The sequence below is a fragment of the Xenopus tropicalis genome, chromosome 5 (genome assembly GCF_000004195.4).
Source record: "Xenopus tropicalis strain Nigerian chromosome 5, UCB_Xtro_10.0, whole genome shotgun sequence".
Lineage (NCBI taxonomy): Eukaryota > Metazoa > Chordata > Amphibia > Anura > Pipidae > Xenopus > Xenopus tropicalis.
In genome coordinates, this window is record NC_030681.2 from 55,066,888 (window position 1) to 55,138,976 (window position 72,089).

Here is a 72,089-nt window from a genome sequence, read left to right on the forward strand (position 1 = left end):
TAGCTCTCAGTACAAGTGAGGGAATACAGGGTTATGGGAGATAGCTCTTAGTGCAAGTGAGGGAATACAGGGTTATGGGAGATAGCTCTTAGTACAAGTGAGGGAATACAGGGGTAGGGGAGATAGCTCTCAGTACAAGTGAGGGAATACAGGGTTATGGGAGATAGCTCTCAGTACAAGTGAGGGAATACAGGGTTATGGGAGATAGCTCTCAGTACAAGTGAGGGAATACAGGGTTATGGGAGATAGCTCTTAGTACAAGTGAGGGAATACAGGGGTATGGGAGATAGCTCTCAGTACAAGTGAGGGAATACAGGGGTAGGGGAGATAGCTCTCAGTACAAGTGAGGGAATACAGGGTTATGGGAGATAGCTCTCAGTACAAGTGAGGGAATACAGGGTTATGGGAGATAGCTCTCAGTACAAGTGAGGGAATACAGGGGTAGGGGAGATAGCTCTCAGTACAAGTGAGGGAATACAGGGGTATGGGAGATAGCTCTCAGTACAAGTGAGGGAATACAGGGGTATGGGAGATAGCTCTCAGTACAAGTGAGGGAATACAGGGTTATGGGAGATAGCTCTCAGTACAAGTGAGGGAATACAGGGGTATGGGAGATAGCTCTCAGTACAAGTGAGGGAATACAGGGGTATGGGAGATAGCTCTCAGTACAAGTGAGGGAATACAGGGGTATGGGAGATAGCTCTTAGTACAAGTTGATCCAGGGACTGGTCAGATTGCCATCTTGGAGTCAGGAAGGAATTTTTTCCCCTCTGCGGCAAATTAGAGAGGCTTCAGATGGGGTTTTTTTTGCCTTCCTCTGGATCAACTAGTAGTTAGGCACCCCTCTGTGTGGCCCCCCACCTGTCTGGCTGCTTTGATGGCTTACTCTTGTGTAAGATTTAAATGGTATCAGTACTGAGATTAACTGCCCCCCCTGCATGGTTCTCACCTCAGATTCAGGCTGTAATCAGGCTGTATTGTTTAAATATGTAATCCCCTGTGTTGTTCACACCTTTTAATCTCTGCATTGTTCACCCCCTGCATTGTTCACACCTCAGGCTCAGGCTGTAATCACCCCCATTGTTCCCCTGTTCACACCTCAGGAGCAGTAGAAACCCACAAATAATCCCTGCACTCTACAAAAAGAACATATACTGAGGTGGTACTGCAATTAAAACGTTTTTTAATATATAGTTATTGTGCAGACTGTAGGAGCAGTGCCAGCATTGTGTCACTGTAGGCTGCCTGTGTGTGCCATACACACACAGGCAGGGTAGGGCAAGCAGAGTATGGCACACACAGGCAGAGTATGGCACACACAGGCCAAGTATGGCACAAACCAGCCAAGAATGGCACACACAGTGAAAGTATGGCACACAGGCAGGGTAGGGCAGGCAGAGTATGGCACACACAGGCAGGTTAGAGAAGGCAGAGTATGGCACACACAGGCAGGGTAGGGAAGACAGAGTATGGCACACACAGGCAGGGTAGGGCAGGCAGAGTATGGCACACACAGGCAGGGTAGGGCAGGCAGAGTATGGCAGGTTTTTGCTGTACTACAACCATTAATATGGGTATGGTCATGTGATAACATGGGTGTGGTTTCAAGTGGGTGCGGTTTCAAAAAGGGGAGTGGTCAAAACTGGCTTCCATTATTGGCCCTCCACCACGTAGGTCGGAAAAATTCCGGCCCTCGGTACAACAGAAGTTGGACAGCACTGGTCTAGGGTATACAGTAGCGAGTAAAAAAGTACCTAAACGAAGCGGTGGTGTGGGTAGGGAGCTCTAGGTGCAGGGATCGGGGACCGACCGGGAATAGGGTGAAGGAGGTGAAACTGCAGTGCGAAACGAAAACCGGAGTGCTAACACAAAAGGCATTGCATTGTGGCTCAATGGCAGACAGGCTCTGGGCAATCCGGGCAATATTGGCAATAAGGCTCAGGGACGTCTGGGCAATATGTCAGGAGCCGGGCAACAGAAGTGTGGCATAAGGTAAGGATACTCACAAGGAGATGATGTTGAACTATAACACAGCAGGACCGGTGTTGTAAACTCAGGTGGGGACGGGAACCAGCTGATATTGTCGCTCAGGGTAGGCATAGGTGACGCATCACATCGGTATCCCATGTGTCTGTGCACCGGCCCCTCAACGAGTCGCGAACAGCAATAGAGAGTAGAGGTAGATAACGTATCGTTAGTTACAAGTAGAGGTCCAGAGGCAATCCACCACCTGGACCGCGTCTGCACCGAGGGAGACTGGTCAGCAACATGTGGCACAGGAACCTGTGATAAAACTCCAGGACACAGACCAACATGGCTTTCCTATTGGGTCCCTTCACTCGGTATAAAAGAAGAGAGGGTACAGGGTGTGGGTAATCTAATAGGGCTCCTGGCACACGTGTATTGCGGAATTATTATTAGTAGAGTGTAAAGTCCTGAGATTCCTGAAGTGGTATATACAGTGCCCCTAATAGGCAGTCAGTCATTGCAGGCCAGCCACCGCCAGGCTCGGGGGGGGGTATCAGGAAGTGCCACGCTATATCACAGCCACTGCCGAATTACAAAATAAAGAGCCAATATAACTGCAAGCCAAAGTGTAGGTAGTGGAATAGACACAGTGAAGAAAAAAAAAAAAAAAAAAGAGAAAGAAACAACATAGAGGAAACAAAAAATATAAAATGTAACGAGTTCCACAATTGTAGAAAGACGCAATGTGGAGAATAAGTAACACACCGACCAGAAACAGAAAAATAAAAATAAAATGTAGCAGATCCCACATTAGTAGCAAAAGAGAGCCATTAGGAGGGTTACATTATTATTTACACACAAAATCCAATAGTTACAAAAATCCAGTACTGAGTGAGTAAAAAGCAAAACAGGGGAGAGACACCGAGTCTATGTACAGAATAAGGTATTAGGTAACCAAATCTCTGGTTTTTGCACAGGCCCATATCGTAAGTACACAAGGTACGTCTAGGGAGATTCTTCAGAGGGGGAGACATCATGGAATGTTGGTTACAATAGAGCATATACATGGGCACAGAGTGGTATATGTTGTGCTAAGAACAATAACATGGTCAGGGGAGGTAGAAGGAGGAATATGACACCAGTTCATTCAAGCCAGCAGGGTTTAAGGTGTTCAGTCTGTGTATCCACCGAAGCTCCTTCTGCAATAACAGTTTGTCACGGTCACCGCCGCGAACCGGAATTGGGACATGATCAATGATCATGCTCCGCATTGTAGCCAAAGAGTGTTGTAGTCTTAAGAAATGAAGGGCGAGTGGGGTGTCAGCTTTGCCAGTCTCATGTGCAGATCTAATAGCTGATCGGTGGTTGGCCATGCGGTCCCTGAAGGAGGTGATCGTTTTCCCCACATAGTATAGACCACATGGGCATTTAATAAAGTAGATGACATACTTGGAAGTACAGGACACACGGTGTCCAATAGTAATTGGTTTGCCCGTGTGGGGATGGTTAAATGTAGGGCCGGTCATGAGGTAGCCACAGGTCGTACATGAGGGGCATTTATAACAGCCTAGCTTCGCATTGCCGAGCCAGGAGGTGGATTTGTCCTGGCTGTAACAATGTACAGGATCCGTCTTAACCAGCAGGTCCCTCAGACTGTTGCCCCGGCTGTAGGCAATACGCAGAGGTGTTCTGAAAACCGGAGGGAGTGTTTTATCCCTAGCAAGTACTGACCAGTGATTAGAGATAGCATCTGTGATAGGTTTCTTATCAGGGGAAAATGTGGTTAGAAATGTGAGCCTATCGTCCGTGGGGCACTCATTCATGTGCTTGTTCCTATTCTGTAGCAGCTCCTCTTGTCTGTAGAGGAGAGCACGTTCCTTGCATTGTAAGAGTGTAGACAAATCATAGCCCCTAGCCCTGAAACGTTCGATGAGGTCATCAAGTTGGAGTTCAAGTTGTGATAGATGTGTGTTATTTCTTACCATGCGGATCATCTGGGAGTAAGGAATACTCCTAAGCAAATGCGGGGGGTGACAGGATTTGCGATGTAGCAAGGTATTGCGATTGGTCTCTTTTCTGTGTGTCGTGGTCTGGATCCCTGTTGGTGTGATAGAAATAGCCAGGTCCAGGAAAGAGATGCAAGTGGGGTCAATCATTGATGTAAACCGTATGGGAGTGGATAAAGTATTGAGTTCATTCACCATTGTATCAAATTGGTCACGGGAACCTGTCCAGATCAGGAAGAGGTCATCGATATACCGATATAGTCTGTAAATAGATGTGCCATATTTAGGTAAGATGTAGGTCTGTTCGTAATGGTCCATGTAAAGATTGGCGAAAGAAGGTGCCACATTTGACCCCATGCTGGTACCACTGACCTGGAGAAAAAAGGATCTCTCGAATTTAAAGTAGTTCAAGGTAAGACAAAAGCGTAACAATTGGATAAGGAACTCCATGGGGGGTCTGCCAGAGCACGGTTTGCTCATCAGACTTTTCTGCACTACATCAAGGCCAGAATCTGTAGGGATCACAGTGTATAGCGATGAAACATCCATTGTGGCCATGAACACCCTAGGGGGCAGAGGTTGTAGGGACAGAAGTTTATCCAGGAAATCACCCGAGTCTTTGATGTAAGTGGGCATCACTTGGACCAAAGGTTGTAGATAATGATCCACAAAGGAAGCCAAAGGTTGGAGAAGTGAGCCACGGGCACTGACAATCGGGTTACGTGTTATGCATACGTCACACACTGTTTTTTTCACTTCTTGTTCAATTTCCCGCCACTCACGGTATTTATGGCTACTTTGTACTGGTAGTTTCAACTTTGACAAAGGCTGGTGTAACAGCCGAAACGTTAGTTCACTCTCCTGGCAATAAAGTTTTCGTTTTTTCACATAAGACCTGTGAGTGCGGCTTCTGGATTCCTTCTATATATATATATATATATATATATATATATATGTATATATATATATAAATCCAAAAAATCAGGTGCACACCAGGATATTCTTTTAAAAATAAAACATTACTTTTATTTGTTCATACCGATAAAACAGGCCAATGTTTCTTTATCAAGGTCTTAGAAGGAGACTGAAACGTTGGCCTGTTTTATCCTGGTGTGCACCTGATTTTTTGGATTTCTGGATAATTGGATACATGGATGTAGCACCTAGGTAATTTACGCCATGTGTTTGGTGTGCTGAAAATTTGTGGACTGTATATATATCCATATAACAAGTACAGTTGCTTTAGATTTATACTAGATATACCTTTGTTGTTTAGTTATTCATTTTGCTCAATTTTGTCACTTGTCATTTTGACTATGCTTCCTGCTGGTCTGGGTATGTAAGGCACCTTAGGGCCTTAGGGCATCTATTCAACAGACTATCTGGCAATCCTATCAATGTTTAAAATAAGTGGGTGCACATTTGGACTAGGCATCTGTTGATGTGAGATAAGCGTCAGCTTCATATCCATTTTACCAATATCCTAAGAAATGTATACTTTTTGTGCTTAGATACATTCCTCTCAAATATACTGTTATTTCAATATACTGTACCAGAGTGGGAAAAAAGCATTTAATGGAATAAAAGACAAGGCTTGACCTTCAGCAGTATACATGCAGTACATGCAGAAAAATATACTTTTATTAAAAGGTTTCTCTGTTGTTAACCCCCCATTCGCACCTCCCTTGACCTTCAGTCATAAGAATATGCATAGAACCTGATCTATACAGTCCTACCCACATTTTTATTTGAAAACAGTGTGTCCTTCAGAATTTCCACAGCTGTAAACAATAAAAAGTATCAAATAGAATAGCAAACAGCAATGCTTTCAGCTACCATTAGAAATGTCCATTGTGTACATCCATTATCAGCATCATCAGAATCCTTAGATACATACTTAGATACAAACTCCTTGCTAGTAAAAAAAAAAATTTGCATCCTGTCTTATTGAAATACTAAATAATTAAGTCATGGTTAAGTTTTTTAATGATTTTTTTTAATCAATGTGTAATTATAACTGTACATAAATCAGGTTTGCAGGCAAATAAACCACATAACCAAGCTTGGCACAACTTTATATATGAAGGGTCATTCTTGACCCACTAGAACCCCACTTCTCGCTGCACCCTGCAGAAGAAATATCTGATACTCAGCAATGAACGCAGCTAGATACCTTGCACATCTGAATGACTTGCCTACCCAGGACAGCCTTCACTAATACAGCAACGACAAATACAGTCAGTACTCTATTAGTAACAGAGCTAAAGGTCTCTGCGCAAAGGCCTATTTGCAGACACCAAAGTGCAACATGCAAAGTGTAAAACAAATGGCTGATTGCAGCTTGTTTTTGTGCAGTGCACACTGCAAGTGGATTTTCAAATCAGTCCTATGGTTTTCCATTGCAATAATGCATTGCATTGATAGTTTTTTTGATACTATCATGGTGGTATATGGTATGGTAATGTCTCATTAGACAGATGGCAGGCATGTGATTTTGGGGTAAAAGGGTGGTCACTTGATGCTCGGCACCTTTGAAACCCCTGAGTTATGTTGTGCTTTGCAACAATGTGCATATGTTTATACTGGGAAAGTAAGAATAGTATATACAACTGGTTTAAAAACTGTTTGTTTAAATGTATGTGAATGGGCTAATTATAGATAATGGACAGAAAAGGGTGTGGGTAGTTTGATCTCTGAAGGTACAGGTCTGAGATGTTATCATAAGGAATAAGAAAAGCTCAGGGAGAATGGTAGCTTCTATGTAAAGCTGGCCATACACTTTTTTCGATTTTAGTCTTCTTCCGACGAACATTCAGATATTGATCATAGGTTTAAATGCAACAATCTAAAACCAACATTCAGACAGAAATTGTAGGATAAAGCCATAAAATAACAGATTGGAGGATGTTCTGAACATGAAATAGTTGGCAGACACCAATCGTACTAAAGTGACTTCCTGGAAATGCATTGTTGTTGTTGGTCCCCCAAGGATATCGTCAGATACACAATAAATGCACAGATTTTATTGTTAACTGACTGAAATTTTCAAATTTGTTCAGTCGGGCAATTATGGGGATGATAATTGTAGTCCACGCATGATCCGAAAATCAGGGAAGGTGTGTGAAATAATCTTTCTGTATATGGACACTAGAGGGCAGTATGTGTTCAGGTATAAATGGCTGGGGATCTCATAAGTTAGTTGCAAGTGAGGAAGGGACTGGGTAACACAACCCCCCCAAAACTTTGTGAAGGATGTTCATGGTGTCTGTCTGAAGCACATGGAATAGAAACACTATCAGTTATTGCAAGTGATCTCTTTTTTGATTTTTTAAGGTGTGTGTATGGCCAGCTTCAGTAGTATGGAAAAGAGAGACTATGATAGAAATGCTAAGAATATAGTTTGACATCAGAGAAGGTGTAACCTGGGAGGGTGTGTGACAGCAGATAGTGTAGGAGGGACAAAGGGAAAAAGAACAGCAAAACAATGGGGACGACTTGAAAATGGTGCAAACCTCAGGTATGAAAATAGTTTGAGGGAAGGGAGCATAAAACTTTGGAAAAGATAATAAAATAAGATTTTTACTTTATAAATCATTAAATATGTACTCATTCTTGTTTTAACAACCACCTATTGGTCTGAACTGTTACAGTTTGCTACATTACATTTAATACATTTTTTAGCAGCATCTGTGGAATGTTGGGAACTATTGTAACAGCTGCCTTTAATGCTAAGCAATGCCACAGATAAGAAATGTATCAACTAAATTATCAAATTAGAACAGTTAAGTTAAGCTGGGCATACATGCACCAATATTATCGTGCAAAACAAGGTTTTGTATGATATTTGGTGCGTGTATGGTAGATTGATATTGTGAAAGCCTTGGCTATCGGTTGTCTCATCGGTCGGGCAGGAAAAAAAAGTTTGTTCGGGCAACATTGAAGGCGCCTAGTGATGGGCGAAATGTTTCGCCAGGCATGGATTCGCTGCGAATTTCCGTGTTTCGCGAAACGGATGAAAAAATTAGCCGCGGAAAAATTTGCTGCACGTCCAAAAATTGACGCCAGCATCAAAAAAGAATAGTCGCGGACGTCAAAAGAATAGCGGCGCGACAAAATATTAGCCGTGGGCGACAAAAGAATAGCCGTGCGACTAAATAATAGCCGCGGGCAATGAAATAATAGCTGTGCGACGAAATAATAGCCATGGGCAACGAAATAATAGCCACGGGCGACAAAAGAATAGCTGTGCAACAAAATAAAAGCCTCGGGCGACAATTTTTTTTGCCGCACAACATTTTCGCCCTTTCACAAATTTTTCGCCGTTTCGCGGATCTTTTGAAAGATTCTTTTCAGCAAAGCGAAACAGAACAGATTCGCTCATCACTAAAGGCGTCCAATCAAAGGCAAGCGTTTAGGGTTGAATCAACATATAGAGGTAGAATTCCTATTGTTTCTACCTCTTTATCTGACGATTCAGCCCTGAACGTTAGTGGAGGGTACGAACAATGGTCGCAGGAAAGATCGTAATTGTAACGTGTATGGCCAGCTTTAGAGACCCGTCAGAAAGCAGCTCCAGGGAGATGGGAGGTGAAAAATTAAACCTCAGTATTAGAAATAATGGCATAAAAACAGGAAGCAATTGAAAAAGAGCTTCATTTATAGTGTGCTAACTGAAAACAACTGATAAAATTATATCTGCCGTGAAATGATTATTGAATGGCCAATGTTGCAATTTCTTTGAAAAGCTATAGCTCTAAACAGCCAGTTTGCTTGGCTGAAAAAAATGTACAATTTTAGCAGAACTGATTATTTTTTTTTCTTGAGTATTTGTGGTCTGGTCCTGGAGTGTTCTGCTTGAGGGATGCAAGGGCCAGCATCACACCCCCCACTCGGAGTAAGAGGTCTTCTTGCAAACTCCTTACAGGGGCAGTCGATACCAGTATCCTGAAGAGACCCATCTTGCTGCATAGCGAATTCTTCTCTTGCAAGAAAGCTTTTAAAATAATCAGCTATGCGGCATAGATGCGCCTTTGTTCTTATGTGGGAATTGGAAAGGACAGACAGGTGATGTATAACTCCCTGCATGACTCATGCATCTCCCAGTCTGTCCTACGCTACTTCTCAAGACTGATGTTCCCATTGCCTTCAATGCAGTTAGAGATTGCTCTGTTGCAAGCTGTGCCTCCTACCTTGGGCATTTTAATCTTTCTCCCTCTGCATCCAGTCACATGTACCTCTTAGAGGTGGAGGATGTCCCTTGATCATCTGCAAGTAAAAAAATAGTATACAAATAGAGTTTATAAATAGCTTAAAGCAACAATAAATATAGAGATACATTTACTAAAACTCTACCATTTCTTCTGAAGGAATACAAATGGGGAATTTGCAAGTGGCTTACTGCTACCTGTAGAAAAGCTCTTCAATGCTTCATTGGATTTGCCAATTTATACAGAATATTCATCAAAGTTTTTCCTGTATATTGTCTTCTATTTCTACTCTAACCTCAGCTAATTAAAGGTTCTGTTGGGCTTCTTAGGTACAAACAGCTATTGAACTTCTTAAAAGACAGTTTATTACTGCTTAGATTATATATTAAACAGAGCAAAGTAAACATTTTTGTTTGAGAGATAAAGGGATTTACACCCAGTGGGCTTTTCAGAAAGAAATTAAACAAGTCCAAACAAAACTATGACATAGTTGATCAAGAATTTTGTGGACATAAAAGTGTCTTTGTCATCTGCTTTTCATCCGCAATTCAGTGGACAAACAGAGAGGACAAATCAAACTTTAGAATAGTACCTTCAATGCTTTTCCTCCTTCCTGCAGGATGACTAGGTTTCCTTATTATCATTTGCAATATTCATATTAAATAAGATTAACAAAGCCAAAGTTTACCAGAGATTACCAAAGCTTCTTCAATGGATAATTCACAGGGAACCAATATTGCTTCCCCTGTCTGGTAAAGTCATTTCACTTATTTTGCCTTCAAAAAAGCAAAAAATAATAATAAAAAAAAAAAAATAAGGTAAAGCACCTCAAAATAAATTTCCATTATTCCTTATACTCAGAGTCAAAGGACTCCGCAGTCACACTATGGAGATGTTCATTACCTAGGCTCCGCCTTCTAGGCAGTCCTCTCATCACTAAAGCTTTTGTTGAGCCGTAGGAGATCTCTGGGTTTTGGACTTGCCTCCCTGAAAAAGGCTGCAATGCCTCTTTTTTCAAGAAGACAGTCTAAAAGGCTTTATACATGGCCTTTATACATGGCCTATAGACTTTGGAGGCTTCCCCTTTCCTTGGAAAAAATCAATATGACTAAAATCAAGAATGATCTGAAATCTCTTGGGACTCTGTGGAAGGAAGATGCTCTTTTCCCAGAATTCCCACATCATTGTGTACATACACCATACAGTATGTACATTTCTATTTACACAATAGCACTGTGCCTAGTGCAGTTTCATCCAGTTCACCAAAATGGTCACAATTGTGTGTGTGTGATTTGTCACAAATCGAACGCAGTTGTGCCAGATCTGAAGTTTGTGCCTTATTCTTTTGACGCAAGAAATGTGCCATGCCTATTAGCGCAGGGTGCTCTGGGAATCCTGAAGTTACAGCCCGGTTAGGAGGTGCAGTAGCTCCAAGGTTCCATGCATCAATAGGTGCAGCAGTGCTTGATTCAAAATGGAAGGAAGAAAGGACTGAGCGATGCTGAATACAATTATACAGAAATGCAAAGAGTGCACTTTAACACAAGTAACATTAATGAAGGAGGTTTTAGGTGCAACTCACTGTGGGAAAAGCACAGGTTGCCCACTGCACTTGCAGATGTAATAAACTCTAGCTTTGTCTTTACACAGGGGAATAAATCCTAAATAAAGATAACAAATGCACTTTTTTTTTTTGACCATACAAAAATTTAGAAGCCGCTGTAAAGCCAAAGATTCAATCCAGCCTCTGGCAAGTTAAAGATTCTTGTACTGTATGAATGACATAAGATGTGCATCATTGCTGAATAGTAATGCATAGGGGACTTTCTCCTTAAAAAGGCAATGTGAGGAGGGCTATTTTTGGAACTTGAGCTGCCCAAGGTGGCTCCTCCGATGCTGACCCCCCATCATTACCTTTAGAGGGGGGTGCCGGAGGGGATCCAGGGGGGCTGCATACCTAGTGTAGAGAGCCCAGCTCTCTGCACTAGCAGAGCCAAATTTCCATTTCCAAAACCATAAATTCAGCTCTTAATATTACCAGTAGTGGCTTTTTACTGCTCCTGGCAAGTTTGAGGACACTGCCACCTGAGGAGAGTTTCTAAACTCACCTCATAGTATGGGAATGTGGGTATTTATGTGGATATTTATGGAATAGAATAATCTTAATTGTGTCCTGTCAATTTATTTAGCGGGGGGTTATTAATTTATATATTTCCTTCTATATAGAGCTGACACATTTCTGCAGTGTTTTACATCATTCACATCAGTAACTGACCTAGTGGACAGTGGAGCTCACATTTACACTATGGTCAATTTAATCAGGAGTCAATTAACTCGCCTGTAGGTTTTTGTAGTGTGTATGTAATTTTATGCTGCCTAGTTGCCCTAATTATGCCAGTAACACCAGGCAGGAAGTAAATTCCAGAAGAAATCTTTATGTAAAGAACTTGTTAAAAAGGGCAAGGATGAAAGACCTTTTTATATAGAATTTTCTAGGCAGCTGCTGGTTTTTCATGCATTGAGAGAATTGTACACAGAGTTATGCAATTGCCTAAAATGCATACACAGCTTCAAAAATACACCAACGTTTACCAAGTCTTGCATCTACATATGTAAATAAACAGATAACCTTCCACTTAACACGGTTTTAAAATTATGTAAATGCTGTGACCCACACTTTAGGCAAAACGTTGAAACTATTGTAGGGACCCATAGGTATTAGAGTCCCTATGGCTTAAATCCCTAATGCCTATATTCCTAGTACTGTTGCTGGGCAAAGTCCCATGTATCTAGTTCACTGTACCTTATGCCTTATTGGTTTAGATAGGATGACCACTCCCCTTGCAGACTGATAAAGTGTCTAGCAAGGAGGGATGGCTTCCTCTTTGGCTGCCTTCTGACTCTCAGGAAACATCTCCATTGAGCCTGGGATCAGAATAGGCCCCAGTAAAGCCACCTGCCCTTGAGTAGCCCCTTGGTGCTCTAGTGAAAGTCGGGGACAGGGCCCCGTGAATGAGGAGAAGTTAGTGGTAGGATAGCTCCTGTTATAGCATGCTTTAGATAAGTCAGGGCTATCTAGCAAGAGCAGTATTGGCTCCAACATAGGAGAAGGTTAAGGGTTTAGCAATACCCAGGCTCTGTTTGCCTTGCTGAAGGGACCGCAGTTCAGACACAGGTATCAGGCAGTATCTATCCCTGAGCCACCGTTGGCTGTAGGGATCCGGTCCAGTAAAGGGTGATCATCCTTAGGATTGCTACTAGCTCCTCATCTACCTCCACTGTGGTGCTATGCTACCTTGCATAATTACAACTGCTACTACTGTGTGTTACCTACCTCAAGTATTGTGAGTATAACCCTGCTTCAACCTTGTCTGTGACAATAAAAGTTCTACAGTTATTCAGCAAAGAACCTTCTGGCGTCCTAATTACTACCTCTACACCATACAGCATCAGGGAGTTGTAGTTCAACAATATCCTCATCTCCAAACTAGCTCCTATAGGCCCTCTCCCACTTAGCGGAGGCCCATCCTGGGAAAGGGGGATCGCATGTAACACATGCTCTACTAAATACTAGCCTGGATTTACCCTTTACTGGTCAAATAGGTGTTACACTATTAATTGCAACCTTACCTTTCTCCACAAGATGGTAGAAGAGGATAACTAATGTAGAACATTTTTATTATTTTGTACGTGTTTTTTTCTTTTTTTGTTCTAAATCAGTAAATTTCTTAATTTGCTGAATTGTTATGTATCTTTCCTTTTTAAAAAGACAATAGGGGGTCATGTTTTGATCCCTAGGGTAGAAGTGTACTAAAAGGCACAAGCCTATGCCCTTTATCTAACCGCACTTGAGCCCCGGGGAGCCCGTCACTGTGCTCCTCACACTATCCTTGTCTACTGCCTGCTCCTGTCAGCTGCTCTGCAATGTAATTGCATTAAATATACGTTTCTGTGTAAGTTGCATTGAATAAGTTAATAGGTAATTTGCACAATTCACATCAGTTTATGCTACCCAGCAGGCCTTCCACCCCTCAGGTCAAAATCTGACTGGGCCTGGAACTGTCCCTGCTGATGGCAGCACTGGGTTTAGTACCCTTATTTTATAGGAAATTTCTGAAAAGCCAAGCTTGTGTTTTACCCCATGGTATGCCCCACATATCCTAATGCACCAACATAGAATGTATAAAATGCACAATATGCATAGATTTACCAAAATTTGTGGTAAAATGAAATTTATTACACACAAAATTTTTGCAAAAACAAATAATCAGATGCGTGCATAATCACAGAGCACTTGCGATAACATCTGTCACGAGTTGGGTTGCCAGCTGGCCTGTAAAAATAGTGCTTGATGCCAATGTTATTAATAGTGAAAAAAATCTTAAAAATATAGAAAGGCCAGAATATCTTTCTACAAAAGCATTCAGACAGGAGTAGGATCTTGTTTTGTGTGTTTTATTTTTGGTGTAAACCTTAAAGGGATGGCCTGTTTGATGTGCAAAACTTGAATCAAAGCAAAGCTTAACATTCTGCTACAAGCTTCCATACAAACGTGAGGGTAAACCCTACAACATTTTACCTATGATCATCCTTTTCACAGACTGGCACCTCCCTGCATGGTTGCATATCTTGTCTCTAGACCAAGCCACTGGATTCACAAGCTTTGATCCTGCCCTGCTGTAGCTTTTATAGGAGAGAGATTGCCACAGTCAAAAAATTGGTGTCACAGGCTGATCCTCCCCTGCTTGTTGCACATTTTTAATTTGTTTGTATTTTACTTAGCCTTGGAGTGCTCCTACAATACCTTCCGTGGATTTCTGTATTTTGGCAGACTTATTCTGCAGAATGGAAGGCCTAACTTCCTTAGGAGCCAACGCTCAGCTCCACAAGATCAGGTTAAGGAAATGGGCGGGTGTAAAATGCATGGAAACTAGAGATGTACACACCAAACACCTGCAAGTCCCCATCTGCTTCTTCCATGCATACAGAGACAGTTTGCCATGACACATATTACAACTTTCAGGTTATTAAAATTAGGGTAAGCAAATACTAGAAGCTACTTCTATAAAAGGTTATATGTATTGTTATAGCATAGTACTGCATCTGGTCTGCTTTCCTGGAGGCATATGTCTCATTATAGTATTAAATGTCACAGCACTGTTCAAAGAGAAAAGTGTATTTCCCTTACTGGAAATACATGGCTTGGATCTCCAACAACAAGCAATGTTTCAGACCTTCACACTTTCCTTTTTCAAGTCCACAAATGTGTGTGTGGGGTTGGAGAGTAAAATGACACCCAGGCAATAAAACAAACCTATGCACCCTTCCAGGGGCCCCGTTAGAAGCGAGGCAGGAGTGAGGGCACGGGGCCATGATGAGGTTAGGAAATGGCCCGGGGATAGGTGTTTGGGGCAAAGCATTATGGGAGATGTAGTCCGGGAGGTGATTGATGGAGGGAACGAGGAAGTAGATAAAAGGGGAGGAGAGCGGAAGAGGGCAGCCATTTTGTTTGCAGCAGCTGAAGAAGATGGACGCGCAGGACCTGATGACGGGGATCCAGCAAGCCATGACAGGACGCGGCGGTGAGGCGTTCAGACAGGAGCTGTTGGCCATGCTGTCAAGAAGCAAGGAGGGAGAAGCGGCACAGTCGGGACCAGCAGAGACCGGCGAGGAGCCGACGGCGCGGAGGAGGACCACGAGGCGCACCAGGCCGCCGGAGAGACTCAGCCCAGGATCGCCGCAGGAACGGAGGCGAAGGAGGAGCGCGTCACCGGCGGAGGCGGCAGGGCACGTGGCAGCGGCGGCACCGGGAACGGCACGCAGAGGAGGTCGGCGAAAGGGGGACCAGCCAGAGGCCGCAGCAGGACGCACCGGAGGAGCCACGGGCCCTGGGACCAGGCGCGCGACTGCCAGGCAGGTGACGGCAGGAAGGTGCGGGGGAGGGGAGGCAGGTGAACATAACGGGGGGCAGAGCACGGAAGGGGGGGCTGGCACGCAGAGCGGGGCGCAAGAGGGAAGCGGGGAGCTGCCAGGGCCGCAGGACATGAGGGATACGAGGGAGGAAGAGGGGACCACCCAAGAGGGGATCACCCAAGGAAGGACCAACAGTGGCGGTACAACAGGCCCAAGGGGGTTAGGCAATGAGGGCGGCAGCCCCGGGCCGGCAGGGAGCAGCACCAGAGCACGGCCTGCGGGGGACAGAGAGAAGAGAGGGAGGGAACAGCCCAGCAGGAGGCGGGAGACAAGGAGAGGGAGCCAGGACAGAGAACAGACAGGGAGACGCAGGACAGATGGCACCCCAGGCAACGAGCGAATACGGGGTAGAGAGAGCAGGAGACGGTCAAGAAGTCGAGTGGGGGAGAGGAGATACGGCCAGACAGGTGGCCAGGAGGGCTACTTAAGATGGAGGAGCCCAAGGGACAGACGGACCACATCAAGGTCCAGGACAGCGTACTGGGAGAGGAGAGAGGGAGGCGGCATAGAGGACAGGTCCCCCATCAGGAGTTCGCCTGGATCGTGCGGCCGTTGTGCTTGCTCACACAGGTCAGCTGGACGCGATAGGAGGAGTCAGGACAGACCAGCCGGGGACAGTACTGCACTCGGGAGCGCAAGGGGCAGCCAAATACGTGACACCCCCAGGGAGGCGGCCATCCGCGAACAACAGGGGCACCCGGGAGGCGGACGAACACAAGAACCGGCGCGGACGGCCACGGGACACGAGACGGCCAGCGCGTCTGGAGCGGGTAAGACTGGGGCAGGGAGCGGCACTGACATAATAAGGGGCTTGAGGGAGCTACTGGACAGGTGGGAAAACCCCAGCCCAGGAGCGGGGGGGGCGACGAGAGTGTGGACAGGCATTTCATCAACACTAGGCCAGGCCGTAGAGACTGGGAACCCAGGAATAGTCGGGGGAACAGGACCCAGCCCACAAGGGGAGGGAACTAACACAGGCAAAGGCGGGGAGGAGCCGGGTACAACGGAGAGGGAAAAGGAGAAAGAGTCAATGACAGGGGGAGTACCCGACACGGCAAGGCAAAATGCTTATGTATCCTTCGCAGGGCCATTGGGAGCCCACCTAAAGAAAGAGACAAGGGAAAAGATAGAGAAAGGGGAGTTCGTGGAGATATTCTCCCTTCTCCCTTTGGAGGAGATGGTGGAGCTCAAAGAGGATGACAAAAAGGATGGGAAAAAAGAGGAGGAGGAGAGGGCAAAGCGGTATAGAAAAATACCAAAGACCTTCGGCAACTGGCTAAGAGCATTTTGCATCTTGGCTAGCGTCACAGGGGCAAAACACCCTGAAAAATGCTCAGCGCTGTTTTGCTATCTGGAAGGCATATGGGACGCGTTCAGGGTCTACGGCGGGTTAGCATGGTGGCGATATGACGAACAGTTTCGCCAACGACTCGCCGTCAACCCCGGGATGAGATGGGACCAGGTCGACATGACCTTGTGGATGAGGCTCATGATGGCGCAAAAATCATCCCCCTTTCCCAGGCCCGCCAGTGGGGGACAGTCAGCAGCCCCGCCGGCGGGTTACAGGGTGGGATGCTGCTGGCAGTTTAACGAAGGGCAGTGTAGATGGGGCACGTCCTGCAAATACAAGCACGAATGTGCAGGCTGTGGGGGGACACATCCCTACAATAAGTGCTTCAAAAAAGGAAAAGGGGGCGCAAAAGGTACGGACGCTGGAAAAGGGGAAGACGCCGGTGAGCTTAGGCGCGATGCTGCCTTGGCTAAAACGGTACGGTAGGCGAGGGGATGCGGAGTTCCTAAAAAACGGATTCCAATTTGGCTTCAGAATACCCTTTAGGCCTCGGGAAGGGGGTGGTACACAGGGGAACTTAAAATCATTGGCGAGGAATCTGGGAATAGCGCTGGAAAAAATAAACAAAGAAGTAGCAGTGGGGAGGATGGCGGGGCCATTCAGGGAACCACCGTGGGACAACTTGAGGATCTCCCCCTTGGGAGTGGTCCCCAAGAAGGAACCGGGCAAGTTCCGGTTGATACACCACTTGTCATTCCCGAAAGGCGAGTCAGTGAATGACGATATCGACCCGGAGCTTTGCTCGGTATCATATACATCATTCGATAGGGCATTGACAGTGGTTCAGGAAGCCGGGCCGGGGGCCCTAATGGCTAAGGCAGATATAGAGTCGGCTTTTCGCTTGTTACCCATACATCCAGAGTGCCACCACCTGCTGGGTTGTGAGGTGGAAGACGATATCTACGTCGATCTATGTCTGCCTATGGGATGTTCAATTTCTTGCTCCTACTTCGAGAAGTTTAGCACCTTCTTGGAGTGGGTGGTAAAAAAGCGCACAGGGTCCAGGAATTTAGTACACTACCTAGATGACTTCTTATGCGTGGGGCAGGCTGGGACGGAATGGTGCTCATTCCTGTTGGAAGTCCTAAAGGAAGTGACAACGGAGTTTGGGGTACCATTGGCACCCGACAAGACAGTAGGACCGGTCACCTGTTTGAGCTTCTTGGGGATTGAGATTGACACAGTGGCGGGCATGACAAGATTACCCGAGGACAAATTAAAAGACCTGGGCACCCGGGTAAGCGAGATGGTGGGCAGAAAGAAAGCGACAGTAAGAATGGTTCAGTCGCTGCTCGGCAAATTCAACTTTGCATGCCGGGTGATCCCGATGGGGAGGGTGTTTTGTAGACGTTTGAGTGCATTATTGAGAGGGAGTAAGGAAGGGCATCACCATGTGCGCCTGACAACGGAAGTCAGGGGAGACTTGGAGGTATGGGCTCATTTCTTGAGGGAGTTTAACGGTAAGACAATTTTTCAGGGCAAAGAGGTTTCCAACGAGGAGATTCAACTGTTTACTGACGCCTCCGGAAGTGTAGGTTTTGGGGCCTACCTTCGAGGTAGCTGGTGTGCCGCACCCTGGCCGAAGGGATGGACCGAGGGTGGTTTGGTAAAAAATTTGTGTTTTCTGGAGCTTTTCCCAATTGTGGTGGCGGTTTTCCTATGGGGGAAACAACTCGCCAACAGACGGGTGGTGTTCAGATGCGACAACCTGGGGGCAGTGCAGGCTCTCAACAAGCAGTCGGCCACCTCTTTGGAGGTGGTGCGGCTGTTGAGAGCCCTAGTACTGCAGTGCCTAAAAATCAACTTGTGTTTCAGAGCAGTACATGTGCCAGGTGTCGCGAATGTGGTGGCTGATGCGTTGTCTCGCGCTCAGTGGGAGCGTTTCCGACAGGTAGCACCAGAGGCGGATTCATGGGGAGCCCCCATGCCGGCTGGTCTGTGGCAGCTCGGGACCGGAGACTTGAGGGGATGGTGAGGACATCAATAGCAGACGCTACCTGGTCAGCATACGGTAAGGTCTGGAAGGACTGGGAACAACTGATGGTTTGGTCGGGGGGTACGTTTGAACCAGAAGACAGGATGGAAGCATTACTTTGGTGGGTTTATTGGAAAGTAGAAGAGGGAAAATCTGCAGCAACCATAGAGAGAGGAATGGCGGCGTTGGCCTTCCTCTTTAAACTCAAGGGATGGGAGGACATAACGAAGAAGTTTGAGGTGCGGCAAGCGGTGTTGGGCCTAAAAAAGAAAAAGGTAAAAGGGGATAGCAGGAGGCCAGTGTCAGTTGAGCTACTCCAAGGGTTACAAGGGATATTAGCCGGCATTTGCAGCTCAAATTACGAGGTGAAACTGTTCCAGGCGGGCTTCACACTAGCATTTTTTGGGGCCTTTAGAGTGGGTGAGCTAGTGAGCCAAAGCAAGACGAAGCCAGGGGGGCTGGATATCAAGGAAGTGTCGCTAACGGACACGGGCATATGGGTTTGGTTGAGGAGGTCTAAGACGGATAAGTGGGGAAAAGGCCGCCAAATAGAATTGGCGAAGTTAGACGGGGGGAATATCTGCCCGTGGGGATGCTTAGGGAGGTTCTTGGAGATACGACCCAGGTCCATGGGCCCCCTGCTAATCCATGAAAACGGACAGCCGTTGACGCGATACCAGTTTACCGCAATACTTAGATTAGGTCTGGAGAAACTAGGAAAACACCCCAAGGAATATGGCACGCACTCATTTCGAATTGGGGCGGCCACGGAGGCAGCAAGGGCGGGCCTGTCGGAAGAGTTAATACGCAAGATAGGGAGATGGGAGTCACATCGGTTCCGCAGCTACATCCGACCGGCGCTCTTGTAGAGGTGGGAAGAAAAAGGGGGAGATAATAAGTTGCAGTGTTATATGTGTGGTTCTAGTTTTATTGTCTTTTAAGGTACTGAAAGAATGGTGTGGCTGATTGGACACTCCTACATCCACTGGGCAAGCCAAAGAGCGGCAGCCAGGCGTGCGGGTAAACAGTTGGGAGTTCCGGAGAACCAAGCGAAGGTGAAATGGTTTGGGTTTAGGGGGTTACGATGGCCAGATTTGCTCGACAGGGCAACGAAGATAGCAGCAACGGAGGCATTGCCTGAGGTGCTGGTGATCCATGCAGGAGGCAATGACATGGGCCTAGTGGCACAAAAAGAATTGGTGAGGATGATGAAACGGGACATAGACACGCTGCGCTCACGCTGGGTGGGGGTACAAATGGTATGGTCAGAGATGGTGGGGAGGCTACATTGGAGGGGCGCCAGAAACCAGGTAGCGATGGAACGGAGTAGAGTGAAAGTGAACAAGCTGATGAGTGCTTACATTAGGCGCATCGGGGGAACAGTGGTCAGGCACAAGGAGTTGGAGTGTAGATTGCCCGGTTTTTATCGCAGTGACAGAGTGCACTTGTCGCCAGTCGGCCTGGATATGTTTAACATGGGCCTGGCTGATGGGATAGAAAAGGCCTTGCAGCTTGCAGTTGGGCGGGCGCATCCTGGGTAAGGGGTCACCCTGGAATGCTAGTGGCGGAAGGTTAGGCCTGAGGAGAGGGATTACAGCCATAGGTCGGTGGGAAATGGGGCTGTGGTGGAGAGAGAAAGGGGTCTAACCTCAGGGAACTGTGTACGGTGGGGGCAGATACAGCTGCCACAAAGCAGCCTTCAGCGGCTTATTGTTATTATTGTTATTATTGTTATGACTGTTAACAACAGACTAAGTTATATTATTTAATGATATGAGTTGTATTGTTAAACAATTTTGATACTGTTGTAAATAAACTGGCTGCGGCCTTTTCTACCAAAAGGTGGTTGAGTGAATGTCTCAGGGGGAACAAAGGAGGTAGGCTTAACGGTAAGGGGGGTTGGCAGAGAGGGCCACGGAATTGACGCTGCCCTTATCAAGGGGCCCCGTTAGAAGCGAGGCAGGAGTGAGGGCACGGGGCCATGATGAGGTTAGGAAATGGCCCGGGGATAGGTGTTTGGGGCAAAGCATTATGGGAGATGTAGTCCGGGAGGTGATTGATGGAGGGAACGAGGAAGTAGATAAAAGGGGAGGAGAGCGGAAGAGGGCAGCCATTTTGTTTGCAGCAGCTCCCACCCTCCCTCCCTTAGATTTGGGGAGAAAGTAAAAGGGACATAGGGGTAGGCGTTAGAGAGAAGGACATAGTCGCAGCTGGGGTGTGATCGGAACTAAGGCAAGGTGGGCGGAAGGTTAGGCCTGAGGAGAGGGATTACAGCCATAGGTCGGTGGGAAATGGGGCTGTGGTGGAGAGAGAAAGGGGTCTAACCTCAGGGAACTGTGTACGGTGGGGGCAGATACAGCTGCCACAAAGCAGCCTTCAGCGGCTTATTGTTATTATTGTTATTATTGTTATGACTGTTAACAACAGACTAAGTTATATTATTTAATGATATGAGTTGTATTGTTAAACAATTTTGATACTGTTGTAAATAAACTGGCTGCGGCCTTTTCTACCAAAAGGTGGTTGAGTGAATGTCTCAGGGGGAACAAAGGAGGTAGGCTTAACGGTAAGGGGGGTTGGCAGAGAGGGCCACGGAATTGACGCTGCCCTTATCATGTCATTTTTGGGGGATTGGAGGAACTGAGCAAAACGCACAAGGGTTTTAAAAACAACACTGATGGTTGTATAGATATGCGTGTGGGGAGTAATGCAGGGGAATTACATCTAGCTTTGCTATTCCACTCATTAAGTATCAACAAATATATCCTGTTTTGAGAATAGTGCAGACAGTCCCTTGCTCTGTGGGTTAGTATACTTCTATATCTATTGTACAGCAGTTCTAGAGGAGCAAAAGTGCGCACATACACACACACACATACACACAAAAAATTACATCAACAATGTATTCAACATAAAATGACTTTATACACTATTATAAATATTATACATGTTTGCAGAAGGAACAGTTCTAAGGCAAAGCTGTGGAAGTATTGTCCCTCCATCTTTTTGCAAGGACACATCTCCTTATCCTCACCAAACCAACTTCTAGCTATGGATCATAGGAGTCCTACAAAGCTGGATATGCTTTCCATTGGTATAATTAAATAGAGCTATAAATAGTCAAAATTAGGAAATTGGCTAGTGATTTACTAGCATCTAGCAGGTATTATATGTTACAATTTGTTTTACCATTTTTATTTATTTTATTATAACACCTGCAACAATTTTTGATTTTACTTTCATTATTTACATTACCAAACTAAATGCAGAAAATATATTAAGACAATTAAAAAGATAAAAATAATATCCTTTGTTGCAAAAACAAGTCACCGTGTATGTTTTTTTTGACAATAATGTTATACATTGCTCTTATGAAGTGTAATGAATACATTACAGTAATGAGTTAAAATGAAGGTGATGTTTCATATGCAGATATTGTATATTTATAATTAATACAAAATGATGTGAGCATTGAAAGATTAGGATCTACTGGTGGACCCCACATTTTCTGTACAGTACCATCAACTGAAATTTCTCAGTTCTTGTTATCTTCTTGATAAAGTTTCCATTTGTAAAATAAGCTGCATTAATGTTTTCAGAGGCCAAATGTCAATAGAAACAAGTTTTTGTCCTATAATGATGGAGGTGTCACAGAAGCCCAAGAAGGTGCAAGTCTGTCATGTGCTGTGACATCATATTGGTTTTCTTCAATTTCGGTGGGGGTACCCTCATATATGGGTGATCCCATGGTGGGGGAAGGAACTATCTGATTGTATGGTGCATAAAGCGATGTTGAGCTCCGAAGATACTGTGACCCAAGTCCATTGGCAACTGATCCTGTTTGAGGCAGTGGGGCGATTGTACTGTTGCTTACTGACCATAAACTTGGATATTGACTGTAAAAAGGAATACAAATATAAAACTTAATTCACTAAAACTATTACAGCAGCAGTAATGCAAATAATACATAACAAAAACACTAATATTGAAGAATTACTGATTGACCTTGTGTCTATTTGAAAGGTACAGGGTAGCAGGGAAACCATTTTGGTTAAGGTGTATGACATAAAGCACTATGACCAATGTAAATGATATGTAAGACTTTTTTGAGAAACTGCTAAAGCACTATACCCTAATCAAAGTAATTGTTGTATAATAGGCCAAACCAATTGCCCGTATCAGTGACTTTTAATAGGTAAGAGATGTCCAAGATCAAAACATTTTTGGTAACTTAAAATTTCTGTTTGTACTTGCAAAGAATAAAACTCAGGGCTAATTTAGGGACCAGTATTGATATTTAGACAAGCCATCTGTATTTTTTGTATTTTCGCAGAGCTATTCTCCAGAATGGTAGGCCCAATATAATTAATATAATTAATGGTGGTCTTATGCTTTTAAATGTTGGTCTTGGAGATCTCTTACCCATAAAAGAGGAGGACCAGCCTGTAGGACTAATGCTTTGGTCAGGAGACAATTTTCCAAAAAATTTTACATAAGTGAAATAAAAATGTGGTTCAGATCAGCTGGTGTCTTCATAGCATTTTGGCCATAGAGAAATATGTACCACAGTAATCAATGACCTCTAGCCACACAGTAAAAACGAATTCATAACTTCTACAGTTTCCATTTCCAGGAGGATTGGTTAATACTATTTGTATTGAAGCACAAAAATAACCATAATGTAAAATAATTAGCAATTGTTATGTCACAGCTGTCTTTGGCTTATATTTCCAAATGTTTAATATACAAAAGGCAAAGAAATAAACAAAAACCAGGATTGAAATCTTGTTACCTACCAAGAGTTAGATGGGCTTCCATTTGTGTGATTTATTGACAGCATGCCGGTATGGGTTTGCATCTGTAAACCAGGCCAGTGGTCATTGGATTGGAACACTGGGAGACATGCAGATGAGTTTTCAGTGTAGCTTGCTGCAAGAGAAAAAAAACACCTTATTGTTAGAGAAACAGAGTCAATAGACCTTTTGTTGGCATGCTATGTTCACTTACAATTTGTTGAATGGCAAACATCATATGGATAGCGTATCAGTCATTTCAGTCTGTTGGTGTACATTTAATTGTCTCAACAAAAACAAACTTGCTGTCCTGTTCAGATTCAGTTTGTCTCATTGGTATTTTGTATGGGTGCATGCAATGTATGTAGCAGCCACACTACAGTATAAAGAATAGGGAATTGCAAGTTATAGCACAATTATATTCTTTACAGAATTTCACATGAGCACCATTCATTGATTACCTAAAATACCTGGTATCGGCTCGATAAAAACTATGTTATTCCTTTTGTTTGCAGAAAGGGGCCTTTTTATTTACAATAAAATTAAAAGCCATATAAGAACAATATGCACTTATTTTAACATGTCTATTGCTGCACTTATTTTAACATGTCTATTTTAAAACTGTGGAGAAAGTTTACCAAATGGTAAACAATTCTCCACAAAATGTCCCAGAGGAGAAGACCTAGTTCTATTCACTATTCATATGTTTATGACATTGCTGCTCTGTGTTGATGAATTGAGTACTAAATTCTCAGTTCATCCTTATTAAATGACATCACCTAGGATAGATTCCTTTTTTCTGTCCGAGAACACATGCAGCACTTTTGACATCAATAGGTTGAAAACAAATCCCTATGCACAAACTGGATTTTGTAAATAGGACAGTTGCTGTTTTAAAAGGGTTTCTACTGCATTAACACTCTTAAATAGGCGCTTGCGAGGGGACATGATTACTCTGTACAAGTACATTAGAGGGGATTATAGGCAGATGGGGGATGTTCTTTTTTCCCATAAAAACAATCAACGCACCAGAGGTCACCCCTTTAGATTAGAGGAACGGAGCTTCCATTTGAAGCAGCGCAGGTAGTTTTTCACGGTGAGGGCAGTGAGGTTGTGGAATGCCATTCCTAGAGATGTGGTAATGGCAGATTCTGTTAATGCCTTTAAGAGGGGCCTGGATGAGTTCTTGAACAAGCAGAATATCCAAGGCTATTGTGATACTAATATCTACAGTTAGTACTAGTGGTTGTATTTATAGTTTATGTATGTGAGTGTATAGATTGGTAGGTGTGGGTTAGGTGTGCTGGGTTTACTTGGATGGGTTGAACTTGATGGACACTGGTCTTTTTTCAACCCTATGTAACTATGTAACTATGTAAATACAAAAAATGGTCTGTAAAAATGCCAAATCACATTGTATAAAGCTTTAATGTATCAAATGATACATCACAAGGCTTTTTTGTACATTGGGTAGCCAGAAGTTTATTTATGTTTAGCATGCTTCTGAACTCCACAAGTGTAATGAATACTTACGAGGAGAATTGTTCCTGTGGGTATAGGGGCTGGGGTAAGGTGAGGATCGGTGGTTTCTTAAAGTAGTATATCTCTCGCACCCATGTGATGAGGGAATTGATAGTGGTGCTCCAAACTGAGAATGATGATTGGAAGAAGAACAGAGTGAACCAGTTCCAGGAATCAGCCAATTGCCTACTGGAAAAAGGATTGTTTGTAAAAGTTTATTGTTAAGGGATACTGTAATCAACCACTTTTTTTGTTTGTGTGGAAGTTTGTAATGTAGACTAATGTTATGTTGTTTTGTAATAGAAATGTCTGCATATTTTAATAATGTGCAGTAAAGTTTGCATACAGTAGATATGTGTATTTCCTGATAGTTGTGTCATTGTATCTACTGCCTTTGTCCGAATGCAGAACAGAATGTCCTGCCATTCACCACTTCTATTATGATAACTGAATGAAATATTTAGCAAATGTATAATGTATAGTTGCATTAATATAAGTGCTTCAGTGAGACATGTCAAAACTTACATTGTGAGTAACCAGACTGCTGACCATTTTCTGCATCATCGATAAAATCCTTGTGATCACTTCTGGTATTAGAAAAACAAAATGTTGGAAATTAAAACAGGAGCATGTTTATATGTGTGTGTGTATAAGGTGTTCAGCCATTTATAATCTGTATAACAGACTGAGAATAAAATATTTGAACTTTATTGGAAATTCAAGTATTAAAACGTATAATACCTTTCTTTGGCATCAAGGAAAGCTTTAGCAAATGGATTGTGTTTAATCTTGAGAGCTGTAATCTAAAATAAAAAAAATATCAAATGTATACCTTGTTAAAATGTTTTAATAGGATACAAATTGTATTCTAAACTACATATATATTTAGATAAGATAAGTATAGTAGGCTCTCTAAATACTAGATCTAGATCAGCTTCACAAATGTACTTTAAATTATGTAAATGTTAATTGTCAACCTATTGATAAATATAATAAATCCAGCTTTGGCCTGTTCCTAAAGCTTTATATTAATAGAGCACTATATTATATTGTACTATATTATTCTTAAAAAGACAGAACTAGGAACTGTTTATGCCACTAATGAAATAAAGTGCTAATAATATAATCCACTGTTGAAATATGATTATAAATACCCTACTTAGCAACGAAGTTAGCAACTAAGAACTAACGAACCTGGAACACAGTAGAACATGCCAGTGGAAATAGTTGCCTGGGTGACGGAATATTTGTTATTGAGAGATTTCTTTTTTGTTCTCTTTACTTTAATGCTAGCACTGAGGTGTGGATTTTCAGAGGAAGGTGAGGATTTAGAGGAGTGGATTCTAGTAAATGCCTTTACATTAATCCATCACCCATAGCTGAGTAATGAAATGCTGGACTCATGACATTTTCATCTATCTCTACAAAAATTTGACACCTTTACAATTGCTGAATTCAAATTAATGAATAGTAATTAAGGGGAGATTTAATATACTACAATGTTTAAGCATCCAAAGAAGCCGAAGAAGGGAAAAAAGGAAGTTTTTTAGTAAGGGTTAGGAAGGATTTGTTTGAGCTAAAGGTTGAGCTTCCTAACTGGCCATTGCCACTGGGTGCTGGATGTTTGTGTCCCTCCATCATGCTAACTAAAAATATTGGCACTACTTTTCCTTTGTAAAAATGTAACATATTTAGAAAAGAAATGATTATCACATCAAAATGTTATTGCGCCTCTTTAAACAAAAACATTCTGTTTAAAGGGTTATGGCCATTCTTGCTGCCTTTGTAGTTGCTGAGATGTTCTCAATGGACACTGGTTTTTATATTTATTAGTCTACATTTTCTTTAGTTATTTAGCATTGCTGCATATGGTCTGAAAACTTTCTTTAATAAATTTTGTTTACCGTTGTCTTAATATTATAATATGTCCCTCCTGGTACTGTTGGGCATCACTGTTTATACCTACATGCATCTCTGGCTTTGAATTTTGGGCAGATGTTTCTCTTCGTTCATTTTTAAATACTGTAGTGGAAATGCCTTTTTTTGCAGACACGGGTCTACAAATGGATGTATTTGTTACCTATTTTTATGATCACTAACAGAATAGACTTTCACAGGTTCACATTAAACCTGGGTAAAAGACATCTGTGTGATTGTAATATAGTGCAATATATTCATATTTTTATTATTATAAGTGCTAATAAATCTGGTTGCTAATGAATGTAACTACAGAGTTTCTACTGCTTTTAATAATAAACACAACAATATCAGTAAACAATAGCAAAATTGTGATTAAAACAAACATATATCAGTACTTTAAGTGAACTAAGGGGTTTTACTATAATAATCTAATTCTGGCAGTTTTGCTTTTCTCTGCCATTTATTTGGTTGTTGAGAGTCATCACATTATCAAAATGTTACCCAACCATGTTACCCCACTTTTGTGCAATGAATAATAAGTTCTTAGTATCTTATCGTTCTAAACTTTCAACCAAAACAATTCAGAAGTGTTTCCATGAAATGTGAATTGTGGGCTACACACTACAATCAATTTGGAGTTTGGAAATGATCTATAAGAAGACAAGGTGGTCTCTTACCTCTTCATTCTGATATGCTGTCACAGCTATGAACTGTGTCTCTGGAAATGAATGGCTTGTGATCATTTTCTGTGGTCCCCCAACTCTTACTATATGAATTCTGGGTTCATACTTATGCAACGAATTTAACATAATCTGAAATGAAGATAAAGATCTGTCACAGGGCAATAGTTTAAGGTAAAATATCAACCCATTATAATTAGCAGGCCACTATTTTAATGATGTGACTGACTTACTAACTTGACTAATTCTGTAATTTCACACATTACACGTTAATGAAATTATCTTGCTATAGTATCCTGCATGAATATTATATGACAGGAATCGTGTATTGTCACTGCTGTACCCTTTGGAAGCAGGTAGTAAGTCTTCTATTGCTCATCTAGCCTACTGCACTTGCACTAGCCAACAAGTAGACAGAGCGAGCCCAAATGACAAGTCATTGCCTGCAGCACAGGGTCTCCGTTAACACTTACTGGTTTGGCAACTGACATTACAGGGCACTTTCAGAGATTTTTAGATTTTTAGTACTTAAGCACTGTGTGAAAATCCTTAGATGGCCTTACTGCCATCCACTACTCATATTTTAACCTAAGTTCCTTGGGAATGATCTGACATATATGGTGTTTATGTATATAGTTTGATAAAAATAATAATGTGCCCTAATTATGTGCCTTGCTTTACCCCAAAAGCAGACAGTTTATGGGGCCATAAGCTGCAGAAAAATACCTGTTTTCACTTGTACATTATGCCCTGTTCCTGCTGAACTAATGGCTGTCATACAGCTATGTAGTTAAAAGAGTACTGGTTCTGCAGCTAAGGATTTGGGGAGTTGTTGTTCAACAACAGCTAATGTACTAATGGAGTTCTTGTATTCTATTATCATTTTGATAGAAATACATAAATATTACCTGGCCTTCTCCATTCATTTTGTTGGTGAGTTTTACTTTACTAAAGGAAACTGGTGCTTTCATCCAATGAGCTCCAAAGTTGGGTGAGTCTGGGTGGATATAAACACAACTGGGGGCCTGGGGCTCGGGTTTGCCACCTGGAACCCATTCTCCATTGACATACTTCCAGCGGTTGTTATCAGCAGTCACAAAATCCATTAAAAAAGAGTACATAGCATTTGGGTCCAGACCAGTGACACTTATTTTCAGCACAGGAAACATTCGCCTGTAGTAACATAAAAAAAATATTATAATCATACATGTGGTTCTTGGTACTAAAAATAAACTGGAATTTAAAATACTGTACAAATGTGCATTCAAATAAAGCCTAAAACATAGGAGGGCATTGAGGGCTGCAATTTACAGCAGGGCATTATATGCGAAATGAGTAATTTGCCTATCTTGTGTCCTGAGTCATTGTGGAGGGGCAGCATATGAGGCCTGTTTATAAACTATAACCCACATGCTTACAAATATCACTGTGTTTAAGGGACAGATGCCCTGTTCTACATTCTACACAGCAGGCATTAAACCTGGGGCTCCTTCATTCATTTTGATTGTCTGGTTTGCAAAGTGAGAGCTACAAAATACGACAACGTTTTAATAAACATAGACTGCATTAATACATATATTTTATAACATGGCTGATAGTATTTAGCCCTGTGCATATGTGCTGTGACATTTGGTTAAACTTGTATCTGAGATGGGAATTTGTGTGATTGGAAATTAAGTGATTAAAATAAAGTCTATGAGAAATGGCCTTCCTGTAATTCAAAACTTTCTGAATAACAGGTTTCCAGATAACGGATCCTATACCTGTGGTAAATGGATAAAATCCTAATCCTAAAAGCTCTGAATTACAGAAACACCATTACAGGTATAGGGCCCCTTATCCAGAATGCACGGGACCAAGGGTATTCGGAATTATTTGATTAAAATGGAGTCTATGGAAGACGGGCTTTCCGTAATTCAGAGCTTTCTGGATAACGGGTTTCCGGATCAGGAATCCCATACCTGTACAGGTATAGGATCCCTTATCCGGAAACCCATTATCCAGAAAGCTCCGAATTACGGAAAGCCTGTCTCCCATAGACTCCATTTTAATCAACTAATTCAGAATTTTTAAACTACTTTCCTTTTTCTCTGTAGTAATAAACCAGTATCTTGTAATTGATCCCAACTAAGATATAAATAATCCTTATTGGATGCAAAACAATCCTATTGGGTTTAATTAATGGTTTATTGATTTTTTGGTAGACTTAAGGTATGGAGATCCAAATTACGGAAAGACCCCTTATCCGGAATACCCTTGGTCCCGAGCATTCTGGATAATGGGTCCTATACCTGTATAAGCAAATAATTCATTTTTTTTTCAATTTTCTTCTTTTTCTCCCTTATAATAAAACAGAAGTTTGCACTTGATCCCAACTAAGCCACATCAGTCCCTATTGGTGGCAAAATAATCTGATTGGGTTTTATTAGGTTTAAACATTTTTTAACAGACTTAAAGCATCGAGATCCAAATTACAGAGAGATCCCTTATCTGGAAAACCCCAGTTCCCAAGCATTCTGGACAATAGATCCTATATCTGTAGTATAAATAAAAAATAAAGCTGCCTTAACACAACCAGTGACATTTATACATACACACATGGTGCCTTTTTTTGATAGCAGGGTGTTACCATTTTTGTGGTGTATTTCAGTCGTTAAAGTGGGAGTTTATGGGATAATAGTACTAGTGCTTAATAATAAAGTAACTGAATACATATTTTATGGATATTAGTAAAGATCCATCCAGTACCCTATTTTTAAATAATAATCAATTTGAAGTTGGGATTTGTTAGCTAGAATGTAAGGAACTGGGGTTTTCTAAATATGGGGTATTTCTGTAATTTGGATCACCATGCCTTCTAAAAGTTATTTTTTTTTACATTAAATAAACCCAATAGGATTGTTTTGCCTCTAATAAAGATTATTTATATGTTAGTTAGGATCAAGTACAAGGTACTGTTTTATTATTACACAATTTTTTTTTTTTTTAAATTAGATTTTCCTAAGATGGACTCTGTGGGAGATTGCCTTCCTGTAATTCAGAGTTTTCTGGATAAGAGATTTCCAGATAAGAGATCCGGTACCTATATTAACTATTAATATCTAGTAGAATTAGAGCTAAAGCAACTGGACTTTCCATAAAGTCCAGTTGCTTTAGCTACTGTGGCTACTGTGGCTATCAAAGGATGAAAAGATTTCTAAAATAAATTAAAACTCAACAAATAATTTAATAAATAAATATTCTATTTACAGGTGCTGGTCTGCACAGATAATTTCAATGTCAACAAAAGTTTTAACTTGTTACTGGCCCAAGGACTATTTTAGGTATTAGCTGGGAGTCAAAATGTAGGTAGGCCTGTACAATTACTATCTACCCCTATTTGCACCATTGCAGGAAAATCTAAACAAACCTTTATTAGTATGTATAAATAAATATGTATAGAAGGAAAATTGCACATAAATAGTTCTATTCTACATTAAGGACTGGTTTCAATAAATACTGAAGCAAGCATATATATATTTAAATACAAAAATAACAGGAAGAAGAAGGAAATTTAAAGGCCAAATTTCTGTATAACGTTGTCAATATTATCAGAGATAATACAGGCAGGCAGTTTTATTAGGAAAGGTCCATATTCTCTTACCTTCCATTCTTGGTAACTATCATTTCATTGGTAAGTTCCTTAAACCTTATCCAAAGGTCTGTGTCTTCTAAATTGACTTTAAGTTCCCTTTCCGTGGGGTCCCCCTTCTCACTTCCAACTTGCAGTTCATTCTCTACAGCTGTGAGAAGATGATCCATTCTACAAGGCAGGTTTTTCCCACAACTCTCAGCTGTGCCTGTGCTCATTGTATTGCTGATGCCTCTTCTGCACGAGTCCCCAGTGCAAGATCTCTGCTCAACAGGGTTTGGGAAGTCACTGCTGAAGTTCTGCTCAAAAGCGCTGGGATAATCACTAAAGACTCCTCTTGTCCTTCAAGACATAACATGATTGGTGGAAGGTTTCTTTTGATCTGGGTTATTCTCTTCCCTGATTGGTGTGAAGTAACTGCAGGTATTAGCCCATTCTAAAGTTAATTGCCCATCAGATTAAGCAAGAGTCTATGTAAATATCTAAATGTTTGCACCTACATGGAAGAACACAGGTGCCATAAGGAAGAGGTGGGTCCAGGGCTTCCATAACCTGCTTTCACTTTAATAGCCTTCATTAGGAATTAACACCTAGGAGAATTAAAATTTCAAATCTCTGTGCCTGAAACCCCCAGGTTACTAGATGTGGCTGGTGTCACACATGCAGGAGATTTTATTAGGAAATCAGCAGGAAATAATTCTCATCCCTATTTTACAAGCAAAGGTGTCAAACCAATCTACAGAATATGCAAAAGAGCCAGAGCTTTGCCACTTTCCCCAAGATCCTGCTCACTGGGAGTGTGACTGTGTACAGGGCAAGTTACAGGAGTTTATAATGTGGCTTTTCAGAAATTCTTTGCTTCTTAGCTGTTTCCCAGTATTCTAAAGGGATGCTCTGAATATCTTTGCAAAGGGAAGGAAAAAGAATTTTCTTGCACCAAAGGAAAAGAAGGAGGCAAGTTAGTGCAGGGCAATATGAAATCAGAACAGGGAAGCACAAAAATAATGTTTTAGTCCACTGTTTACAGTTTGACACTCAGTTTAGGCATAACAAACAGAGAATAATATGAACATTCCAGTTACATTCCATAAAATTGAATTCAGAGTATTGCATTATCCCTAAACAAGCGACCAAGACCACAGTGGAAAGTGTATAATGAATATTGAACTACCCCAGATAAGACAGTAAATTCAAAGCAGAAAATTGATTCAGAGAATTGGGGAGGATGGATTTGTTGGCACAGGTGTCGTAAATCTCGTGAGTTGGAATATGAGATCTGATTCTAGCTAGAGACAGGATTTTGTGTGCTTTGACGTGAATTTGACATGAAGAAGCTGTCTAGCGAAATGCACAATGGGGTGGCAGGGGGCATATATTGTGTGAGGGCTCATATGGGTTTAAAAACTTGTACCTTGGGATCTGTTTAAGCATTTGCTTTAAACATGTTACTGTTATTACACCCTCTGATTTCCCTGTATTGTTGGTTTGTGCAGTTCATCTATAAGGAAGTTTTACAACTTATAACATGTTTTATGTTTTATGGTAGGTGAAAATTTATTTGAAATTCTGTCAAATTTGGAGTTACCACACAAAATAACATAGGTGCCGTTGCAATGAATTGCTATTATTGGTTCTTTTTACAAATATATATATATGTGTGTGTGTGTGTTCAGTGGCTTAACTAGCATACAGCAAACCCTGTTACCATATGGGGCCATGGGGAGAGAGTGGCCTGGAGATGCTGTATGCTTCCAGCTCCCCACAGCTGCTTACCACTCGCCACCCACCACCCCATCACAAGTAAGTAAGAGAAAGAGCCGGTCTGGGTGTTTGAGACGCACCCATTGCCAGAATATTTTATTTGCAGGGGGAAGCTTTGCCCCCAAACATTACAGCAGGACTTCCACGAACTTGTGAATCATAAATACATAATCATTTATTTTTGCTCTAGGAAACTGCAACTTTTTTGACGCAACTTATTCCTCACTCGCCCAATGGTGAAATGCAGAATTTTGTATTTTAGAACTCATTAAGCAAATAAAGTGTGTTTTTATTGCACCATTCTCATTAGCCCTAAATTTGGATTTGGTTTTCTTTGTTTCAAGACTTTTTTTTCTACAAAATTTCTGGATCATGTTATGTTGTTTTTGTTATTCTAAAAAGTCACATTTGCAAAACAGTGTAGATTTGCCTGAAGGATTAAGCATAAAATGAATTCTGAGGAATGCATTAATTTGAGACATGCATGTAAGAATAATGAGCATTTCTTTAACCCCAGACATGCCAGTAAGATCTTTGAAGAAAATGGAAAATGAACATTGGATATGCCAGTAAATTGACTGAAGTGTGTCTGGGTTATTTACTGCTCATTATGTCTGATATGAGTGTCAAATTTTAAAGAGGGAGTCAACTAAAACATTTTCTGCACTACACTTTTTGGGCCCCATTTGTTGAGACAGCACTGCAGAGACCATTTATTTATTATACAAATAATATATCAGATTTCTTACATATGACATACTGTATATATACTGTATATTCCCCAAAAAATGCCATCTGACATTCCTCTTCTCCTTCATAAATATAAAGATGTTATTTTCAGTTCTATAATAAAGTGGGAGACCTAGTTGTTTCTATTACTTTCTTAATTTTTTAATTTCATTTGTGTATGAATGTTTATTTTTTTTTCTTTAAAAATGGACTGAAAAAGAAAAGATTACATTTCTTTCTTTTAATGGCCTGATATTTCCTCATTTCATCCCATGTCCATCCCCAGAGGGAGTCTGCTTTGCCTGTGCGCCCACAGTGCTAGCACCTAATTAGCTTTCCATGAGAAGCTCAGGGTGGAAGGAGAGAAGGTGACAATGAGCAGGAAATGGTGCAATTCTCTTTCTGCACAATGCCGCCCTCTTTTACACAGGAGCATGACATTAGTTCAAGGTTGTGAAGTCTTTTCATTTTTTATTGGATTAGTGAATTGTTGGGAAAAACTTAGACCCATGACTTTACCTGGGACTCAGTGCGACTCTTGCACCTGAGTAGGAGAACATTAAATCCACAGTAAAATCACAGTGAAGTATTCATTTTGCTTATTGGGCTGAGATTCATTTTGCTAATTGCAGTGCAGTAGCAATTGGTTTCACCCTGCAAATCCAAACGCATAGTTGTATACACAAGCACTGAATGGAAAGTTAAAGCACTCATTTGCCCATGAATATAATCTAAATAGTGAAAGTTGCACTCGACCACTAGTGTAGTTTTCTATGTTTCCTCTATGCTCCAAGTATTACCAGCAAATTCTGGGTCTGTTAGCCCAGAATCACTTGCAGTAAAGTAACAGCAACTACAATTAACTGGATTATTTTATTTCACAAACTAATTATACTGCATAAGACTATATTATTATAGTACTTACACAAATAATTACTTTATGGTTTTATTTAGTAACCACAAGTATTTAATTCATGATATTAATAATAGAAAATAATATACATAACTTAAATATATATGTATACAAGGATTTATTTATTTTCCTATAAAGTCATTAATGTTAGTTTTTGCATAATGAAAGAGGATGCAATTCTTAGCAACCTTTCAGTTCATAAATATTGCAAATAGGACAATTAAACTGCAATTTCAAACATTTTTCGATAACTGTATGTTCTCTGGTTCTGACTCTTGAAACAATGTAGCAGAAGTCAGTTCTCCAGTTTTTTTATTTCGCAGCTTATGATACAAGTGTAAGAACAAAAAAATTAATGTAAAGAGGCAGTTCTCAGAGGTAAGTTTACTTGTAGAATGTTATAGAATGTCCTTTTCTTAGCAATTAAATCATATTAGACTATCCATTTAAACTACCAGATACTCTTTTTAATTGCAATTACATATAATATTAAAAACATTGCAATATTTTAATTAATGAATACTGAAAAGGTGAAAATTCCATTTACTTTTATTTTAATTATGCACCCAAGCTGTGTTTGGGTGGAGATCCCCTTTAAGGTTTTTATTTGGTGATGCTTAGGATGCAGGTATTGTTATGCACTGTAATTCACTGGGTGCATTCATTCTAGGCCCCTTTCACATGAGCTTAATTAAGTAGCATATGTACTATGTGATTAGGTGTTTAGTAATCAACAAACAGCTCACGGTTCATTCACCAAAATATTTGGATTATAAATGAAAATGCCTGTGCTTCCCCAAATATCTAGAAAAACCTAAACAGAGGCAGCATTATTACTTGCTCTGCTCATTCTAAGTAACAAACTCTCCACCCCTTATACACAAATAACCCAATAAACAGATAAGACACAGACTGTTAAAATGAAAAGAATGCAGAATATTTATTAAAGGTGTAAAAAATATTCTTTATTGCAAAAGGCATAATATCCAGCTTGTGGGGTGGCATAAACATAGCACAGTATAACATGAAAACAATCAACCCTTGTATAACCCTGTACTGCAATAACTATATCCCTGCACAAGACAAATGACGCAAACTGTCAAGCTGTCTTGGAACCGGCTTGCACCCCAAATTCAGTTTCCTCTCATGTGAGATTGTAGCCCTTCTATGTACCCTAGGCCTTCTCATAAGCTGGAACACCGCAAGGTAAGCACCCTGTTATTCACAGTTCATCAGACACAGCCCACACCTCCAGATTTCAAGTCATATTCAAAGACAGCACTTTCTCAGGCAAGGCTTTCCTCCAGGAGCAGCATTCTGTCCTGCATACACAGGGAGACCAGCAAGCTGCATGCTTTCCACTCAGACAACCCCCTTGGTTTACAGGTTTAACTTTAGGGCGATGAAACATGGGGTAGGGTGACAAAACACCCAAAATGCCATGTGATTGCTCGTAATATAAATCGATGTTGGCAAATTATTCACACAAATTTGACTTGAAAGAAGTTATCCATGCAATTAACTTTGCAGACCATGATATAACTGTCACCCACATTTAGAGCTGCAGTCCTTTACACAACTGCTACTTAATTATCTGGCTAAGAGACCTCACGTTATAGACTTTCTCAAGCACTAGAAAACGATATATTTCTGTAAAATGAATGGTGAAGCTGACAGGGTTTCCAAGTATGCTGTTACAACTAATATTAATAAAGCTGTGAAAATTCCCATATCCTTTCACTCTTCTCTAGTGATGAGCAAATCTGTCCCATTTCGCTTGACCTGTTAAAAATTTGCGAAACAGTGAAAAATTTGTCAGATGCTTTTGTCACGGCTGCTTTCTTACTTTCTAACTTTCTTGACTTTCTTACATCCGCAACAATTTTTACACAAGCACAACTTTTTCTCACTCCAAATACATTAAAGCCAATGGGCATTTTTCTCTTTGAATTTTTTGTTGTCACTTTCACAGAAAAATTTGCAGATCTGGAAATTCAACGCAAGTCTATGCCTGGTCGGAAATATTTGCTCATCGCTACTACTCTCCACATAGTACACAAGTTTTTATGATGCACAATATCAGTTCTCTCCTTGGTAACCTCTTGCCCTATAAGGGACCTCTTACTTCAATCCTCTGCAAGGGTTAAAGGGCAAACAAAGCCCTTCATAATCCCATCTATACTAAAGCCAACAGTGATAACAAGACATAAATTTAAAAGAGATAGAGATGGGGTTTAGAAGCACTCCGGTGACTTCAAATCAGTTAAACCTTAAAGTCTACTAACCGCCCATGACTGGGTGAGTTTTGCATATTCTTAGCATTAAAGAGTTTGAGTTTGACCACACGTGATCCCCAACCTTATCTATGTAAGATAAGCTTCCTGATAATGGACTCTTTAAAGGGGCAGATTTACGAAGATCTTCCAGTTGTAAAATGGACATCTGCCATTGACTTCTACATGAACTTGAAAGGTTTTAAGGTCCCCATACACGGGCCAATAGTAGCTGCCGATATCAGTCCCTTGGACCGATTCGGCAGCTTATTGGCCCATGTAGGGGCAGGAACGACGGGCATGCCCGACCGATATCTGGCCTGAAATTGGCCAGATATCGATTGGGCAGGTTAGAAAATTCAGTCGGATCGGGGACTGCATCAGCTTGTTAAACCGAACCAACTGCCCCCATTGCCGCCAATATAATTCGATTGTTTGGCCCCAGGGTCAAAGATCGAATTATAGCCTACGTGCTCCCCGATATCGCCCACCCGTAGGTGGGGATATCAGGTAAAGATTTGCTCTCTTGGCGATCTCGCCAAGTGAGCGAATCTCATCGTGTATGGGGACCTTTAGCTGGAGTGTTTTCGGAAACAGAATTTTGCTGCATAATAAATCTCAGAAAGTCATACTTTTTGCACAAAAAACATGAATCGTGAAAAATAAAATACGAACTTTAGTAAATGCTCTCCTAAGGGTTATGTCAAATTCTGCATGCCTGTCACTTCCCTCATTGTGCAGATTTTGTCCAAGAAATATTAAAGTGAACATTTTCTGGTCAAAGTCCTGCAAGTGAACAAACTCAAGACGGGTCCTGTCAGTTCTGCATAACAGGGATCTCGCGGGATGTTTACTCCACCTGCATTTTTCTGTGGGTGGAGAAAACATACTTATAACATTAGCCTAAATTTATTTTATTTTTTTTAAAAACTTTGTCAAATACCATCAAACATTAATGTTCAGATTTTTTTTTCGCTTTCCTGAATCTAAATTGTGTATTTAGATTATTTATTTTTTTTATACATTTTTCATAATTTATCAAGTATAAAAATCATGAAAAACTTGCATAGATAGATAAAAAAGCTGGCAAGGTCATGTAGAAGTCAATGGGAGCTATACTAATTAGATTTTAAAATCCATATTTCATTCAAGCTTTTTGAGGTTTTGGGGATTTTGTATTCTTATTCATATGTTTTCCTTGTAATGAAATCTGCATCCAGATAAAAAGAATCTTTATTATGATCAGTAAAAGTAGTTTTTTTATGGTTTTTTCTACTTTGCATTTAAATAGCTGTAGCAAGTGCTAAAGTTTAAAGCATGGATACTGCCTCTGTGTATGCAAGTCTGAATGTCACAGTGTACTGGACTGTATTTACTCATCTGAAGTGTGCAAGCTGTGTTGTAGAATTAAGCTCCAAGTCATCTCTCCCTACAGTGTATGGAAGGCTCTTGGATGTAAATACAGCTGTATTTTCATTTGGGAGAAAAGTCAAACAATCTTCTGATTTTAACAACCTTTCATTTAATTTTGTCCTAAAGTCTGTCCAGCTAATAATTAGTGTTTGTTTGTCATATAACATACACTGTAAGTGAACCTGCCTGACTGCTAGATCAACCACCCTGTAGAATTTTGTTATTATACATATAGGCCACCAAACGACACCTGAAATGTAAAAATAAATACAATTTATTCATTTCTACCTTTTGGCATACATTAGAATATTTGTTAGTGTAACTGAAACGATTCAGACTCATTTACAAACACTGAGAAAATGTTTCCAATGCAGTAAGCCGTAGCAACCTATTAGCAATTAGTGTTGATCAATCTTCAGGCATGCTAAAAAAATCCCTATGGCTTTCTGCGATAGTGCACATTTGTCTGAGTAAATAGGTATCTGGGTTTTTACTGCATGAAGTGGCATAAAAAAGTTTCTTTTTACATGTAACTGATTGAAAATTAGATTCTTTAACTTCATGACCATTGTGAGAAGAAATATGTCTTAATATTAAAGGCTACAACAACCACCCTGCACTAAAGAACAGGATTTAATTATTTGTACTAGTGATGTGCAAAATGTTTCGCCAGGCATGGATTTGCCACGCGTCCAAAAATTGTTGGCAGCGTCAAAAAAGAAAATAGTCGTGGGTGTCAAAGTAAATAGTCGCGCATCAAAAGAATAGTTGCACGTCAAAAAAAATTAGTCGGCGGCGTCAAGAGAATAGTGCGACTTTTTTCTTGACGAGCAACATTTTCGCCGTTTAGCAAATCTTTTGAAAGATTTGCGAATTTTTCAGCAAAGCGAAACAGGACAGATTCGCTCATCACTAATTTGTACCTTTTTTGTTGTAGATGAACAGCACATTTTCTTTTTTGTTGTCTTTGGTGTTTTTAAATATTTTTAAATAATTAGAAAGAATCATCAACTTTTATCCACTTTTGTCTCCAGTGAATCGTATATGCTAGACTAAGGGGCAGATTGGTTAAAATGTTAGAGATCATTGCAGAAAAAAATCACCAATCTTCTTCTCATCCCTATGATATTTTTAGGGTTAGAGTATTTATCAAATGGTCAATTTTAACTTTGACAAAATTCCCATAGGAATGAATAGAAAGGGGGTACATTTTTCTGTGTTGAGCTCCAATCTGACATTTTAAGAAATCTGCCCCTAAGATGGCTGTTATAAACATTTCAGTGTGATGACCAGCTGCAAAAAATTCTTATGGATGCTTATAGGAGGAAAAAACTCTGAATGGAAGTGAATGAAATACAGTTAAAAATGTAAAACTTGTTGCATGCAATAGACACTGGGAATATATTTGCATGGGGTCAATGTTTGTGAAAAAAAAAAAAATTGCACAAATGTAATTAGGTTTTCAAAATTCCACCTGTGATAAAGCCACCACTTTGCATTAACAACTGTGTTTAAAATCAGAAATTGTAGTACAGGTATGAGATTCCTTATCCAGAAACCTGTTATCCAGAAAGTTCTGAATTACGGAAAGGCCTTCTCTCATAGACTCCATTATAAGCAAGTAATTCTAATTTTTAAAAATGATTTCCTTATTCTCTGTAATAATAAAACAGTACCTTGTACTTGATCCCAACTAAGATATAATTAATCCTTATTGGGGGCAGAACAGCCCTATTGGGTTTATTCAATATTTAAATGATTTTTAGTAGTCTTACATTATGGAGATCCAAATTACAGAAAGATCCCTTATCCGGAAAACCCCTGGTCCCATGCATTCTGGATAACAGGTCCCATACCTGTACAGCAGTATAGAATATTGCCGGCAGTTGAATCCCATTTTAGGGTTGGTTCATACATTATGGCGCTGATCATCAAAGTACGAGTCCGAATCCCGAAATGGGAAAAATTCGGATTAAATACGATAATTTCTGATGATCGCAAATATCACGAAAATGCTTACGAAAAAATCGTATTAGTCACGACAATATCATATTGGCGATCCGAAAGTCACAACATTTTTGTATCCGAACGATCGAAAATGGCGGGAAACCTTTCTGACTTTGATCCTTCTGTACATGATTTTGGAAGCCTCCCATAGGAATCAATGGCACTCTGCAGCTCCAACCTGACCCAAGGAAAGTCACAATACCGAAGCTTGAATGAATCCAAAACTTTCCTACTCGGCGCGACAATACAAATTTTGTCTCAAAGTACGAAAAAGTCACACAAAGTACGCAAAAGTCATGCAGATATACGAAAAAGTTGCAAAAAATACGCACAGTACGAACAAATACAAATTTTTGGTATTTCGTACCCGTCGTACTTCAATAAATTAGCCCGAGTGATAACTTACCTACCTTAAGAAGGGTTATGGTTTCTATCCAATGGTCCATATTACATGCCAGTGATATCAATCATTTGCTCTGTCATTAACTAGGGGCCTGTTTTTTTAAAAAAAAAATTATATATATATAATCCATAAGTCAGCGATCCCCAACCTGTGAGTCATGAGCAACACGTTGCTCACCAACCCCTTGGATGTTGCTCTCAAGTTTTATTTGCATAAAAACTATGTGTATTGCCAAACAGAACTTCCTGTAGGCTGCCAGTCCATATTGGGATATAGGGGCTACCTACCAATTAACTAATCACAGCCCATATTTGGCACCCAATGAACTTTTTTTAATGCTCATGTTGCTCCACAGCTCTTTTTACTATTGAATGTGGCTCACGAGTATAAAAGGTTGGGGATCCCTGCCATAAGTGTTACAGGGTACAGAGCTGTCAACCCCAACTATTTCTTTAGGAGTTACCCATTCTCCCATCCCCCAGCAGCATTTTCTTGATTTTGCCGAAGTGTCACAAAGTCCTGCGGTGAATTTTGGGGAGAATTTTTTGGATTCAGCTGCGATTTTGCACATGCGCGTGACGTCACTTCCAGGAGTGTGCATGACATCTGCAGTTCCCCTGTCAATCTTAGCTGTCAGGGTGACAGCTCTGAGTGCACTCCATAACAATCATAAATGATGGCCCTGCTGGAGAAGCAGCTGTGAAGTTTTGAGTAAAAAATGTAATAAACTGGCACGTCTAGTCTAGTAAATGTGCATAGAAACCAGTATCACTGCTCAATATGTAATTTTACTACTAAACTTCTTCAGTTAGGATAGTGGCTCAATGACATTGGACACTGAACAAAATAAAGTTTTATATGGGAATTTTTTTATTTTTTATTTTTCATTTAAATGCTCTACCCACACCCCACAAAAAATATTCTTCTTTGTCTCGGCCTGCCCCAAATCTGCCCCCCCTCACAACTGCAGGGTCTGCTGTATGGTAGTCACACCACTGACAGTATTATAGCTAATCACATGGTGGGTAACTGGATGTGGAAACATCTGCGCACACAGACTTATGTACAGGTGTTTGAAAAACAATTAAAAATCTATTTTAAAAAAAAAACCTGTTGTAAAAGCTAAGAGCCACAATAGCACCAAATAGCATCAATGTGGTCATGTGGTCATAAAGTGTCAGATAAAAGCTCAATATAGGGAGTTTTATTTAAGAGGTAGGTTAGTGTTAAAAAGGTGCCAAGTGGGTGTCCACAAGCAGTATACAACACATGTTCAAAAGCAAGCAGAGAAGATGTCACAGGTAAGCGTTAAGGATATACTTGCACGGCTCAGTCAGACATCATGCTGGTTAAACAGAGCCCAACAAGCAGTACTGTAGAGCTAATCCAGGAGGATCACTTTCTCTGCATTCTAACAAGATGTGCATTGTAGGCATGTGGTACATTGTGTCCAGATTAACTTTAGGATACCCTGGTTGGTAAATTACCACCATACCACCCCAATCAATTTATAGTAAAAAGTCTGATATGACAAAGACCCATAGTTGCAATGTACCATCTGTTTGGTAAAGCAAATTAACTCTTCACAGCAAAGGTTTGGCACATGGTACTGTTTGAGACCAATCTTCTAGAATAAACAGGAAGAGTCTAGAGAAAAAATGAGCAAACAAGGCCCTGTGGTCAGACCTTCTACCTCTCTCAATAAGCATCAGTAATACAGCACTGTCCATCCAGTCTTGAAACTGATGTTCGCTGACATCAGTAAATACTCCAAGAAGGTGAGATAGTTTGTAATAATATGAAGCACAGTTGATTAAAAAAAGCTGATAATTCTAGCTTGGCAAATATTAAGCAAGCATGACAAAAGAGGCTGCTGACCCACTTGCTCTTTTCAAACCAAGAATGGGAGAGTGGGGGCAAGTAAAATGATGCTGTGCCTTCATCACTAACCAGATCAATGTTTAATCAGTTAATGTGTAGAAATGTATAAGACTACTACACCATTTCCTATTTAAATTGATTACAAAGCTCTAGAGAAAAACATATTTAATTTATACAAGTATGGGGTCTGTTCTCTGGAAACCCCTTACCCAGAAAGCTCAGAATTACCAGAAGGCCATCTCCTATAGACTTAATTTTAATCAAATAATTCAAAACCTTAAAAATGATTCCCTTTTTCTCTGTAATAATAAAACACTACTTTGTACTTGATCCCAGCTTGGTCCTGGATATATTTCATTCTTAGTGGTGGCAATACTATTGGGTTAAATTAATGTTTAATTGCTTTTTTAGTAGACTTAGGGGCCGATTCATTAAAACACGAGTTTGAATCCCGAATGGGAAAAATTCGGATTGGGTACGATAATTTCTGAAGATCGCAAATATCATGAAAATGCTTACGGAAAAATCGTATTAGTCCCGATAATATCGAAATGGCGATCTGAAAGTCACAACATTTTCGTACCAAACGATTGTAAATAGCGGCAGAACCTTTCCAAATTTTTCGCGCAAGCGCGAAAAAATCGGCGAATATAATCTCGGAGCATTCATGTCTTAATAAATCTCCCCCTTAAGGTATGAAGATCCAAATTATATAAAGACCCTTTATCTGGAAAGTCCTAGGTCCTGAGCATTCTGGATAACAGGTCCTATACCTGTACTAGTTATTTTAAATTAAATTTAGAGTATATATTGGATTAACATTTAAGGTATACATATGATCAGCCTGCAGTTTGACAATTAGGTTAGTGTTTCATTAACTGACACATTTATCAAAGTGGATAAGTGTTTGACTTTGTCAGAACCTGCTTGACTTTCTTGAACTCAATATACTTTGTTAAGCAGTCAAATGACATTCTTTCCAATTGATTTGTAAAATGTTTGGAAAAACCCTTTGTAGTAATGCAGCCTTTTTTAATATATGGTTACAATGATAATCATGCAAATGAGGATTCATAAAACTACACCCAAAAACAAACAAATACACAATAAATAAAAGTGTGATGATGTTGTTTAGCATGGATCCCCAACATGTTGCTCCTAGAGGCCCCAAAGCAGCTGCTTATATTTGAATTCCTGACTTGGAGGCAAGCTTTGGGGGCATAAAACCCAGGTGTACTGCCAAACAGAGTCTCCTGTAGGCTGCCAGTCCACATAGTGGCTACCAAATAGCCAATCACAGACCTTATTTGGCACCCCAGGTACATTTTTCATGCTTGTGTTGCTCCCCAACTCTTTTTCCATTGGAATGTGGCTTACGGGTATTAAAGGTTGGGGATTCCTGTAGTATAGAGTGAAGTACCCACTGCCCCCTTTGTATCTCTACCTCAATGGCCTACCAAACTATCTGCTACAGAATCCTTCAAATACCATCACTAGTTTGTACATACACACCAATATTTTTAGTCAGTGTAAATAGCACCCATGTTTCCTGGGTCACATCAATATCTTATAGCCCGGCTTTCTAAAGAGACTACTAAGTCTTAATTTCTTCCTTTATTTCGACTATATCCCCTACAACAGGTCAAAAGTATTTCATATTTTTTATAGAAAAAAAGTGGTTGCAGTTGTACTCTTTCTTTGAGCTTTGTTTTGATAGAGATGCAAATAATTCTAAATCCAATAACAACACAAGCCAAGTTCCAATAACAAGAGAAGGCTAGTTTTCTATTTACTAACAATCAGAAAAATTATTTTCTGACCTTTTTCCTTTGTTACCATTATAAAAAATATAGTTTTCATGCAGTTTTCTACAACTGAATATAATTTTGTCCCATGGCCAAAAAATATTATGTATTGAATGTTTGTAGAGTATTTGGGGGACTTTAAATCATAATCATAAATCCCAATGCCTTTTATTCTTTTTTCTTATAGTAAGTGGCTCTTTTTCCCAAATGTTGAACTATCTAAATGCAGAGAGACGGATTACTGTAAGGGCTTCAAAGTCAGGAGAAAACAAAACAGCAAAGCAAAGGGCATTCCTTGCAGTCATATATATTTCAGTTTCTTGGGTAAGCACCTACATGTGAAATTTTCTCAGTGATAACCCTGATAGTAATTCATATAAATAGATCGATGTACTTTGCTGGCTGCTTGTAAAACAAATGCTGAAATGTTTCCACTAAATAGCTAAATGGGCATAGTGTATATTTCTTTTACAAGATTTTTTTTCCATGCTGTCCTTAGCTCCCTGAGAACAATCCGTGCTGTATGACGGCAACAAGTTATGCACAATTCTCTTTAATGGATGCAATAAAAAGTTTTACACTTGCTTCTCCGTCTCTTTATTATGAGATGAGTGAAATAACTCACATATTGTCCATCTGAATACAAATTACGTTAAAATAATTTATCTGACTCAGTGCTTCGTATTTCTGCCTTATGCTCAGTTCAGTTTCAGCTTATATGAAAGGTATTTTTGTGTTCTGCTGCGTCTGTATGGGTTTCCTTGAGTTCTCTGGTTTCCTTCCACGTTCTCAGGCACTGAGTAAAATGCAATAGATGCAATAGATGTTGTTAATGCTCTAATGCACACAGTTTTGTGCAGCAGAAGTTAAGGCAAAATGCTACATGTATTTCAAATTTCAGCTCTATGTAGACTTGTATGCTGGTATGTAAGCGTAGGTTTGCTATAGAAACTATCATCTATTAATTGGTCATTGTGCTAAAACAGTATATGTGTGATGTAAAGGTGTTTGGTTGCCAGTTCAACATTGGGGATTTTAAGGGAGCAATGTAATAAAAGGTGTGAACATAAAAATTATAAGCAATAAGCAATATTTTGCTCATAGGTTAATATATGGTTTGTGAACACACAGAGGCTTAAAAAGTAATGTTAAAAACAATGTAATTTGTGCAAGTGTGCAGTGTCTTTCTGAAAAAGCTACACTTCCCAATGACTTCTATGGCATGTAGCCATAGTTTTAGGTGGCAAGATTTTTATTGCTTATCTTTTACAAGTTTGATATGATAAATTGCTTGGATGGGACGACGGAAAAATGTCGAAAAACTCAATCTTTCTAGTCTAGACAAAGGTGAGAGGTATCACCCAAGCATGGGGCCCTTGGGAGCACCTGTCCAGCCTACAGTATATCAGGCAGATTTGAAAATCTTTGTTGTCCAGGCCAACAAACACATCCGCTTGTGTGGTGACCTCAGGAATTATAGCCATCATGATTCTATAGCCTTTTAATGATATTTACCATTGAGTAAAATACTCATTGGGGAATGTAATAAATGCTGTTAAGAGAAAGAAATATATTCAATGCAAAAATTGATTTCTGCAAAAAATACCATAGCAACTAAATAGCTGCTGAAACTCCAGATTGCAGAGCTCCTGAACGGAAAACTAAATAACTAAAAAACTACAAATAAAAAATACAACAAAAACAACAAATGCAAATTGTCTCAGAATATTACTCTATACATCATACTAAAAACTATATACAGTAAATGCACTATGTACAAATAAAATCCACAATGTAGTAACTGTCTAATAACATTACATTGTAAAATGCTAATATATTTCCTATTTATCACAAATAAATTCTGTTTATGACATCTATATTTTTCATTTAGAATCAATCCTCATAAATAGAAGCGCATATCATGATTTTGCATTCTGCTACTTCAGTGCAATCCTAGGTCAGTTTGACCAATCATTCTTTTAGACATAAATGTGTTCAGATCATTTAGGTGTAATTTGGGCAGACCTTATACTAGTATTACAGATATCTGTATTGTTGAAGTTTTATGACCGGGTTTGTAAAAGACACTGTGGCTCTTTCCTGTATTTATCCCATCTGCTGTGACTTCTCTCTTATGTGAGAACAACTATTATCTAATGAGGCAACTCTTTGCCAATCAACCACTTCTCACTTTGTTGGGCCTTCTGCCATTAATTTATTGATGTGTGTGCACAGCTGACCTTGCATCCCACCCAGCTTACTTTTATATTTAAGGAAACCATTCGGACTAATACTGTTGTGATGCATAAAGTCTGTCATTAGAGGACAAACATCTTTAATCACTTGGGGGAGCCAAAGTTTTTAGCCACGTCCTAGTGCTCAACTCCGACCCTGTTCCAGTGCTCCTATTCTTCTAAGCATGGGCTACTTTATTATTAACATTTATTTTTAACATTTATTTATAAAGCGCCAACATATTCCGCATCGCTGTACAATAAGCGGGTTGCATACATTGGACATACAGAGTAACATATAAAGCAATCAATAACCGAAATAAGAGGTGATGAGAGCCCTGCCCAAAAGAGCTTACAATCTATATGGATTATGCTGGGCACCAAGACCAAGCAACAATTTTTTGACACACGTCCTTTCTGCCATTTTGCGAATTTTTACGCCGTTTCGCAAATCTTTTAAAAGAATTTTGGATTATTTCAGATATCCAAAGGCATATACAAAGTCAGTCTGGCAATGACAGATCTGCAGTTTTGACATCTATAATGGAGGAGATATTTAATAGGTTTGTTCAGAGATAAATCAAAATGGTTTTATGCAGGAGTCGATTTACTATTTCTTTGGACTGGGCTGTGCCCCTGCTCCGCCACTGATCTACTCAAATCTTTCAACACACCCTTTCCATAGGGCTGAGCTCTCTTGGCATCATGGGTCCCATGCTGTTGCAAAATGTAGTAGCAAAAGCTAACCAAACTAACCTTAGTGGTTCACGAGAATATAGTGTAACTCAACCATGAAGTGCAGCAGTGCAGTGGCCATTTGCAACTGATTCGTTTTTATTATTTTGAAAAGAACTGCAATAGTGCATTTAAGCACCTATATTATTAAATGAGTCCCAGGCTCAGATGAGTTCTTCACCTAGGTCAGTTAGAACCTACCATTAACATTTGACCATAGTAAGAAACAATTAAAAAACACAAATAACTATAGCACTCTGTTGATGAGAGATAGATCACATAGTTGTGTGATGCATTATGGGACACTGGGAGAGTCATGTTGTTTATTGCTGACAATAGAGGTGGGTAAGGGGGCTGCATAAGGTAATATAATTGCAGGAGTATAAGGTAATGTCTGACAGTGCAGGGCTGCTGAAATCTATGCAATGTTATGGTTCCTTGGGTACTGTGATAGTAGCAACTTGTAAATCTTTGGCGTCCTAGTGCTGTTCCTACCACTAACAATCTATGGTCTGCACCATACAGTATATCCAATATAGGAAAATTCAGTTGTTGCTAGACTATAGCTATAGCTTTCACCTATCAGTCCAATGATTTAACCAGTGGTTTAGTGAATTCATGCCACCTTATTAAAGAATAATAAATGTAATTAAATTAATGAAAAAACAATCTTGGAGTTAAGGTGACCATAGAAAGACTCAAGGCCGCTATTAGCTCTGCAAGGCAGGGACCTCCTTCCTACTGTGTCCCTTACTACATGTCACTCTATCTATTTCTATTTGTACTTATTTATTACAATGCTTGCCCTCCCTGTTTTCACTTTTATATATTGTAAAATTGTACAGCACGGCCTATGCTCGTAATGCTATTAAAATAAAGTTATACATAAATACATGAATGAGTCAAGAATAGTCCATGTATGTGGGACTCTTGAAACCCCAGTTACTAATAGCTGGTTCAAAATCGACCAGATATTGGCATGCTAATATGACCCTCACCCAACAGTTTGTCAGTCACTGTATTGGCTACCTTCAACCAGACATCCATCTGTATATTAAGTAAGAAAGGCTAATATATACTTTATTTGTCTTTACACAGGCAAGGCAAACACAGTGCATGTGGTCAGCAATAACAAGTCAGAAGGTAAGATAAAAGGATAAATCAGCCTACAAATGCCTTCTTGCAGTTTGGTGTCATTCTCTGCAGGTTTTCTACTTTGAAACCCATGAAATCATGAGCAAATGATTCTGTTCTGTAAGACTCAAATTTAAGCCTCTGCCTTTATCCAAGAGGGATATTCACTCCCTAAAATGCCAGTTACTACAGAAACAATCCTTACATGTTTATAAAAAGCATGATACAATAAAAGCAAAACATAAAAAGTTATTAATGTACTAGATTTTTTTGCAGTACAGGTATGGGATCTATTATCCAGAATGTTTGGAACCTGGGGTTCAAGGACAAGTGTTAAATTTACTATTTTAAACAAAAGGGCAAGTATCCTAATGTGTTATCTACCTTCTTTTGTATCTGTATTTACAAAAAAAGATTGTACAATATCTTTCCAAAGTCTGTTCTGTAATATTTGCAAACTAAGCAATCTGATGACTTAAAATTGGGCCCATCATTATCATCATTTAAAGTTATTACAAACTCCCCATGTCTGCTTTTTTTTCTGTTGCTTTTAGTGTTAAAAAAATACGAATCAGAAAAAAAATCTCAGCGTTATAAATGGCCCCCATAACGAGAGAATCTCCTTTTGGAACTTTCCTAGAGCCCTAAAGTGGCCAGTGGCATAACACATAGCATGTTTTTTTTTGTCCAAAATAGTATTATGCAATCAGCCTGCACCTCCTGTTGAGGAAACAACTTTGCTATGATATGTTCCCTATAATAACCATTGAAGTTTAAAGGGATTCTGTCATGATTTTTATGTGATACCTTTTATTTTTTTAAATTACACTGTTTACATAGCAAATAATTCACTTTACCATTTAAAATGTTTTTTTCTTGAACCAACAAATGTATTTTTTTAGCTGTAAAGAAGAAGAAGGAGCCAGTGTTATAATGTATAATGTATGTATATCTTTATTTATAAAGCGCTACTTATGTACGCAGCGCTGTACAGTAGAATTCATTAATACAGACAGGGGGTTAAAGATAATGGATAAATACAAAAGATAATGGATAAATACAAAGTACAACAATAAATACAATAAATACAAGGTGCAGTTGCAATAAGAGTCAGAAACACAAGATGATGGCGGTCCCTGCCCCGTAGAGCTTACAATCTAAATGGGAGGGGTAACTAACAGACACAAATAGAACATTAGAACTGCTTTCAGGTAACCTTTTGTTTCTCCTACTCCAATGTAAGTGGAGGAGTCCCAAGCCGGACTTGGATTTCTTACTCTTGAGTGATATTCTGATATCTACTGTGAGCTGCTATCTTGCTCCCTTCTGTTTGTTCTGCTGATTGGTTACTGGGGGGAAAGGGAGGGTGGTGATATCACTTAATGAAAGTAATTTACCTGTTTAGGCCATGAATATGGCTCTGTGAGGTTTCACGCAAAAACTGGGGGTTTTTTTGCTACTTCTGCTACTTTATTTTAGGAGCCAGTAGTATAGAGAATGTAAACAGTCAGACAGACTGTAATTACATTTACAAATAATTTTAAACCCTGTGGTATTTTATTAATAATTTTGCACCATAATACTTGAAACAGAATATATTATAAATATATTTGTATGTTCCTGGTCGTCTCCTCCGCTCCTCTCAGAGCCTCCGTCTCTGTTTACACCATCCACACTCACTGCGCTTTCTCGTCTTAAACCTTTCTATCTCGCTGCTCCTTACCCCTGGAACTCTATCCCTGAATCCCTCCGTAGGGAACACTCACCCACTCTCTTTAAGATAAAGCTCAGCTGTTACCTTCTGGAGCACTAAGACATTATTTTGCCCAGCAAATGCCCATACCTGGTGCACTCTCACCTTCCAGTTTATGCCTGTATGTAGGGGCGATTCTGGACATATCGCCGCCTGAGGCGGCTCCTGGATGCCGCCCCCCCCCCCGCGCTCCCCAGCGCTTACCTTCTGAGCGCAGGAGCGGGTCCGGTGAGATCGCTAGTGCAGAGAGCGCAATTGTGCTCTCTGCACTAGAAGAGCCGAATTTCCGGTTTAAAAACCGGAAATTCGGCTCTTAAAGTTACAAGGAGCGGCTTTTTGCCGCCCCTGGTAACTGGGGCGCTTCTGCCGCCTGAGGCGAGTTTCTCAACTCGCCTAATGGCAGAAGCGCCCCTGTCTGTATGTTACCCAACCACTTAGATTGTAAGCTCTACGGGGCAGGGACCTTCTTCCTACTGTGTCTCATACCACATGGCACTTATATATATATATATATATATATTTATTGTATTTATTTATTATATCACTTGTCCTCTTGTCCTCTATAAATAAAGTTATACATACATACATATATTTATACTGAGAAGGTTTCTTTTTTATGCTGCTGTGTATGTCTGTCTCTTTTAGATGTGCACAATGTGTCTATTTATCAAAATGTAATAGACTGCTTGGTAAATATGCCAAACATTGACCCAAAATGTGTGTTCACAGAGATATTATTCCTGCAATGTATTCCATTTTTGTAAATTTCATTAAAGGTTTGCCAGTCTGACTACGTGATAGAAGTTACACGAAATGTTGACATTGCAAAGTTCTTTAGCATTACCAATAATCATGAGGCTTTTTGAAACTTTTCCAGGAAACTAAGTACTCCTGGAAAGAATTTAAACAGCAAATGAACCTTTCAGTCATTTCACATGACCTGACAGAATGATCCATGAAAAACAACCATGGTTTAGAGATGAGCAAAGTGAAAAGTACATGGCACTGTAGTGTTAAAAGTCCATACTGCTCTTCTTATACTGAAAGAAAAAATTGACCATGTGACAGAAAGCATTCGTCACATACATCGTGACATGGTCTACTTTGTCATAACTGATATACCTATATTTTGGATAATTTCATGGTTGTCATAATTTTTTTTGCATAGGACAAATACAGTCTAGTTTTTACAAGACCTTCATTTAATTTCAAAGTTTACAACAACAAAAAAACTGAATTGCAGCTTAACATTCTCCTGCAATCCCATTCTATTTGCTTGCTATATCAACTTCTGTACATTTGGTGATTGGAACTTATCACTGTAGGTAGCCAGTGGTGCTGCCATTGCATGCCCATGATATTAGCTTGGATAAATAACAGACTCCCCAAAAATCAGCAACCTTCTAAAAAATATGGTATAATATGATACTTGAGGCACAGATGAATGATATAAATTGTTTAGGAATGGGACCTATTATCCAGACTGCTCATGATCTGGGGCTTTATGGATAAGGGATGATAACTTAGATCACCATACCTTAAATCAGTGATCCCCAACCAGTAGCTCGTGAGCAACATGTTGCTCCCAGTGGCCTCAAAGTAGGTGCTAATTTTTGAATTTCTGGTAAGGAGGCAAGTTTTGGTTGCATAAAAAACAAGTATAATGCTAAACACAGCCTTCTGTAGGCTTCCAGTCCACATAGGGGCAATCAAGTAGCCAATTATAGCACCCCTATGTAGCTTTTGTCATGCTTGTGTTGCTCCCCAACACTTTTTCCATTGAAATGTGGCTCAGGGGTATAAAAGGTTGGGGATCCCTGACTTAAATCTTCTACAAAATAACATTAAATATATCCAGTAAGATGTTTTTGCCAGCAATGCTGATTGATTATGTCTTAGTTGGAATCAAGTGCTGTTTTATTATAATGGAGAAAAAGAAATTATTCCAAAAAATGTCATGGCCTTCCCAAAAATCCTGTATGTTGGATAACTGTTTTTTTTGGATTAGAGATCCCATACCTGTATTTCATGTGCAAAATATCCCAAGCCAAATCATTTAAATGAATACATAAAGAATTAGATTAAGATAACGTGATAGTAAGCCCTACTTATGAATAAAATACACTTGCCCTTTAATGTTGAGGTTATGGTAGCCCAGAACCAACTACCTACAGTCTCCTTGTGCTACTGATATGACGCATAAACTGCAGGGAGTATTTGTTGAAGTAGCACAGAGACACAGTGCAGAACAAATGATAGGTAAATACACAGCCACAGGAATCCATTAGTAACTGTAGGCACCAATTAGGTACAACAAGAGATTTCCAACACACCGTGTTTATTTTGCCACTAGTTTTGTACATGCCTACTCACGTGTTTCCTGATTACAGACTAAAGATGTCTAAATATCTTCTATTCAGTTAGTGGTGAACATAATAAACCTATACCCTATTACAGGAATGGGATATGGGGTTTTCTTTATACATGAGTTTTCTGTAATTTGGAGTGCCGTGCCTTAAAGCTAAAAACATTTACAACAAAACAAAAACTACCCAGAGGATAGATCCCTGTACTGCCTGTACAGATCTTGTATGGTTATGGGATCCTTTATCTGGAAATCCACTAACCAGAAAGTTCTGAATTGCAGAAAGCCCATCTCCTATAGACTCCATTTTAATCAAATAATTCAAAATTTAAAAAAAAATCCTTTTTCTTTGTAGTAATGAAACAGTACCTTGCACTTGATGTACTTGATACGACTAAGACTAATTACTTAATTAATCCTTTTTGAAGGCAAAACAATCCTATTGGGCTTATTTAAAGTATAAATGATTTTTTCGTTGACTTAGGGGCAGATTTATGAAAGTGTAAAATCAGAGCTCACCACAGAAAAATTCACCCACTCTCTACTCATTCCTATGGGATTTAGAAGTGTATTTATCAAATGGTGAACTCTAACCTTCACCCATTGATAAATATGCCCCTTAGTGTGTGACAAGGATACAAAGTTTCAGTGTATCAGCCATAAGCAAGCATACAGGGCAGAATTTTATGCCGAAAAACTAAAATATGCAATTTCATGCAGAAATCTGCTCCGTGTGACAGGCCAAAGCGATGCCTGTCAGTGTAGACACAGGAGGAAGCAGAGGTGACTGATCAGTGCTGTCTGACAGTAGCTTAAGCTTTAGCCAAGCTTTAAGTCAATGCCCAATCCTCTTGATAAAGATCTTTTAATCCAAAACTTCGGGGTGTCTCAGACCCTTATGTGTTTTTCTTCTTTTGTACAGTGTAGATACTTTTTGGTATTTCTACTGTATAGTAACTGTAAATTGATTTTTATATATGCTTGTCATGTTGAATATGGTACATAAAAAAAGCAATATACAGGTATGGAACCTGTTATCCAGAATGCTTGGGACCTGGGGTTTTCTGTATAAGGGATCTTTCCGTTATTTGGATCTCCATAAATTACGTCTGCTAAAAATCATTTAAATAGTGAATAAGCCCAATAAGCTTGTTTTGCCTCCAATAAGGATTAATTATATCTTAGCTAAGATCAAGTTCAAGAATCTGTTTTATTACTACAGAGAAAAAGAAAATCATTTTTATAAATTTGAATTATTTGCTTATAATGGGGTCTATGGGATATGGGCTTTCCATAATTTGGAACTTTCTGGATAACGGGTTTCCGGATAAGGGATCCCATACCTGTATATGTACACAATCATTCCAAGAATATTAATTGTTAAATTATTAAATATAAATCCACACCTGCACTTGCTATTCATTAAAGCAGGTTGGACAGATGCAATGCCAATATGTCAACTACAGGCTTGTAATATGTGAACAAAGGGATTTTAGACAAATCACACCTTTTTCAGACTGAATTAAACATGCATGAATGTAAAGGAAATTACATTATAAAGGAATTAGTTATATAGCACTAATACGGACTAATACGATTTTTTCGTGGGCATTTTCGGGATATTTGTGATCTTCAGAAATTTTCAGATCCAATCCGAATTTTTCCCATTCGGGATTTGAACATTCGAAATCTGCCCCATAGTGTGCATTTTATCTATATTGAATAAAAGTTACATTTTAATGAGGAACTTTGTCTTGGATATCCAAGAAGGGGAGGTGCATCCTAAAATGATAGCTATTTAATAGCCCCTATGGGGACAGGCAGCCTACAGAAGGCTCTGTTTGGCAACCAAAACTTGCCTCCTAGGCCAACTCCTAGGTAGGTAAGAATGATTTTCTCTTCCTACAGCAGGTGCTTCTATAAGGGCTATGGCACACAGGGTGCTCAAATCTGCCACATTAAAAAAATATATAATGTTAGCTCTCTTCCCTATTAATAACAGCAGTATCAAACATCATTTTTACTGGTCAGGCTGGACGGGTGGAAACACTAGCCACCTCCTATTGACTTCAATGGAAAAACTGCATGGCACGTGTTTTTGGCTAAAATATGCTAGCAAAGAAAACATGCAGTTAATACTCTGCTATTTCCTGGTTTTCTTCTTCTTGCAGTAGCCTGCATCTATCATAAGCTGGTGAGAAAGAAGAAGGGCTATTACAAGGGTAGGACTGCCTCACACCGGCACCACCTACAGGATGAGAAACAAAAGGACACATACTCACAACAGACCCATATGTATCAGTAAACAAAGAAATGAAAAGGTGACTTAACATTGTTTTAGGGCAAAAACAAGCACCTTTACATTTGATGGTATATACATTTAACCTAGAGGGTTTTATTTTTCCAGGGGATTTTAAATGTTTTTTTGTTTGTATTTAAAATAAGGGAGTTTGTTTTATAATGGAATATTAGTAAAAAAAACTTTCAAAGTATAATTCCAACTACCTTCCTTACCAGGATAAGATCACCAGTGTCGGACTGGCCCACCAGGATACCAGGAAAACTCCCGGTGGTCCCTCCAGCTCCTGACCATTTGGACAGTTTCATGGTCATTCCCTATTCCTAAATGAGAACAAAGAGGAGAAACAGATGGAAGAATAGATGCTATCATGTAAATAAATAAGACTAGGAGAATAAAGATATTGGGCAAGAAAAGGAGAAAAAATAGTTTGCAGAGTGGGCCTATGGTGTAAGGTTTTTTGGTGGGCCCCTGAGGTCCCAGTCCAACACTAAAGATCACAATATACTTTCAATTACTAATAGTTACATCTATGCTGCAAATAGGTTGACCTTGTCTATATGTATCTTTTTTTTTTACCAAAAAGTTCCAAAAATGTATATTTCAATTTGAATCTTTCACTGCCCACTTTAAAAATATATTGTCATTATACAGCTGGCTAAACACTGGAGAGCAGCTTAGATGTTAAGGGGAACCTATATTAAAAAATCCTGACAACCACTAGTTTAGCCTTTTCATAGAATTGCTGTTGTAATTACCTTGTGCCTTGTGCAGGCACGCCTAAATGTCTCATAGTGTATGTACTTTATCATTTTCTAAATAGTTATTTTATTGTATGAAAGCCATGAAAAACAAAAGTCATGTTAGCTTAAATAACATTTGCTTATAGGATTTTTAAATGTACAAGGCCAGAAGAATATGGATACAAGTGTGCATGATGTAAGGTCTTGGTGAAAACTAAAAGCTCATTTTTAATTTCTCTGGTCCTTCCAAATAAAAGTCATACCCCCTCTATGGCCTGGTATCTAGCAAAATTGAAGAGAGAGTTAAAAGTTAGTGGATTTTATGGCATATCAAGCAGAGATTCTACTAATCTAGCTTTGGTAAGGGTCACTGGGCGACGAGTGTTTTGGAGCATTTGCTGAAAACAAGGCAAGATTCTATTTTCTAAGAATATATTTTTTATAATACTAATATCTGTGAACAAGAAAACATTTATAATAATGATATCCAACAGATCATTCAAGGCTGCTCCCCCCCAACAAATGATTTTGACAATTCTGATACCAATCACCGCACTTACTAGATACCAAACATATCCTTGTTTTAAACAATATTTGACATACACAGTTTGCCATACAGAAGAAAAAATAAACATGTTGAAAATAGAAGCTTGTATATTGTACATAGGACCCCTTAGCAATGGCACATAGCTCTTCGTTTTTAAATAAATTCATCCTTAAAACCACAGCGTCCATGAATAGTATTGGCACAATGAAATATGCTAGCCTAAGGAGATAATAAGCCAACCAAAGCCCAAATAATATAATTAGAGATAAGCTGTGAAACCAACATATAGGGGCTGATTTACTAAGACACAATTTCGAATCCGAATTGGAAAAATTCCGATTGGAAACGAACATTTTGCGACATTTTCGTATTTTTTGCGATTTTTTCTTTACGATTTTTGCGTAAAAACGCGAGTTTTTCGGCGTCTTTACGATTTTTGCGTAAAAACGCGAGTTTTTCGTAGCCATTACGAAAGTTGCGCAAAGTCGCGATTTTTTCGTAGCGTTAACACTTGCGCGCAAAGTCGCGCCTTTTTCGTAGCGTTAAAACTTAAAAGGCGCAACGTTTCGCGCAAGTTTTAACGCTACGAAAAAATCACGACTTTGCGCAACTTTCGTAATGGCTACGAAAAACTCGCGTTTTTACGCAAAAATCATAAAGACGCCGAAAAAATCGCAAAAAATACGAAAAAGTCGTAAAGACGCCGAAAAAAATCGCAAAATTACCGATCATTACGAAAAAAACGCAATCGGACACATTCGGCCCGTTCGTGGGTTAGTAAATGTGCCCCATAGTTTTCAGCTACTGCACAAATGTCAGCAAACATGTTCGCAACATGTCACACTCAGAAGTCTCCTTCCAATATAACCAACTCCATATACACCATCCGCAACCCATTAGGTATGGAATAATTCACTGTGAACCCTTTTTATCCAAGTTGGTGGCTGCTGGTGAAGTGGAAAAGAGAACTAAGATGCCAGTAAAAAAACAAGTAGATGCCTGCTTAATGCATTTCATCCAGGAAACATCTAGCAAAGACGAATGCAGAATGTGCTACATGTGCGTATATATTGTACCTAACAATGATTTATTACATATTCTTTATGTACTGTAGGTATAAAACAGTGACTCCTTAATAAAGTTTATAATATGGAATATATGCCATCTGACATGACACATGCTGTTGCTGCTGCGTCTGCCTCCGACAAGATAAAAACTGATTGTGTCAGAAAGACTTTTTTTTTTTAAAAAAAAAACATTGACTGCTGGGTATAGAACCAGGAACAAAAGATGGCAACAGGCTTCCATTACAGCTGTGGGTATCAGATTTTGTAGGACCCCACAAAATCTTGTGCTGATAAAATCTGACCCACAAAATATGATCAAAATCTCCAGTGTTTTTTATCCCTAAGTTGTAGGTAGAAGTAGAACATACAAATATTTGTCTGATTACTATGGAAATATATTTAAGGGTATTCTAGAAACACAAGAGTCTGTGAGGGAGAGGATTTATTTTTAATTTCTGTCTCATCACAGTCTCTGGCTTCTCTCAGTTCAGGTATATCTATATATATTCTTTCATACCTAATGCTGCTATAGTTCTGCATCTTTCTGAGAAAAGAAAGCGGATGTTGTAGACTGAGCACAAGTGTCCTTTCAAACCTGAATGAATCATTTGTTTGACAAAGCTGCTCAGAGGTTTAACTTGCCCTTTCTGGTTAAAAGCTGAGTAAGCACATTGTCAAGTGTTTTGTTTGACTCATCTGGACCAAATGTTCTTACAGAAATGTTTGTAACATAAAAGATATTTATGATCTTCTAATAGTCTCAATTATTTTTTTGCCAGGCCTCAGTATGCGATGTACACAAATTCTCTATTTTTTTGATGAATCACACTTACAGCATTATCTATATAAAAATAGCAAAATTACATGAAACATTAATGATTTTATAAACTGAAAAATAATGCTGTCCTTTTATTGACCTGACCTTTCACATGCTGTAGAATACAAGCAGCTTAAATTTTTCATTTCTGAGCTATAGGTTTTTAACTTTTAGTATAAAGTAGAATGGAATATTCCTAACAACTCTGCAATAGGTTTATTATGTATTTTTATAGTTTTCCAAGTATATTTCTTTCTCTTCTGCCTCTTTCTAGCTTTCAAATAGAAGTCACTGACCCCGGCAGCCAAAACAGTATTATTCTGTGAGGCTACAATTTTATTGTTACTGTTACTCTTTATTGCTTAGCTTTCTATTCAGTCTCCGTTTTAGATTCCCAGGATCTTATTTACACCTCTCACTGGTTGCTAGGGTAAATAAGACCCTAGTAACCAGGTATTAGCTGAAAAAAAAATCTGGAAAAACCACAATAATAAAAAATGAAGACAATTTGCTAATTGTTTTAGAATACCAATGTCTACATCATTCTAAAACTTAATTTAAAGCTGAAATACCTCTTTAAATGTGGCAATGCTGGTTGCCCACAAAAAATGACCTGGCACTTTCAAGCACTTAAAAAGAAAAAAACTATGGAGGGCATTTACTAAAGGTTGTATTTTTTTTCACGATTTGTATTTTTTGCTTCCAAATATGATTTTGTTGCAGAAAAAAACTTGACTTGGGGTTTTTTTTTTATGCGACAAATCCAAAAGAGAAAATACGCCACCTAAAAGCTGTCAAGGTAGAAGTCAGTGGCAGGAGTCCTTTATACAACTAGAAGATCTTTCCATTTTTTTGTGTCCATTTTTTTTTTTCTGTCACAGTTTTTAATAAATGAGACATTTGTGCTTTTTTAAAAAGTGAGTTGTCATAATTTAAAAAAACATAAAAATTACACAAACACAAATTTTAATAAATCTGCCCATATATATTTCTTGACTGACAATGATTGGCCTTCTTAGAGAGTAGCATAAATGTCTGTCAACACAACAGCATTCTCCTGCCCTAGACTGCTCCAGTTCAGATTCTGACCTAAATAAATCAATGAAGATAATATACAGTAAACCAATTTGATGAAGTATTCTGAGAGGACACAACAATGTTTGTAGTAATGTAGTAATGTTTGTAGTTACAACAATGTTTGCTAAAGTCCTTGCAAAATATCCTTGTTGCAATGTTCTCTACATGTCCCAAGTGACAGAATGCCAGATTCTTTTAAATATATCAATAAATAAATGTTTGAAGACTAATTAAAAAATGGGGCTAATTTTTTTTTCTGCTTATGCCTTCTGCAACATTCATATTTGCAATCCACCCAAAGTGGGTACACACATGGGAGTTCTCTGGAATCCATTTAGCTTTTGTGTCATTCACAATGTGCAAGTTAGTGAGGCACTGAGAAGCCTGGTACTTAAAGCCTGCCTATAGTTAGGGGCTGATTTACTTACCCACGAACGGGTCGAATGGAGTCCGATTGCGTTTTTTTCGTAATGATCGGTACTTTGCGATTTTTTCGTATGTTTTGCGATTTTTTCGGATTCTTTACGAATTTTTCGGATCCAATACGATTTTTCCGTACGAATTTTTCGTTACCAATACGATTTTTGCGTAAAAACGCGAGTTTTCCTATCCATTACGAAAGTTGCGTAAAAAGTTGCGCATTTTGCGTAGCGTTAAAACTTATGCGAAAAGTTGCGCATTTTTCGTAGCGTTAAGTTTTAACGCTACGAAAAATGCGCAACTTTTCGCGTAAGTTTTAACGCTACGAAAAATGCGCAACTTTTCGCGTAAGTTTTAACGCTACGCAAAATGCGCAACTTTTTACGCAACTTTCGTAATGGATACGAAAAACTCGCGTTTTTACGCAAAAATCGTATTGGTAACGAAAAATTCGTACAGAATCCGAAAAAATCGCAAAACATACGAAAAAGTCGCAAAATGTTCGTTTTCAAGTCGGAACTTTTCCAATTCGGGTCGGATTCGTGGGTTAGTAAATCAGCCCCTTAGATTCAGTTTTGCAGCCGTGCTTTCTGGGAACTGAAGTCTTGACTGTAGGATATCCGACTACTGTTACATTGTTTTAGGGTACTCAGAACCAGCAGTGCAGGAAATAACAAAGGACAGATAGATAGTGTGTGATAACAGAACTTTAAATACCTATCAGTGAAAATTCTAAATAAAGTATATATTTATTTTTGATTTATAACCTCTTTATTATAATTATCATCTTTTATATGGTGCAACATATTCTACAGCACCATACAAAGATAATACATCTTTCACATTATAACCTGCCAGTGGAGATTAAAATCTAATTTAAAATCACATTTTTCTGATGTTGTAATAATTCTGTAATATAACCAGTTGTGTGGCCATTTAATTAGAACACACCCTGTTTGCCCATAATATGCCATAGAATGTAGTCTTTATGGTGCTCATGCTCAAGTGCCATCATTGTACTTTCTCAGGCTCTTGTTCGGTCTATAGGAGAAACGTATTGGCTAAAAACATATAAATTTAGATTATTTTTAGTAGACTTAAGGTATGGAGATCCAAATATAACAGGTCCCATACCTCTGCCAGCAAACAAAAAACTTTCATTGCATTGGCTTAATGGCCAAAATACATTAGAGACCAAAGTAACCAGTATTCAAAGCACTGTTCAAAGTAAAATGATGAATAGGCCCATGTAAAGAAAGCATTTGGCGGAGACGTGCTGTCTGAATCATGGCAGTGTAAATTAAAATTCCTGGTTAGTTGGCCTGCTACAAATTGAGTGTTTTTTTTATATGTAGCTAGTATAAATTATAAGGCTTCTACACTTTTTTGAATTACCCTCTATAAATATCCTTGTTTTTCTATGGTATTTTCTAAAGTTCTGTTTTTGGCACAATATAACAAATAAATGTCAGGCTTCTAAAACAGATATAAATTACATTTGAACTCTTTGTTGGCACTAGAATTTCAGATATGGAAACTAATATGCAGAAAGCAATGCCTTTCCCCAAAGAGTTCTACTTAAACTAATAATTTTTGAGTTTTAAATGAGTTTCTTTTTCGTTTTAACGTTTGTACTGTAAGCTAGCTAATGTCTTAATGGGCACCTTACAAATCAGAATTTTTTTTTTCCATGATCCAAATATATGAGAATATTGTAGGAGCTGTTATTTCTGTTTGCAAACGTGGGCCAGCTCATTTCTGTGTTTCTAAAAGGCTGCATGTCAGATATTGTCCTACATAACTACCTGTGCTTTTCCCTTAACCATTCAATAAAAACTAAATGTGTATTACTGTATTAGGGACTTGGGCATTATATTGGGAGCCATGGGTCTATACAAAAGCCAGATGAGATAGTATCCTTTTAATGGGGAACAATATCAAAATTTGATATATGTATTATAGCATATTTATACTGATCACTGATCAGAGCCATTTAATTCAATGAATACAGTACATTATCCTGCTCACCCAACCATTTGGTTTTGTATGCCTCTACCATGCACCAATATGTAAGCCTTAGGTCAGCAACCCCTATGGAAGGCTACGTAAATAAGTATAGTTTCTGGTGAATACCTTATGACACTGCACTTTATTGCCAAAAAATGAACATGAACCTCCCCCTATATACATATATATATATTAAGGTTGATACCTTATAACACTGCACATTAGTGGGAACAAGAGAGTTTTCTTATATCTGTACATTATATGGACTCTGCATAATGTAATCTCTCTATGAAAACATCCTGAAATATTTATGAAAATGGACTCCATCTTTCTGTTCCACAGTATTTTTTTATCTGATTGTCTTACAGCATACAATAACATATTTACAGCACATATACATTTACCACAAAAACATCACATGGAAGTCACATGGAAAAAATAAATACAGCAATACCAGTTACACAATGAATTAGGATACTTTCTCTTTGTGTTTTAGAAACAATATTTAAAATCAATTTAGCTGGGTGCAGTTTGCAGTTATTTAGGCAGCAGATAATAACTTGTCTGACACAGTAGATGCAAACAAATTCTGCTGCAAATATTTTTTCATAGTCTAGAGTCTCTAGACTCTAGACAGTACCACATTTTAAATTATTTAAGCATTTTAAATTATTTTCACTTAATAAGGCATATTAAAAATATGTCTATAATAAAAAACCATGTAGCCTGTAGCAGCAGTCCCAGATAGAAGTAAATAGGGATTGTAAAAGAAATAAGCAGAATGGATTCTCTTATTAATACAGTTTCCGTTTTCCTGCATCTTTAAATTCCCTTCAAAAGAGCCTCCTGGGTAAATTACCCTTTGCCAGCACATTCAGAAAACTGATGTAGAACATACATAGGCAACATAACATATTCTAAGGTAATAACGATTGTTGGTTTTATCACCTAAGTGAATCCTACTTTTGTTTGTGCTTTGCTTCTCAAGATAGTGAGCTGCAGTGCAGACCACTCACACCTGGTTGGACCAGTGAAGCCTTTTGAAACAGGTAAAAGCCAACTTAATTATTGCAAGAACATCTTCAAGTTGTTTTGGTAATTTGCTTTTATGGGCCAGGGACCCCCAGCAGCTCAAGCCCAGGAAACACTGATTTTTATATTAAGTCCTTAAAGTCTTTGCTTTAGATTGACGGCGGTGCAACTGTTGTCCATGTTGATGAAAGCCTGGAATGTGCTGTGACGTCATACTGGTTTTCTGCTATTTCTGTTTGTGATCCATGTTCATACAATGGAGATCCTGTGGCTGGTGAGGGAACAGCATGTGAAAGAGATGAGTAATGAGGCGTAGAGCCGCGTAAGTACTGGGAGCTTATTCCATTAGTTATTCCTCCAGACTGAGACACTGGTGTGAGGGTGCTGTTACTCACAGACCACAAGGAAGGGTACTGACTGCAATGGAAATGATCGGTGTTAATTTTAATGGTAAAAGGAGTATGGTTCATCACATATTGAGAAAAACAAGTATATTCTACATGTACAGTCCTGTCTGCCTATACTGCAATAGGAATATCAAATTTTTTCACCACCAGCTGATAGGAACAAAATCTCCCAGAATCATTGGCTGGGCAGCTGTCATCCACAACATTAGTTAGCCACAGATTTAATAAACTTAAATGCCTATTTTTGAAAACTCTCTCCACAAATATTGCACATTTCATTATATCTAAGAATGAGCACAGTTGTCAAATACATAACTGACATATCTACTGTTGCTAAAGTTTCAAGCATGTTGATCCCTGATGCCAAGTTTAAAAAACCCCATTTTAATGCACATCCTTGTATTAAACCAAACACAGACATTTGCCTACGTATTTTATTCTTATTGGAATCAACTGGCAATTGAACTAATGCCCTCTGTTCCCCATGTTTAACCTTAGTAAATTCTTTCCCTTTGTCATAATTTAATGCTAAGATTTATATACCTTGAGGTAGGAGGTGTTCCCGCGCTGTGACTCATTGGCAACACCCCAGTGTGTGCCGGCATTTGAAGTGTGGACCAGTTATCATGGGACTGGAGCATTGAAAGACAGGCTGAAGAATTATCTGCTAAATTGTCTAAAATGAAAAAGAAACAGTTCAAATTAGGAAAGGAATAAAGATCCTTAGTTTCATAACAAATTCAATATTTCAGCACCACTACTTGTGATCAAATTCTGCAACTTTGATTAGGATTAGATTAGGAATTTAGAGGTTTATATAATAAAACACATTTGTGAAGTAACCCATAGCAACCAATCACCAGCACTTACTGGTCACCTGGGTGTAGGTCAACACTACAGATTTATCTGAATTCAAATCCTGCAAAAAGAGTTGGGAATTGACCAAACCCCATCTAAATTTTGGGAATTTTTTTTAGTTTTCACCTGTTTGGCATCTTTCTGAGCCTATTAGCTCAAGAAGCAATACACGAGCAGCTACTAGCAATTCTGCACTTACATGCAGTTAATGGATATCAAAAATAAAGTTTTTAGGATCAGGCATGCAGACTGCGCTAGCACTAGATATACCAGGTTGCTCCTAACCATGACAGCAAAGACAAGCTTAAAACTAGCTAATGAGTGCTAGCTAATGGTCAACACATATTTGACCCTGATAACTTCCTGATGTTGATACTCACTTGGGGAATTGTTTCTGTGAACATATGGACTTGGGTAGGGAGCCGAGCGGTGGTTTCTTAGAGATGAGTATCGCTCGCAGCCATGAGGAGACGATAGAGAAATCGGCGCCCCGAACTGTGTGTGTGGATTGGGCGAACATAAAGATCCACCGTTGGGAATCAGCCAAGTACCTACTTAAGGGAAAGACAAAGCATGATACAATCATTTCAATTTCTTAACTTTATTAACTAATTACCATTATATTTGCATATATTGCTACTACACACATACAATATACTTACGCTGAGAGAAATTTGAGTGTTGACTATCAATACCCTCATCCAAGATGTCTTTATAATCATTTCTGTAGATAATAGAGAGAAACATTAGTCTTGAATAAAAATGTTAATGGTTAAAAAGCATTGTGTATTTTTGGTTTAAAAATATAATATTGTTGCTTGAAATTGAAACAGAGGCTTCTGCTACGTTGTGGGTTTAGACCTTGCATTGCAAATCCACATTTGCCATAGAAGCAAATCTATCTGCTGCACCTTGAGCAAAAAGTTCCCAGAAATTACACTGTAGATATTATCGTACCTTTCTTTTGCATCCAGAAATGCTTTGGCAAAGGGGTTGTGTTTGATTTTAAGTGCTGTAATCTGAAAAAGAAAGGAATAAAGTACACATTAACTGCAGCAATGACATGATATGTAGGCATGCCTCATGGTCTTATGACACAATTACACAGACTGCAGGTGGGTAAGGTGGAACGTTACTGATACTACAGCTGGCATTGGTACTGGAGTATAAAAATATGTGAGACACGGAGTCTTGATTTCTAGGGACAGATTTAGTATATACATGTTTGGGGCACACATTGCAGTGGCAAAGCAAACATAGGAAGTACCACTGGATATCTCAAAATGTATTTTTACCAAAATTTAGGAGGGGTCCTAAAATGATTTTATATTTTATATTTCTAGTTAAGCCACTGCAATGTCATCCTGGGCAACCCTTATGTTGGCTCCCTCTGCTCTCACTACACTCTTTGTTGGTACTGTCTAACCAGAAAATTGACAAGCAAAAATCAACTGTTTAAGATGTCTATTATTTGTATGTATTATAAACCCGAATCCTTAACTGCTTACCTCTTCATTCTGGTATGCTGTCACTGCTATGAACTGTGTCTCAGGAAATGAGTGACTGGTGATCATTCTCTGGGTGCCTCCAACTCTCACTATGTGGATTCGAGGTTCATATTTGTGCAACGAGTTTAGCATAATCTGTAAGAGATGGAGAGAGAAAAAATATTTTATTTCTACTGAATAACGTAAAATGAAAGCAATTTTTATGAAAGATGCTTGCTGCTTCATGTATTACTTCACACTGTGTATTTAATTTTAGAAAATACTAAGCTTCTGCAGCGAAAGAACTGAAAAATATGTCAGTATGCCTAAAGGGCATGGTGTCTGCATAATAAGCACTCAGGGTTATTTGTGCACAGAACACTCCCATGCATTCTTCAAACAAAGCTGCTACATAGCTTGGCTTGTCTATGGTATTCCCCCAAAGACCACAGAATGGCATTTTAACCACTAGATGGTGCTGTTCCACAATGGATCATGTCTACATAATATGAAAGCTTCCACTAATATACATAAATAAAAATCTACAAATAAGCCGAAATGTAATGCCACATGCACACAATAAGATTTCATAATAAATTGTATTTACATATTTCCATGTGTTTATATGAGTGGGGGCTGCCATACTGTTTCCTATGATCAATAGATTTTAAGTGCAAGATTCTTCTTTGCATTTTATTCTCCCTTCTCTATAGAAGGTACCAAAGAAATGCTAAATGCCAGAAAAAAACTACAAAAATACTGATATAACGGAGAATTTGAGGTATGCATCTATTCGTCATGTAATGGAAATAAAACTTGCTACCACATGTGCATAAATATCAGTTCCTTGTTTAGCTATACTGTATATGATATAGGAAGCCACATTTCCATCTCGCACTCAGGGGTCTTTATTAGCCACTTCAGTGTCTGGTTCCCTTTGTGCTGCAACAAAAGGCGAAGGCAGGCTCCCAGCTGTGAAAAATAAACAGACTCTGAATACATTGTATTTTCCTTACCTGGCCTCCACCATTCATTTTGTTTGTAAGTTTGACTTTGCTGAAAGAAACAGGATCTTTCATCCAGTGGGCTCCAAAGTTGGGGGAGTCTGGGTGAATGTAAACACAACTGGGGGCCTGGGGCTCAGGTTTGCCACCTGGAACCCATTCTCCATTCACGTACTTCCAGCGGTGGTTGTCAGCTGCCACAAAATCCAGCAGAAATGTGTACATGGCATTGGGATCCAGGCCCGACACGCTCACCTTTAGAACTGGAAACATTCGCCTAATAAACAGAAAGCAAATTGGGTTGGTTATGTTTGTAGAATATATGCTAGTCTTGCAAGGCAGATTTATCAAGAGTGAGTTTAGATCTTAATACATAAAACTCACCCACTTTCTATTCATTCCTATGGGATTTTCAGAAGTGTATTTATCAGATGGTGAGTTCTAACTTTCACCCATTCATAAATACACTTCAAAAAATCCCATAGGAATGACTAGAACATGGGTGAGTTTTATGTATTAAGATCTATTAATCACATTTTGATAAATCTGCCCCTAGATCTTGATATGTACACCAGCAACATATAACACCATTTTCTCCAGATAAGTTTGTTTTTTTTTCCTGGGAGGGTGATAAATCTCTGTCTTATTATCAAGAGACAAATAAAGTGATTTAAAAGGCGGCGTTAGAGAGGAAATGAACTAACTTCCCCTTATTTATTTCCTTTGAGCTCAGTGGCTTCTTTTGTCTTTAATTCGAGGTCAAACAACTCATCTGCTATAAAGTAGCTTTAATTACTTTGCTACTGCAGCAATGGGGTTTGTTTAAGTACTGACCTTTTCTACACCTTTATGGAGTGACAAATCAGATTGTGAATTCCTGTTGACATCACATTTTCTCAGGGCCCCTTTACTACGTGCAGGAGTTTTATTTAACAGCCAAACACATCCAGTTTTTATAGAATTCTCTGCTTTAGGAATTCCTTGTTAATCACCACTATTCCCACCATTGAAAAACCAAAAATACTCAGGTGTTTAAAGGGAAAGTCAACCTTCTTTGTAACAATAAATTATACTACAGGGTATATTATTATCATTATATGTCCAAAACAAATATTAACTGAATATTTATGTTTTTATTTTTTACATTTCACTGGAAGTTAAAAATTTTTTACCTTGTAAATGAGAGACTACAACAATAGTTCTAGCAGACTGCTCTGCCAAGGCAAACAGTATAGAAGAAATGTACTCTCTGCCTATAAAAAGGGTAAATATTTAAAACTGTCCCCTAGGAATAATGAAGAACAAATGGCTGCCTGAAAACAGAAAAATGTTACCAGAGAACCAAAATGTTATTGTACTTGTTCTCCACTATATATATATATATATATATATTTTTTTTTTATTTTATTAATAAATGCACTATATGCTATAGCTTCCATTTTGTGTTCAATTACATTAATATTTCTGTGTGGCCTAGTTGTCTGTACCTGGTAAAAGCTGACAATTCAGAAGTAAAGAAGTTGTAAAAGTAAATGTATTTGTATTCTGGGCCACAATATACCTGTCTGTATTGAAATACAGAGAGTGAAAGGGTATAGAGATACAGGTATCTAATCTAGCTTTCTATTCATTGAATATAATGACTGTAGATATAAGCCATGTAGATAAGGGTAAGGACTATACTGATGGGATATCTTAACTGAACTGCCATTATTAACATAGTAAGGCAGTTAATGGCAATAACACTTCAGTCTGCCCTAGAGCAATTCCTGGACATCTAATCTAACCAATCAAGTCACAAAACTTAATTCATACTCATTTCTGTTACATTTTAAAAAGTGAGCAGGAATATTATGTTTCAGGAATGAATAAAAGTAAAAAATACTTGTCTTTCAAGTCAGCTATAAAATAAGGCTGACTAGCTTTCCTACTTAATAAGCAGTTACAAACTAATCTTATTTTCTTCACAAACAGTGTTAATATAATAAATACGCCTATAAAAGTGCAACAGTAGTAGGGATGCGATGAATCTCCTGATTGATATATTTAACAAAGGATAAGAAATATGCTATAACAAATTAGAGAAGCCTTGATGTCTGAAAGAAGTGGCCATACTTAGAAATGGATATCTACAGTGGGTAGAATAAGTGGAGAGACCCTGATCTTACCTTCCATTCTTGGTGACGATCATCTCATTGGTGAGCTCCTTGAACCTCATCCACAGGTCCCGCTCCTCCAGGCTCACCTTCAGCTCCTTCTCGGTGGGGTCCCCCTTCTCGCTGCCAGCCTGGAGCTCATTCTCCACAGCGCTGAGAAGGTGATCGACCCGGTACTGCACATTCTTTGCGCAGCTCTCGGTGGCACTTACACTCATTCCTCAAGAGAGGGGCTTCCAAGCGCACACACTGGGGGGAAACTAACAGCAGCTCTTCCTCTGATTTCTCTTATTGTAATCGGAACAAAACCCAAGGTGTGAATGATCGGCAGGTAGTAAATCCAAATGGCATTGGAGGAATAAGAGTCCTTGATTAGGAGAGTGATCTTTCTCTCTCCCATAAATAGGCCTGGACGAGCCATGGTGCCTTTACCCTTAGTGCGGCAAGGCAGCTCATTGGCCAGATTTCTCTTTGATCTTGGTGAGGGAAGCTCTGATTGGAGCAAAGGGAACCCAGCGCTGAGCCCTATGATAATCCTGGGAACTTCATTGCAAGTCAGAGGTACTTTATGTAAATACCCAAATGTTTACACCTATATCAAAGCGCTGCAGTGAGGAAGTGGTGTGTCACCCCCTATAACCTGCCTTCAATTAACTTACAGCCAGTAGGAACTGACACCTGGTCACTTTATCATTCTATATTTTAGCTGGCCTAGATAGGTTGCTCAAACTATACAATGGCAGATGTTGCATAAAAATAAGGTTTTGAGGCTTAAATTACTATTGTTGCATATTAAAATGATGGGTAACATGTTTTTTATTGTCAAAAAGTGCATTTAAATGAATGGAGACTGAATTACATCATACCTTTGCCTATCATATTTACATGGGTTTCTTCACCAATAGAAGGTGATAATAAATTGCACCATTTTACTAAACTGCAAGCACTTCTGAAGCTGCTGCGCACATATTCACTAGGACGCTGTGTATGCTGTTTCTTATTGTTTACTAAAGTCTAACATCAAAATGTATTCTGTGGCATTATATGAAATTACACAATAAAACTGTATAGTGATACAGGTGACTATTCTTTTAGCATGACTAAATACTTATAAATACATTATTAGTAAATGCAGTATATGATAAGTATTTTGTTTGCCCATAATTACATTTAATTATACGCTGATACATTTCTAATAAACAAAAACCTGCATGATTTGCAGCAGAATATGGAGATGACCAAAAGCAGCTGCAAAAAAAAAAAAAATTGACAAAAACTATGATGAAACTTGCTGTTTTGCTCACATAAATCGTGACAGCTATTGCTACACACATGCGTTCATTTTGCCACCAAAAATGCAGACCAAACAAACTTGGGCTGACTTATTGTTATTTATTTACATGTCTTTATTGTTTGTAATCTGCCTTCTTTATTTCTGCCTTCGTTATTTAAACTAATCCTGCAGTAAAATTCTCTTAATCCTCAATGTCTCATAATAAGTGTGTGAAGGAAGGTATGTGCCTTATGTGCTGTGGGGGTGGGACATTAATGTGAGAATCTGTGGTTAGAAGGCGAAAGGTGACAATGGGCAGGAAACAGTTCAGTGGGATCTCTTTAAACATTCCTAGCCTCTTTACACAGAGGAAGATAAAAAGCAATGTAGTGGAAAAACCTATAAGTGAAACTGCTTCCATCCGTATAGGAGGAAGGAAATGTAAACCATGTTCAGTAATCATAATATTCATAACTAGTATGAAATGGAGACTGTTGATCTGGGGTACAGCATTCTGGGTAATGCTAAATAAAATTTCAGTTGATTTATCTGCATTGCCACGAACTGGCTACTTCTTTCCACAGCTTTTAAAAGTACTATAAGAAGCACATACTTTTCATACTAGGAGAGATCACTTGTGCATTGTAGTATTTGAAATTCAGCTGGCATAATGCCCCCCCCCCCCCCCAAAGTAGATTAAAGGGAGATTGGTGGATACTGGTAATTTACAATATCATATTCAGGTGTACATTAATTAAAATACACAACTGGCGATTCTGGAAAACAAAAAGTATCTGTGTTAGGTTTAGGGAACTTCTGATCCGGACCTTATGCTTTTACACAGGTATGCCATTTTGCAACTAGCAGTAGTTTAACTATAGCTTCCTTCAGCCCCTGTCAGCCTTTAGCTATCACATGCTTTTGGGAGATGAACTTTAGCAATACATGGAGGATTGTAGGATAATTATTACATTTACATTGTAATAGTCGCATTGTTCAGTAAAAGGTTAATTAACCTGTGTATCATATTAGTCTTATGATTAGATGGTTAACTGCTAGTGTATGTGTTTGTATCTCTAATGCTTTTGTTGTATATTTATACTGCAGTATGATGGTTCGTTTATGAAATGTTAAACAAACCCTCATACTGCAGTATAAATATACACCTACTTCCATGTTAATATGTAGGCTAAAGGGACAATTGATTAAATGCTACACTGCCCTGTTCAGTAGTTATGTTACATGTCATATCAGCAGGTCACTGTCTGAACCCACATGCAACTAAATCAAGTCTGTGTGTCTGCTTATAAGAAAACATACCATTAGAACTAATCAGCACTTCCACAAAGCCCTGGGGGCACTTACAGATAGAGATGTAGCGAACCTAAAAAAAAAAGTTCGCGAACGCGTTCGCGAACTTACGCCAAAAAGCGCGAATATTCGCGAACTTTGTGAACCCCATAGACTTCAATGGGAAGGTGAACTTTAAAACCTAGAAAAGCCATTTCTGGCCGGAAAACTGATTTTAAATTTGTTTAAAGGGTGCCACGACCTGGACAGTGGCATGCAGGAGGGGGATCAAGGGCAAAAATTTCTCTAAAAAATACTTTGTTGAAAAAGCGTTGCGTAAAAACGGGCAGACCTAGCGGAAATACGCAGCGGTTTTTGCTATTTCGCGCTATTGGCACCATGGAAACGGGATTTGCTTACACCAGTACTAGGCTGAAAAATGCCATGTGTGGTTGTGCGGCGTTTTTTTAGGCTGAGAAAAAACGCGGCGAACCCAAATTGCGAACATACGCGGAAAGTTCGCGAACTTGCGCGTTCGCAAACACCTGATGTTCGCGTGAATTAGTTCGCCGGCGAACAGTTCGCTACATCTCTACTTACAGATGCACCCTTTGGATACAGTATGTAACTAAAGGACCTATTTCACGGTAATAAGCAGTTACACTGAATATTTTCTGTACCCGGCACAATATTTTGTAAGTTGTTCCACAACTCATGCCCTTAATTGAGATGTGCAAGTAGGCAGTGCCAGCAGGATTTTATTGAGGTGCAAGGTAGACCTAACTCAAATCCCCTGCTGCAAGTGCTCTGTAAAGAGCTTTAAGGGGGTTCCTACTTTCCTTAAAGGGACAGTAACACCAAAAAATTAAAGTGTATAAAACTAACTAAAATATAATGTGCTGCTGCCCTGCACTGGTAAAAGTTGTGTGTTTACTTCAGAAAGTCTACTATAATTTATATAAATAAGCTGCTATGTAGCCATGGAGGCAGCCATTCACAGGAGAAAAGGCACAGGCACATAGCAGATAACAGATAAAACACTATTGTATTCTACAGAACTTATCTGTTATCTGCTATGTAACCTGTGCCTTTTCTCCTTTTTTCCAGCTTGAATGGCTGCCCCCGTGGCTACACAGCAGCTTATTATATAAATTATAGTAGTGTTACTGTAGCA

At 39.2% G+C, this 72,089-nt stretch overlaps 2 protein-coding genes across 4 annotated transcripts; both read right to left on the minus strand.

The window, feature by feature from the left end:
• Positions 1-21,381: 21,381 nt before the first annotated feature.
• tbxt.2 (T, brachyury homolog, gene 2) lies at positions 21,382-31,355 on the minus strand. 2 transcript variants are annotated; one of them, XM_012962862.3, is made up of 8 exons: positions 31,038-31,355; positions 28,303-28,567; positions 27,392-27,526; positions 25,536-25,597; positions 25,320-25,381; positions 24,807-24,980; positions 23,277-23,409; positions 21,382-22,376 (listed from the first exon to the last, which is right to left on the minus strand). In XM_012962862.3, the coding sequence occupies exons 1-8, from the start codon at positions 31,241-31,243 to the stop codon at positions 22,112-22,114; spliced, it is 1,302 nt and encodes a 433-aa protein (XP_012818316.1). In that variant the 5' UTR covers positions 31,244-31,355; the 3' UTR covers positions 21,382-22,111.
• A 30,381-nt stretch (positions 31,356-61,736) lies between these two features.
• Positions 61,737-68,887, minus strand: tbxt (T-box transcription factor T). Of its 2 annotated transcripts, none has more exons than XM_012962922.2 (8): positions 68,365-68,887; positions 66,209-66,473; positions 65,214-65,348; positions 64,663-64,724; positions 64,368-64,429; positions 64,086-64,256; positions 63,391-63,523; positions 61,737-62,857 (listed from the first exon to the last, which is right to left on the minus strand). In XM_012962922.2, exons 1-8 carry the CDS (start codon positions 68,568-68,570, stop codon positions 62,590-62,592), a joined length of 1,302 nt encoding a protein of 433 aa, XP_012818376.1. In that variant the 5' UTR covers positions 68,571-68,887; the 3' UTR covers positions 61,737-62,589.
• Between the last annotated feature and the right edge of the window lie 3,202 nt (positions 68,888-72,089).

Coding starts and splice junctions, on each gene's coding strand:
- tbxt.2 (XM_012962862.3), bottom strand. CDS start 31,243: ATGAGCACAGGCACAGCTGAGAGTTGTGGGAAAAACCTGCCTTGTAGA. Junction 25,382..25,535: donor TTCCTTGATGCCAAAGAAAG/GTATTATACGTT, acceptor TTCTAATACCAG/AAGTGATCACAAGGATTTTA. Junction 23,410..24,806: donor CCACAGGAACAATTCTCCTC/GTAAGTATTCAT, acceptor TTTCTCTTGCAG/CAAGCTACACTGAAAACTCA.
- tbxt (XM_012962922.2), bottom strand. CDS start 68,570: ATGAGTGTAAGTGCCACCGAGAGCTGCGCAAAGAATGTGCAGTACCGG. Junction 63,524..64,085: donor TCACAGAAACAATTCCCCAA/GTGAGTATCAAC, acceptor TTTTCATTTTAG/ACAATTTAGCAGATAATTCT. Junction 62,858..63,390: donor GGAACACCTCCTACCTCAAG/GTATATAAATCT, acceptor TTTCCATTGCAG/TCAGTACCCTTCCTTGTGGT.